The sequence below is a fragment of the Cannabis sativa genome, chromosome 1 (genome assembly GCF_029168945.1).
Source record: "Cannabis sativa cultivar Pink pepper isolate KNU-18-1 chromosome 1, ASM2916894v1, whole genome shotgun sequence".
Classification (NCBI taxonomy): Eukaryota; Viridiplantae; Streptophyta; class Magnoliopsida; order Rosales; family Cannabaceae; genus Cannabis; species Cannabis sativa.
The window spans coordinates 14,102,160-14,158,406 of NC_083601.1; the positions used below are offsets into that span (position 1 = coordinate 14,102,160).

The 56,247-nt window shown below is 36.2% G+C and overlaps 3 protein-coding genes across 4 annotated transcripts; 1 reads left to right on the plus strand and 2 right to left on the minus strand.

Annotated features, from left to right (window-relative positions):
- Window positions 1-22,609: 22,609 nt before the first annotated feature.
- Window positions 22,610-25,805, minus strand: LOC115704819 (probable pectinesterase 53). Its single transcript, XM_030632026.2, has 5 exons — window positions 25,027-25,805; window positions 24,495-24,684; window positions 24,162-24,368; window positions 23,565-23,800; window positions 22,610-22,934 (listed from the first exon to the last, which is right to left on the minus strand). Exons 1-5 carry the CDS (start codon window positions 25,383-25,385, stop codon window positions 22,787-22,789), a joined length of 1,140 nt encoding a protein of 379 aa, XP_030487886.1. The 5' UTR covers window positions 25,386-25,805; the 3' UTR covers window positions 22,610-22,786.
- Window positions 25,806-36,101: 10,296 nt separating this feature from the next.
- LOC115708100 (probable glutamate carboxypeptidase LAMP1) lies at window positions 36,102-39,930 on the plus strand. 2 transcript variants are annotated; one of them, XM_061112408.1, is made up of 12 exons: window positions 36,106-37,256; window positions 37,347-37,414; window positions 37,525-37,606; window positions 37,704-37,796; window positions 37,891-38,043; window positions 38,196-38,264; window positions 38,517-38,604; window positions 38,684-38,767; window positions 38,956-39,044; window positions 39,150-39,269; window positions 39,348-39,491; window positions 39,579-39,930. In XM_061112408.1, exons 1-12 carry the CDS (start codon window positions 36,312-36,314, stop codon window positions 39,759-39,761), a joined length of 2,118 nt encoding a protein of 705 aa, XP_060968391.1. In that variant the 5' UTR covers window positions 36,106-36,311; the 3' UTR covers window positions 39,762-39,930. The 2 variants fall into 2 exon arrangements, with proteins under 2 accessions (XP_060968398.1, XP_060968391.1); XM_061112415.1 differs by lacking the exon at window positions 39,579-39,930 and having other exon boundaries at window positions 36,102-37,256; window positions 39,352-39,486.
- A 214-nt stretch (window positions 39,931-40,144) lies between these two features.
- Window positions 40,145-47,165, minus strand: LOC115705223 (serine/threonine-protein kinase VPS15). The gene is given in 12 exon segments (XM_030632491.2): window positions 40,145-40,548; window positions 40,867-40,966; window positions 41,054-41,301; window positions 41,386-44,049; window positions 44,051-44,554; window positions 44,640-44,816; window positions 45,026-45,131; window positions 45,337-45,416; window positions 45,915-46,075; window positions 46,166-46,211; window positions 46,304-46,426; window positions 46,698-47,165. Coding segments are annotated over 12 exon segments (4,662 nt in total). The 5' UTR covers window positions 46,971-47,165; the 3' UTR covers window positions 40,145-40,368.
- Window positions 47,166-56,247: the final 9,082 nt, after the last annotated feature.

Sequence of the window (56,247 nt, forward strand, 5' to 3'; positions counted from 1 at the left end):
TCGTTCCTATTCTGAAAGGGGACAAGTTCACTAAGCAGCAATGTCCTAAGAACGACTTGGAAAGAGGAGCAATGAAGAACATCCCTTATGCAAGTGTAGTAGGGAGTTTGATGTATGCTCAGGTTTGCACTCGACCTGACATAGCTTTCGTAGTCAATGTTCTTGGGAGATATTTATCTGATCCTGGCCTTGATCATTGGGTTGCAGCCAAGAAAGTTTTGAGATATTTGCAAAGAACGAAGAGTTTTATACTTGTGTATAAGCATGTTGACAATCTTCGAGTTGTTGGTTATTCAGATTCAGATTTTGGTGGTTGTGTAGATGATTTAAAGTCAACTTCTGGCTATATTTTCACCTTGGCAGGTGCTGCTATTTCTTGGAAGAGTGTCAAACAGACTTTGATCACGTCATCTACTATGTATGCTGAGTTTGTTGCATGTTATGGGGCATCTTTGCAAGCTTTGTGGCTGAAGAATTTTATTTCGGAGATACGAGTGGTTGATTCTATTTCCACACCTATGCTAATCTATTGTGATAATAATGCTGCTGTTTTCTTTTCAAAGAATAACAAGATTAGTAGTGCTTCTAAACACATGGAAATAAAGTATCTCACTGTCAGAGACTTGGTCAAGAAAGGAGACATTGTCATTGAAAATTGCAAGACCGAGTCGATGTTAGCTGATCCTCTAACCAAAGGGTTAAGTGCCGTGCTGTTTAATAAACATGTTGTTAATATGGGCATTTTAGAATCTTTTGATCTTTTGGGTTAGTGGGAGTTTTGTTTTCTGTTTGTTTTTAGAAATTATTATTTATAATTTTCTGAATAAAGTTATGAACTACATTTTATGTTTCAATATTTTTTATTATTGAATGGATATGTTTTCAATTATGTTTTGTTATATTCTCGAGAATGATTGAATTGAAAGCATGTGGTTCATATTGTTGTGATCATTGTCTATTAAATTTATTTGCTTATTGACAATGATATGTTGTTGGCTTAATTATTTAAGCAAGTTTAGTGACACTTACTTATTTTAAGTGGTGTATGTTTAATTTCACTGGCTTATTTATTAAGCATCACGGTATCAGTGAAATTGAGGACTGATAAGGATATTATGTTATTTTAAATTGATCACATGTTGAACATAATTCCTTACCACACTACTAGACTTATTGACCATGTCGATTTAATACTTTGGTATTTGTGATTATGAATGTCTTTTGTTGAGTTAAAAACAATATGACTGTCATAGTTCATTATCAAAGGTTAAATTGGACCGGTATGTTGAGATGCTATCAGAGAACTATCATTTTTTAAAGTGGCCACAAATGTTTTCCTGTTGTTCAACCCATGAGTCGTTTTCAAACAAAATTATTTTGATATATAATATATATGTATTAAAATCAATGTAGCCCAAGTGGGAGAATGTTAGACTTTTATTTGGGCTTACATTAAATTTTATTGGTTTTATTAAAACTTGGGTTGATTGGATAGTTCTTTGCTGTATTAGCCCATGTTGTTGGTGATCAATTGTTAATGGGCTTAGCATCTGTGAGTAAAGTCTAGGTGAAGCAGAAGTGTGGGCTTTTCTAGTTGATGAAGCCTTTGAAGAGCAAGCCCAGCCCAACTAGGGTTTTGTAGCTAAGTCCCCTCCCTAACTCTATAAATACATATTGTCTCATCACAATTGTATACCTTTTGATAATCAGAGAAAATAAACTGCTTCTGATTTAGAGATCTAGGGAGGAAGACTTAGTTGATAGTATTGCACTATCAAATTGGAGTAATCGGCCAGATCAAACAGAGTATAATTGCTATGGATCAATCAAAGTACACATACTCAATTATCATATACTACTATTGTGTTCTATGTTGTATACAAATAGATCTCTGGGTTAATTGTTAATTTATCTAACAATACTACCCAAGCCTTGTCCATCATTGCCTATCTACCAAGAGGCATTTTTTTGAAGATGTTAATGCTCTTTCAAACTTATGGCTGAATTCATTTGATAGCCCATTTGCTCACTCCGACAATCCAAATCTGGAGAAATCATCCAAATTTTTCTTGGAGACAACCAGTACTTCTCCAATGAACCAAGGGCACCAATACAACTCACTCCAATCGTAGTCATGCCCAACATAATATGCCATATCCTCAACAACAAAGAAAACCATCTTTAGAGGATACCCTACAACAGTTCATGCAAACCACCCAACAAGATTTACACACAAGTTCTCAATCCATGTTAAGGCTTGGAGACACACAAATTGGTCAACTTGCTACCGTTGTAGCCGAAAGGAAAAAGGGAACACTTCCTACCAACCAATTGCTAATCCGAAGAGTCAAGACGATGTAAGCACATCGTACCTAATGAAGAAGCTAATTCAATTTCTATCCTTAGGTCTCGGAAAAATTATTGAAAAACTTGATTACATATCTCAACTCCGATGCTAAAATGAACACCGACTCGTTAAAAGAAAATGAAAAAGAGTCAGTCCGAAAGCTCACATTCCAAAGACTCCTGTTGAAAAAATGAGTCAAACTTTGTCGTTCATTCCAAAAGCTCCATTCCCACAGCATTGGTCCCAATCAAAAGAGGTAGTCAAGTATGGTGACATCTTAGAGGTATTCAAGCAAGTAAATATAAATATCCCTTTCTTAGGATGTCATTAAGCAAATACCGCGTACTCAAATTTTTTAAAAGATCTCGTGGTACCGCAAAAAGAAACACCAATGTTCCAAAAAAGTTAAGCAGACGTATCCGTGAAAATTCCTAGTAGAATCACAATCACTCCCGTGACCACAAAAGTTATTTCGACCTCCTGATTGGGGGACATTCCTTTTCGGATCCCTTGTGAAATTAGTTACGTTCTAAATGGATTGGTCCATCCATTTTCCCGTTCCTACCGTTTTACGGAGTCGTTGAAATTGAAAATTCTAAATCCGGTAATGTATTCAAAGTCAATGGTCAACTCGCTGAAACCATTTTTAGAATTAACACCACCTTAAGTGGAGGAAACGCTCTTTCATGACCCGATTTACCAAGGTTAGTGAATTCTTTCACTTACCGGTCCTATCTTTAATTGCTTTCTTTATTTTCCGTATTTTAGTTTATTTTCTCGTCATTTGTTTTTATTAGAACATCAACATCTATCACTCGTGCATATTCTCTCAAGTTTTTTCTCGTCTTCATCTCATGTTCTTATCATATACATATTTAGACATTGAGGACATTGTCTCATTTTAGTTGGGGGTATTGAGTATATTCTTGCATTAAGTTCGATAAATTTCTTACCTTATTGAAAATTTTGAGTCAAATTTCGCCGCTTTAATTATGTGAATAAATAAATATTGTGTTAGACACTAGTTTATACTATATTTAGTTACTTAGATAGTAATTCCAAGTAAAAATTGCACAAACCAAACATATGATTTGATTGTTTTTAACACATTTAATTGAGAAAAATCTTAAGTTAAAAGCTTTCATTTTTTTGTGAGAAGTGAGAATTCGAGAAAACGACTTTTTGAACACATATTGATCTTCCGAATTGGTAAAATCAAAATTTTTTTGAAATTTGAAAAATATGACAATTACTAGAGGGATACTTTTTTTTATATAGAATTGAGCCTAATTGTAAATTTATTATCTTTAAAAAAATATATACTCCGTAAAAATATATATGTGTGTATATAATATATATATTAGAAAAAAAAATAATAATATATCATCATCAATTAAAAGAAACTTTGCTATAGTTTATTTTTTGTAAATATTATTCACCAAAAAAAAAAAAATCGTTGTTTATTTCTTTATTTTGGCTCTAGGTACTGTAATGAAATCTCGAAAGTTAACTTGTCATTTGAATTTCAGAATATTTTTGGTTAGCCTATCTATGGGTCAATAATTATTTACATTGTTCGTCCTAAAAATCTTTATCCATTTGACCGTCAATTAATATATCTTTCCAACTCCAAGATTGACAACCCTTCATCTTTTCAAATATTTCAATACCTGTGAGGATTTGGAGTTGAGACTTTTTGCTTTAATGATTTTTCAATATTATCTTTGTTATGGATTAAAGCAAAGAATATGATTTGAAACACACACACCAAAAATCTGGAATTATATCTATTGTAATTTTTTATATATAGTATTTTCTAGAGTTTACACCAATATTTTATTTTGTTTCGATTAAATGTCGAGTTTGTTCGATTTTGTTCATCTTGGTAATATTTTGTTATCTGCTTGAATTGCTAGGGACTAGCAATAAGCTAGTTGGGGGTTGTGTTAAATGCCAAAATATTACATATTTTATAGTGTAAAAATACAAAAATAAAATTAATTTTGTATAATATTTTCATGAAATTATAGTTATATATCTTTATATTGAAAATATTTTATTTAAGATTAATTTTATCTTTGTTTATAAATAAAAATTAGTATGTATGGCATAATTGAGAAAAGGAAATAAAAAGATAAAAAAAATGCATTGTATTTATTTAAAGAAATACAAATTAATTAAATTTTAAATAAATATTTTCATTAAAATTATTGTGATATATTTTATGTTGAAAATATTTTGTTTGGATTTAATTTTGTTTGTATTTGATTGAGAAAATAGCATTTGTGAAAGAGTGGAAAAGAAATGGAAAAAGTGATAAAAATGAGGCCCAAAACTATAAAAAATAGCATTTTTGAAGATAAAACACAAAGCCCAAGAAGTGAGTAGTCCATTTGGCCCAAGCCTCCTCTTCCTCTCTCCGCCGCCACGTGTCACGCGCAGAGGCCATCTCGCGCCCGGGGCCCCACACCTGACAGCGCACCAACAGGTGCCTTGTCTCCTCTCGCCTTCCTCTTTCCACGCGCGCGTGGCATGCACCGCCCCCCGTGGGCCTTTCGCTTGCTCCACTCGCCAGCCACGCGCCGGCCTTCGTTTGGACCGAGCCCCATCGCCCAAAAGGTGGCTTTCTCTCCTCTCACCACGTGTCAAGTTGCACACCAAAGCCACCAATCCCGAGCTTGACACGTGGCACTCCGATTTTAATTGTTAGTATTTACATTTTTACCCGCATGCAATTTGTAATAAGTTTAATCGCACATTAGTCCTTTTACCCTTCTATAAATAGAAGCTTAGATTTTAGAATTCAAGCATAGCTTAAGGCCAGCAGTTTCGGTATTTAAAAAATCCGCAGAAAACGCCGCTTAGTTTTACCGCTTTTTTCTTAGTTAATTTTCTTATGGGGTTTCTAAGTTCCCTTATTGTTAAGGTGGACGATGAAACCTAGTGTATTTAATTAAGTATTTATTTTTATTTTCGATTCTCGCACAATATATGCTTTTATGAATTTCGCTTCTTAAAATAATTTTCTTTCATCTTTAATATCACGTATTTTTGATAGTTAGAAATTATTAATGCTTGGTTCTACATTTTATTAAAAATAATATTCTTTAATTTTTTGTATTTACATTAAATTGTTTCACATTTAATGCTTAGAAGTTATAATTTTAAAGCGAAAGAAAAATTCTAGGTTTTTTATTAGAAAATAATTGGTTTGATTACATCGGTTAAATGATGAGAATCAATATAAAGATAAATATTTTTATATATACTTTCAAGCTGGATTCGAACCCTTAATAATATCCCAAATATTACCGAAAATATCTCGTTACTCGTCATTTTACCGTCATTTTTTATTGCTTTAAATATTTTATTTTATTTTGTTACTAAAAACCTCACCATTTTCTAACTAGGTTAGATAGTTTTGTGCTTTATTAGCTTAGATTAAATAAGTATTTTCTTCGATTTCACGCAATTCCCATGGGTTCGACCTCGTTCTTCACAATCTCAATACTACAATAAAGATTCACAGTGCGCTTGCGAGTTGATAAATGTAAAACGTACCATTTCTAAAAGTATACAACAATACTTTATAGGTTTCGTGTTTAATGCCTCGTTGCATGTTAAATTTATCACGTAAAGTAGAAAGTTTGCATGTAATTGAGATTTATATATCTCGAGAAGACTATAAATTACCTTAGTAAACTTGCTTATTGCATATAAATTAACATTAGAAAATAACCATATTAGGCCATAATCAATAGATACAATTGAAATCGAAGCCCTAATTTTTATTAACTGTTTATTTCCTTAAATTGTTTCTCCTATCACTGTATTTATTATTTTTCTAGTTTTAACCTATTCTTGATTTTTATTTAACCAAATAGAAGTAAAAGTTTAATTCTTAACGTACTTAACTACAATCCTCGTGGGATCGACCCTCACTCCCGGTGAGTTTACTACTTCGTAACGATACGTGATACCTGCGTGTGCAAAATATCGCAACAAGTTTTTGGCGCCGTTGCCGGGGATTGTTAGTTAATATTATTAAAAATTAAATTTTGTTCTAATTTGGTTTTTCTTTTTAGTTTTAGTGTTAATTTTGTTGTTTCAAATTTTTATCTTTTTAGTACTAATTTAGTTTTATTTTTTTAATTTTACTAATGTTTTACTTAGATGAGTTCGACCTACAAGATAAATCTCGCATGCTATATCTTGATGATTTTTCCCAACAACATGATGAGCCATCTCTATTCCTACGTGGAGGAGATTTGTAAAGAGTATGGAGAGAGATGTTATCCCACTTTCTCAAGTGGGTGTTTTACGTGGCTATTTTATAATGGACTTAATGATGAAACAAAAAGTTGGGTTGATTATGGAGCAAAGGTCACTGGAGCACCTCTATTAATGAGAGGATATGACGTAATAGATCTATTGAATAATATGGCAGATTTTGATTACGACCGGCATCGGGATCCATCACTTCTGTGGTTGGAGTCACCAATACCCACCTTATTGCCCAAATTCATCCCAACAATCTGAAAAAGAGAGAGCCACTACTACGCACTTATACAATCACTTCCACGAGATTAATCGCTTAACGTACATGGTGAGATCCTTATGTGATAATTCAAAGGCTCATGCGTATTCGGTAATGTAATAACTCCAATAATGAAAGTTATGAGAGTTCTTGCATACAATGAAGAAGCGGTCATTAGTTGAATACAAGGAAGATAATGGAGGCCTACAATTGAAGATCAAGATCCTTGTGAAGAAGAACTCATTGAATATGAAATCACAAGCAAGGATATGGATAGCCAAGGGAGAGTGAGCAACAAGAAGAAGGGTTGTTGGATGAAAGTGGTAGATACTGTGACATTGGAGGATGAGGAAGAACATGGCATCATTGATTCGACTTCACTGTGGTCAATGATATTGACAAATAAACCACCACCGAATCCATATATTTCATCAACACCATATTATATCTTCTCGCGAGCTACGAAAGGCTTCTCCCCAAGCACATCATCCAAAAGTCTTATGTTGTTGGTGCCGACTTTGGTTCAAACTCATCGCTTGCCAAGCTTGAAGGCAAGTACAATAACAATTTTCAAGTTGTCTTGATGATGCTTATTATGGGCGTCAACCGCTTACTTCGATGTGGCACCTGTGTAAGTTTCCTTTCCTTTTTCTTTAATGTCACATTGGGGACAATGTGTCACTTTAGTCTGGGGGAGGAGTGACTTAATTTTTATTTTGAGTTTTTAAGGTTTATGTCTTTTAATTTTTAATTTTTAGTTTTTTATTGTTGTGAGTCAATTTGCTTAATGTGAGTCAATTTGAAAGTAGGTAGGCAAGCATGATTTGAAAAAGTTTATTTATTTTCGAAAATCCGTGTGTCATTGGTGATATTACATTCTTGACTAATTTTTATTTTATACTTAAAAGAACATAGAATCATATTAGGTAATTTTCTTATAATTGAATTGATTTATGTATGCTAAATTGGAACATGCGGAAAGTTGTTTAAAATAAATTTTAACTTGCTTCGCTTGCTATTTCGAGGCGAAATAATAAATTATGCATGATTAGGAAAGTGACTTAGGCAATTTTTGGACCGATTGTGCCTTTCAAGCCATCCTTGTAATTTTTATCCTAGTTACCCTTTTGAGCCTTAGCCTATTCTTCGTTTCTGCACATATTGAGCCTAAAAAGATAAACCCATGAATATCCACAATTTAACCCTAATCATACCATAAGTAGATCTTTAGTTTGGAGGAATTTGGATGGGAAGTTTGTTGTATGTGTGGAAAAGGTGTGAAAATTGAGAGAATATAAAAAAATTTGATTGGAAACAACTTGAAAAAAGAAAAGAAAAGAAAATCTGACAATCAGTGTCAAATCTAGAAAAAAAAAAATAAATATAAAGTTGTTATAATTTTGTTGAAAAAAAATTAATTAAATATCTCTCAAGTATTTAGAAAAAGGGGTATTGGGATTGTGTGAAAAATATTTTGGGTGACATGATTTGGAGAAGCTTATGGTACAGATGCAAGTTCCTAAATGACCATTTCAACTACCTTTACTCCTAAGCCTAACATTACAAGCCTAGAAAGACCTTCTGATTCTTAGTTGTGCATTAATCTATATTAGTGGAGAATAGTAAGTATTGCAAGCATATGGAATTCTGGGTTAGTGGATTGATGATTGTAATTGGCATGCATAAAGTAGTTTAATTGTTAGTTAATTGCATTATATGGTTTTATGACCTAAATGAAAATAAATTGAAATCCGTCGTCAAGGGTGTAATTGAACTGAAATTCTGGATTATATGCATAAGTGAAATTTTTTTCATAATCATGTTATTGAAGCTACTTGAAAATTACCCATGTTTTGAGGATTGACTTGTTTAATGTTTATTTAGTGTCTTACTCGAGGGACCAAGAAAAGAAAAGCTTAGTTTGGGGGAATTTGTTAGGTTATTTTTAGTATTAATTTTAGATTAATTTTAAAAGTATATTTTTTTAATTGAGTTTTAATCGTGTTTGGAGAATTTTTACGCTTGTTATCTTTTATTTTTGCAGATTTAAAATAGAAGAAGATTAAAAAAATATCAGAGAAAAAGATGGGAAAAAAGATAAAAATATCATGATATTTAAAATAGAGAACCCCATTGTGTAAGGAAATAAAGCTGAAACTTCAATCCTGAATTCGACTATCTTCTGATTAGATTTTGGAAAAAATCAAAACATGAAAGTTTTAGATCTCTCTTTTATCTTTCCAGAACATCTTTAATCGTCTAATTCCGATTAATATTAAGAGAGTTATGGCCAAAATACTATCAGTCGACGCAGCGTAAAAATATCTCGTGTGAGGTTTCCCCAAAAAATTTAAATTCGAATTGGAATTTAAACATGTGCGTTTTTTCCATCTTTTTTAGGCCTTCAATGCCTATATAAAGGGAAGAAGGGAGTTGATTTTATCAAGCAATTTTAGAGAGAAAAACAGAGAGAATACGTACATGCAAAAGTGGAGAGATCAACCGCAATATTGGAGGCATTCTTCGCAGGTTTTCAACATTCTTCTCTTCTCTATTTTCATGTCTTTTCTTAAAGTTAATATGTGTGATTGTGCTCTCATAAACATGAGTAGCTAAACACTTTATTAGGGTTAGATGGATATTGTTTAACATTGTTTATGGTTTTAATATGATTTATTTTCCCCCTAATTTCTATGTATTCTATTTTATTTGTGCTTAATTACTTTTAACTGCTTGATCACCAATTAACTCGTTTATGATTTTGATGCGAGATCTCGAAAAGTGAGTGTCAATTATGCTATAGTAGAATAGAATCCGAATTTCGATATAGGACGCAGAGTACCTATATGGTTTAGATAATTTTATAGGGTTTTCGTGTTTAATGCCCGTTGCATGTTAAATTTATCACGAAAGTAGAAAGTTTGCATGTAATTGAGATTTATATATCCGAGAAAACTATAAATTACCTTAGTAAACTCTGCTATTGCATAGAAATTAACATTAGAAAAATAATCATATTAGGCCATAATCAATAGATACAATTGAAATCGAAGCCCTAATTTTTATTAACTGTTTATTTCCTTAAATTGTTTCTCCTATCACTGTATTTATTATTTTTCTAGTTTTAACTTATTCTTGATTTTTATTTAACTAAATAGAAGTAAAAGTTTAATTTTAACGTACTTAACTACAATTCTCGTGGGATCGACCTCACTTCGGTGAGTTTACTACTTGTAACGATACGCATACACTTGCGTGTGCAAAATATCGCAACAACCACACCTCGAGTACCATTGAGTGTCAGTACCATTACATGCACTTTCGCCGATACTCATCCCGTGTTGCTGTTGGTAACACTCGTGTCATACCATTTTAACATCATATTGTATCAATGCACCTTTGTACCGCAATTGTACTAGTATTGGTAGTATACAAATCACATAATACAACATGCATATAACACACGTACATAAATATATGTGTATACATATTGTTTCTAGATTTAAATATGCTCACAACCGAAATGGATGTCCACGCGCCGAACAAGAGGTCCTAAGTCACAATTATGCAAAACGGGTTAACAACTTGCTAAAACCTTTTTTCTAATCTAAACTCAAAACTAGAAGTTCCTCTATCGATAAATAACATGGCAAGCATGTAAATATCGAGGAAATACGAAAAACAAGACTATGGAAAAATTGCCTAAATAGGAATTTGCTAATAAAAAAATGTATGTTATTTTCTACTGCAAAAAAATACTAAGTCTCATTTGAGCTCAAACTAACCCCCAAATTGATAAAACTCTCCACCACACCTACATATAGCTCAATAAGCATACTCTAAGCAAAAGAAAAATGTAAATGAACTCCAATATTACAAAAGTTACCATTGTTGAGCCAGATTTGAGTTCTTGAACTCAAACTTACTCAATAACTTAACTAACCACCAATTCCAACTCAAATAAGCATCAATCAACTCAAAATTAACCCACAAATCCATTCCCAAACTTGTACAACTCATGTATAACCTATTTCAACCTTTTGCATGCTTAAATCTAACTAAAACTTCCTTAGGTTCTAAACTCTTCTCCAATTCCTCTTCAATTCAAACTAAAATCCTTGCGAAATGATGAAGAAACATGTTGGATTTTCTAGTTCTTTCTAGGGCCAAAATGGAGAGGGAAAGACTAAGAGCCTCGTTGGCTATATTTTTTTAATTTTCGCTTTTAAAATTGTGTTTTTAAAAGTGAAAATAGAAAATAATTTTTTTGTCATTTTAAAAATTTAGATGATTTTTAAGGCACAAATTTTTTAAAACTATTTTTTCGATTTTTTTTTACTAAAAAAAAATTAATAGTTTAACACCCTATGACATAAAACCCCATCCGAGTCCGGTTCGGGTTTGGTTCGGTTAAGGATACAAGTATGCTATGAGCAAAAATGTAAAATATAATATGTTAGACAAAAAAATTATTTTTTGAAAATTTAAAGTTTAACAATTTGATGTTTTCTCGTTTTCTAGTATTATAAATAAAATCTGTTTTTAAAAAAATTTACTAAACGATCCCATTAGTTTTTAAATTATGAAACCAAACAATCTCTCTAAACTTTGAAGATTATCTTCTAATTTCTAATATTTTATTCTTTTTTGTTTAAGTAAAGAGATAAGTATTAATTAATTTTAACTTATCCTATAACAGAAATAAAAGGAATTATTCCACCAATACACAAAGGACAAAATCTCATTTTTACTACTTTACTTCATCCTTAAGTAAGCTTTTAAGCTTTTAAGAGTAAAATAGTCTAATACTATAACTCCGTCTAACGTCTAATCTTAATGTTCCAAATATTATTTATGATTGTCCCACTCCCACCTGAACAAGATCTTAAATCTTACCCATGTGACTCTTCTTCTGGGGTGATAAAATGTAAATAGTAATTTTTCACATTCTCATTGTTAAGAGATTTTTATATTTAAGTATTTTTTAGGGTGCAGCAGGTTAATTTCAATTAACAATAATCTAACAATAATTATTCTTAGTAAATCTAACTAGAGTAGATACTAACTATACACATTTATAAGTTTCGACAATTAGAGTATGTTTAGTTGTGTTTTCAGCTTTCGCTTTTTAAAATCGCTTGTGAAAGCAAGAATAGAAAATATTTTTTTTCATTTTAAAAATTTAATAGTGTGGCACAAATTTTTTAAAATTATTTTTAGATTTTTTTTATTAAAAAATCAATATTTTAACACCATACCATGACAAAAACTCATCCGAGTTCGAGTATAGTTCCAGGTCTAGGATCTGAGTATGTAAGTAAAAATATAAAATGTTAGACAAAAAAATTATTTTTGAAAATTATTAATAACATTTTGATATTTTTTTAATTTTTTAAAACTTAATTTTTTAAAAAATTGTTTTAAAAAATTTTGCCAAACAACTCTATTATTTTTTAAAAGTTGTTTTCAATTTTAAAAAATGAAAAATAATTTTTAAATTATAAAACCAAACAACCTCTTATATTCTCATCATTATGTTGTAATTAGTGAAATTATTTTGGAATGCCATTACCAAACGCCCCTAATAGTATTTAATACCAATAGTGGTCGAATGGAGAGGCGGCCTATGGTACTTGGCTCATAAACCATTGGCATTTATCTTGTTATTCTAACCCAACACAACAAATTGATATCGTTTGTACCTCGCACCCATCAACGTTACAGTGTTGAAAACAAAAGAAAATTACATTACATAAATAAATTAAGTTCCTTCCAATATGCCACGATACATACTGTATTTATAATTATTATTTTTAATAATTTATAATATAAATTGTAACACCCTAACTAGCATAGGTGTATTACGTGATTTTTAAACATGTGCGTGCTCGTTGCTAATCAACGAGTTTTATGGAAAAACGTGATTAATTAAAATTTTGCGTTTTAATTAAACTTATAAAACAATATTACAAAAGACTCGGGATCCCGATTATAAAATTATTTACAAAAGATTTAACTGTTTAACTGATATACAAAATAAGGTCGTCTAACGACTCAGCTACAAAAATCAGCCTCGTCGTCCCGATGATCGTACGCTCCAGCCTAACCGCCCCGACATGTACAATCTTCACAAGCTCGCTCACCGCCAATCGCCTTTAGCTTTGCCTTTACCTACACATAAACGTAAACCGTGAGCTTCCACGTACCCGCAAGAAAAGCATAATAATACTCATACATAATTCTAACCTGTCGTGTCCAACACGATACCGAGTCCCGCTTACCGCCGTGTCCAACACCTGCATCGAGCCACTACCGCCATGTCCAACATGGTACCGAGTTCCGAACGTTCACAGTGACCGTACTATTGACAAGTATCCTCCCGAGCGGCCGAACCTGGCCATACTCCGCCGTCGGTCATACTCCACCGTACCGACGGATAGGTCAATAAAGCACGGAACCACCAACCAAATGTCACTGACGGCCGAACCCGGCCATACTCCGCCGTCGGTCATACTCCACCGTACCGACGTGACAGTTTGTTGGATGGTTCGAAGCCAAAATACATAACTAATGTAATCTAACAAAGTGCTTCCTACATGCACGCTAAACATGTAATCTACATATGCATACCGTTATACTAATCTTACTCGGATTCCGAATTCAGGTGTGCAGGGCAACCTGACTGGAACTTTTAGCCGAGCGTTACGGACATGTGCTCCTAAACCATAAAAATCACAACGCTATAAGTTGACACGCTAAATCACTTCCCGGACTTAAACTAGGAACTAAAAGTTTCCCTATCAATAAAAAGCATGGCAATACCCCTTAAAACATAAAAACGAGGAAAATACGGTTTACGAAAATTCCCCAACCGTAGATCGGTTTGCCCAACCGGATTCCGGCTCGGGAAATTCAGACCCCCATCCGACTCCCGGATGCACAACCGAATTCCGTTCCTACCAGTGTGCGAACAATCAAATTTCCATATCTCAACCAATTCAACCCCAAATTGATTCAAACTTTCCAGACCTGCTCTAGATACCCCAAAGAACATATCGAAGGCATCAAACCTACCCAGAAACCACAGATACAAAATTTGCCATTAAAGCTCAAGCTTTGAGTTCTAAACTCAAACTTGAGCAAATCCCTCTATCATGCATTCAAACTAGCTAGAATCTACTTAAACCAACATAATTAAGCCTGCAAACAACTAAAAACATCCAAAGAACTATACAAAGAACAAATCACACCATTTCTTTCAAAAATCATAACTTTTTCACATAAAAATCTAACCAACTAGAACAAGAAACTCAAGCATGCAATTCAACTTAATTAAACATAATTAATTCAACATTTTAGTCATAAAAACAACAACAATAACCAAAGAAGAATAACATCATCAAAAAGCATGCATTTCACTCAATATTTCATCATTTTTTTCATAATTTTAAAGAAGAAATCAAGAGAAGCTAACCTAGCTTGGAGAATGCTTAGATTGGGATGAGAATTCACTTAAAAATCAAGGAAGGAAATCAGCTTCATGCACCCATATGCCCAGCCGAAAATAGAGAGAAAAAGAGAGTGTTTTTCCTTTAAAATTTCTAACTTTGTGTTTTTTTTTGTGAAAATGAATAAATGAAAACAAGCCACATATACTATTTCATTTCAGCCATAAATTAAATAACATAAACAATTAAATTCAAAGAATCAACTCACTAAAAGACAAAAAGTCAAAGGGGCAAAAAGACCATTTTGCCCCTCCATACTAAAATCACATAAAAATCACTAAAGGGGTATTTTTGGGAAATTCTAAATTCCCGGCCATTCCTGACATTCCAAATGTCTAAAAACCCGTCCCAAACTAATAACATGCTAAGTTGTGATTTCTACTGAGCCAAACGCCGAGTTCCAAAATACCGGGCACCGGAAATGCAAAATATGAAAACTACTGAATAACATAACCATGCATTTCTGAATTCCATAAATACGCAATAAATTATTTAAATAGCTATAAATAATTTCATAATTAATCATAAACAATCGCTAATTTCCAAATTAACTAAGCGGGCTTTACAACTATCCCCCCCTTAAAGGGATTTCGTCCCCGAAATCTAACCTGAATAACTCTGGATATTGAGCTCTCATATCTGACTCTAGCTCCCAGGTGGCTTCCTCCACCTTGCTGTTTCTCCAGAGAACCTTGACCAATGCTATGGTCTTATTCCGAAGGACTTTATCCTTTTTATCCAGGATCTGCACTGGTTGTTCCTCATAAGTCATGTCTGGCTGTAGCTCAAGACTCTCATAACTGAGTATATGAGAGGGATCTGAAACGTATTTTCTCAACATCGAGACATGGAATACGTTGTGAACCGGCCGATAAGGCCGGAGGCAATGCTAACCGATATGCCACTTGACCTATCTTCTCGAGAATCTCGAAAGGTCCCGTAAATCTAGTGGCATAACTTGCCTCTTTTCCCGAAACGTTTAATCCCCTTCATCGGAGATACCCGTAAAAACACATGTTCCCCTACTTGGAACTCAACATCTCTGCGTTTCTGGACGCGTAACTCTTCGTCTCGCTCCGTGAGGAAAGCATTCTAGCTTTTATCTTCTCTATCGCCTCATTGGTCCGCCGTACCGACTCAAGACCTAGGTATTTCCTCTCCCCGTCTCATCCCAAAGGGATAGGAGATCTACATTTCCTACCGTACAACAAATTAAGGTGGGGCCATCCCTATCGTACTCCGATAACCGTTGTTGTAAGAAAATTCCATCAACGGTAGATACTTATTCCATGAGCCTTCAAAGTCCATAACACAGCTCTCAACATGTCCTCCAATATCCGAATTGTCCTTTCTGGACCGACCATCCGTCCGAGGATGGAATGCCGTACTAAATTTCAGCTTGGTACCCATTGCCCATTGCAAACTTTGCCAAAATTTGGAGGTGAACTTTGATCCCCTGTCCGAAACTATCGACTTCGGTACCCCGTGAAGTCTCACTATTTCTCTGACATATAACTCTGCCAACTGATCCACTGTAAATGTTGTTCTAACCGGCAGAAAAAGAGCAGACTTCGTAACTCGATCTACCACTACCCGCATGGAATCAAATAAACCCGTGGTCCTAGGTAACCCGACCACAAAATCCATCGTAATATCCTCCCATTTCCATTCCGTAGGGTTGCAGGCCGCAACAACCCCGCCGGTCTCGATGTTCAACCTTAATCTGCTGACAAGTGAGGCATCTCGATACGAATTCTACCAAATTCTTCTACATACCGTTCCACCAGAAGTACGGTTTCAAATCTTGGTACATCTTGGTGGTGCCGGGATGCAGAGAATACGGGGTAGAATGAGCCTCCTCAAAGATCTCATTTCTAAGTTCCACACTCGTTCGAACACAAACCCCGGCTTTATACAAAAGCATCCCACTATCCGACACTCGAAAAGTCCTTGGCTTGACCAGCCAACACCTCATCTCGATTTTCACTAACTCCGGTCCGTCATCCGAGCGACTTTTATTCTTTCCAACAGATCGTATTGCGCCGTTAAGTTGTGAAGCCGACCTATCACAAACTCAATGCCGGATCTAACCATATCCTCTCGCTAGCCGAGGTGAGATCCGAACCATACTAGCTACTTGCCCGGGACCCTTTCTGCTCAGGGCATCGGCCACTACATTGGCTTTTCCGAGATGATAGAGGATCTCACAATCGTAATCCTTCACTAATTCCAACCAACGCCTTTGTCTCATATTCAAATCCTTCTGAGTAAAGAAATACTTGAGAATTTTATGGTCGGTGTAGATCTCACACCTCTCCCCGTAAAGGTAATGCCGCCAAATCTTCGTTGCAAAAACCATCGCGGCTAACTCTAGATCATGAGTCCGGTATCGCCGTTCATAATCCTTTAATTGACGGGAGGCATAAGCGATGACCCGATCGCCCGCATCAATACACAACCCAAACCCTGTTTGGATGCGTCACAAAATACTACGAACTTCTCTTTGTCCGAAGGCAAAGCTAGTACTGGAGCGGTAATCAACCTCTGTTTCAACTCCCCGAAAACTAGCTTCGCATTTATCCGACCGTATAAACCGCCGATTCTTCTTTGTAAGCTCGGTTAGTGGGCATTGAAATTTTAGAGAACCCTTCGACGAACCTACGGTAGTACCCGTGCTAAACCCAAGAAGCTTCTAATCTCACGTCACACGTCTTCGGCCTCGCCAATCCCCGACGGACTCGATCTTCCCGGATCCACCTTGATCCCATCTTTGCTCACAATGTGCCCTAGGAAGGACACCCGAGATAACCGTAACTCACATTTCTTGAACTTGGCATAAAGCTTATGTTCTCGAAGCCGTTGCGGCACCATCTCGAAGATGTAACTCATGCTCCTCTTCCGATTGAGAGTACACGAGGATGTCGTCGATACACACAATCACACGTATATCGAGGAAATCCTTGAATACTCTATTCATCGTGTCCATGAATGTCGCATGAGCATTGGTTAGTCCGAATGACATAACCAGAATTCGTAATGTCCATACCTAGTGCTGAAAAGCCAGTCTTCGAATGTCCTCCTCTCTGGATTCTTAACTCGATGATAACCCGAGCCGAGATCAATCTTAGAAAAGATCGTCTTCCCCCGAAGCCGATCGAACAAATCATCGATCCTAGGTAATGGATATTTATTCTTCACCGTCGCCTTGTTCAACTCCCCGTAGTCGATGCACATCCTCATAGATCCATCCTTCTTCTTGACGAATAAACTGGGGCTCCCTGTGGGTGACACACTCGGGCCGAATGAACCCTATGTCAAGCAACCCTTGGAGCCGAATCTTTAATTCCTTAAGTTCAGCTGAGCCATTCTATACGGGGCTTTGGAAACCGGCTCCACCCCCGGTGCCAAGTCAATCACGAAATCAATCTCCCGCCGAGGTGGTAACCCGGAAGTTCTTCTAGAAAAACATCCAAAAATTCCCGAACCACTCTGATGTCTTCTGGCCGAATGGTATCTGGCCGAGTGGTGTCCACCACCACGGCCAGAAACCCTAAGCAACCGCCGTGCAACAATTCTCTAGCTGACATAATCGAGATCACCGAGATCCGAGATCCCTGAACTGAACCAACAAACACAAATTCTTCACTTTCCGATTGGAAGACCACCATCTTCCTTTTACAATCAATGCTCGCCGAATATTTAGATAGGAAATACATTCCTAAAATAATATCGAATTCGACTAAACTCATCTCTATCGATCAAGCACTTAACTCTTTACCATCTATCCCGATCGGCATGTACCTAATCCACCTATTGAGATAACTAATTCTCCGCCGTGTAATAGGGTTCCAAACCCCGATTCATATCTATCATACGGCCTATCCAATTTACTAAAGACTCGTCGCCACATAAGAATGTGTAGCCCCGCAATCAAACAACACTAAATATAGCGAGCTGTTAATAGAAAGCCGACTCCGTGACAACCGATGGGCCGGCATCCGCATCGCCCCGAGTGATAGGGCCGAACACCCCGTCGGAGCTGGGTATCGCCGGAGCTCTCGGTGCCTCTCGATCGGAGCCGGGGACGATCCCTCTTGAAGTGTCCGGCATGCCACAATGAAAGCATCCCCGACCTTTGCACTCGCCCCGATGATGCCTCTTGCGGCTAGTGGCACTCGGGACAGAGAATCGGTCTCGGTACCACCAGACGACTCCCTTCCGATCCGGTTCCCCCGAACCTCTTGTTCCGACTCGAGCCACCGGAAGCAAGTGGGTGCTCTCTTCCTCCGATCAATGGCCGAACCACTACTCCCCGCTATAGCCCCGATGCAGAGGGGTGAGCCCCACCACTCACCGGAAAATCGGCCGACTCGACATGCACCCAACCGCGCCCCCGGCACGCAAAGGCCTTCTCCACCATCCGAGCATGTGGTGCCGTCGTCCGTGGTAATCATCAAATCATGCCCGATCCCGGCATTCAACCCGTCCGCATACTTCTCCTTCTTGCCGAAGTCGGCCGGCACAATTCCCGAGGCTAACCTCGCCAACCGATCAAACCGAGTAGTATACTCGTTGACGCTCATGTTCTCACGCCGGGTCGTCGTGAGCGAACTCTTTCCTCTTGGCGCTTCTGACCGCCTCGTTGTAGTACTTTGCATTAAAGAGTTCCTGGAACCTTTCCCAAGTCATGGTGGTGACGTCATGGATCTGAGACACCATGTCCCACCATACCAAAGCGTCCTCCTGGAACTGGAATGTGGCGCACACCACTCTGTCGTTACCGGTGACACCCATGAAGTTCAGAATCTTGGTGATCACCGTCAGCCCATCGTCGGCTTTCATCACGTCCGACCTCCCAAGAAAACCGGAGGTGCTTGCTTCCGAACCGTTCGTACAAAGGTTCCAACCTATGGGCCGCCACCACTATCTCGCCCGAGCAAAGCAGGTGTGCCACCGGAACTACGGCACCGGAACCGGCAGGAGCACCCCGTCGTCTCAACCTCTCGAATCTCGAGGTCTTGCTCTTCGATCCGGCTTGCATCTCCGCAAACCGTAACTCCCGCTCCCGGGCTCCCCGATCGGGCCGGGGGAGCTCGGGCAGCTCGTGGCGTGTTCTCATCACCCCGACCACGAGCCCCGCCTCGGGGACCTCTACCTCGGCCCCTAACAGGTGGGGGAAACTGAGCTCCCTGTCCTTGGTTCGACCCCACGGAATTGCCCTGACTCCTGGTAGTCCGCCTGGCGTCCATCTGATTAGAACCGCCTGCGAAACCAAGAGTTGGCATATCAGGTCGTATTCAAGGTGAGCTTACTAATGCCGCTTAATTTGGAAATTAAAAACGAAACATGCGCCTATTCTACTATCGCTACTAACATGCTTCCTAACAGTGCTTTTCTTTTTCATAACCGAATAAAATAAACTACTAAAGCAATAAAGGCTTATCGAATCGTGAACCGAGCTAATCTCGATGATGATTGTACATGTCGTGACGATCTTCTAAGACAACCCGGCGCTCTCGATACCAAATTGTAACACCCTAACTAGCATGTGCGTATTACGTGATTTTTAAACATCGTGCGTTGTACTCGTTGCTAATCAACGAGATTTATGGAAAAACGTGATTAATTAAAATTTTGCTTTTTAATTAAACTTATAAAACAATATTACAAAAGACTCGGATCCCGATTATAAAATTATTTACAAAAGATTTAACTGTTTAACTGATATACAAAATAAGGTCGTCTAACGACCACAAAAATCAGCCTCGCCGTCCCGATGATCGTACGCTCGTGCCCAACCGCCCCGACATGTACAATCTTCACAAGCTCGCTCACGGCCCATCGCCTTAGCTTTGCCTTTACCTACACATAAACGTAAACCGTGAGTCGACGTACTCGGTGAAGAAAAGCATAATAATACTCACACATAATTCTAATCGCCGTGTCCAACACGATACCGAGTCCCGCCATCGCCGTGTCCAACACCTGCATCGAGCCACTACCGCCATGTCCAACATGGTACCGAGTTCGAACGTTCACGTGACGGTACTATTGACAAGTATCCTCCCCGAGCTGCCGAACCTGGGCCATACTCCGCCAGGTCATACTCCACTCGTACCGACGGATAGGTCAATAGCACGAACCACCAACCAAATGTCACTCGACGGCCGAACCGGTGATACTCCGCCATTGGTCATACTCCACTCGTACCGACGTGACGGGGTTGGATGGTTCGAAGCCAAAATACATAACTAATGTAATCTAATGTGCTTCCTACATGCACGCTAAACATGTAATCTACATATGCATACCGTTATACTAATCTTACTCCGGATTCCGAATTCGTGTGTGCGGCCAACCCGATCGGAACTTTTAGCCGAGCTGACGGACATGTGCTCCTAAACCATAAAAATCACAACGCTATAAGTGACACGCTAAATCACTTCCCGGACTTAAACTAGGAACTAAAAGTTTCCCTATCGATAAAAAGCATGGCAATACCCCTTAAAACATAAAAACGAGGAAAAACACGGGTTCGAAAATTCCCCAACCCAGAGACCTACGTCTAACCGAATTCCGGTTCGGAAAATTCAAAGACCCCCATCCGAATTCCGGATGCACAACCGAATTCCGGTTCCTCGCAGCAAGAACAATCAAATTTCCATATCTCAACCAATTCAACCCCAAATTGATTCAAACTTTCCCGTACCCGCTCTAGATACCCCAAAGAACATATCCAAGGCATCAAACCTACCCAGAAACCACAGATACAAAATTTGCCATTAAAGCTCAAGCTTTGAGTTCTAAACTCAAACTTGAGCAAATCCCTCTATCATGCATTCAAACTAGCTAGAATCTACTTAAACCAACATAATTAAGCCTCTGCAAACAACTAAAAACATCCAAAGAACCATACAGCAACAAATCACACCATTTCTTTCAAAAATCATAACTTTTTCACATAAAAATCTAACCAACTAGAACAAGAAACTCAAGCATGCAATTCAACTTAATTAAACATAATTAATTCAACATTTTAGTCATAAAAACAACAACAATAACCAGCAGCAGCAACATCATCAAAAAGCATGCATTTCACTCAATATTTCATCATTTTTTTCATAATTTTAAAGAAGAAACCAAGAGAAGCTAACCTAGCTTGGAGAATGCTTAGATTGGGATGAGAATTCACTTAAAAATCAAGGAAGGAAATCAGCTTCATGCACCCATATGCCCAGCCGAAAATAGAGAGAAAAAGAGAGTGTTTTTCCTTTAAAATTTCTAACTTTGTGTTTTTTTTGTGAAAATGAATAAATGAAAACAAGCCACATATACTATTTAATTTCAGCCATAAATTAAATAACATAAACAATTAAATTCAAAGAATCAATTCACTAAAAGACAAAAAGTTATTGGGGCAAAAAGACCATTTTGCCCCTCCATACTAAAATAACATAAAAATCACTAAAGGGGTATTTTTGGGAAATTCTAAATTCCCGGCCATTCCCGACATTCCAAATGTCTAAAAACCCGTCCCAAACTAATAACATGCTAAGTTGTGATTTCTACTGAGCCAAACGCCGAGTTCCAAAATACCGGGCACCGGAAATGCAAAATATGAAAACTACTGAATAACATAACCATGCATTTCTGAATTCCATAAATAACAGTAATAAATTATTTAAATAGCTATAAATAATTTTATAATTAATCATAAACAACTGCTAATTTCCAAATTAACTAAGCGGGCTTTACATAAATAATTAAATTTAACTCTGATTTATTAATAAATAGAATTAAGTAAAGAGCATTGTCATCGAACATCAGAAGTGTCTAACACTCTTAAAACGTGTTGCTTTACGATTAGCTAGCGATACTCCCTAAAAACTATTATATTAAATTATATGAAATTCGATACTTAATTAGACCAATAGTCATATAGAGTACTTGGCACCATTGGTGCCTTTTAGCATTTCTCTTAAGTAAATTATTACATGACAATCTCTTATAAGTTCAGGTCACAAATTTTTATTTTTTAAACATTAATTTAAATATACCAATAAGAAAATATCAATTTACATTTACTACAATTTTAAAAATATAATTTAGTAGTATTATCACTAAAAATTAAATTTAAATATTTATTTACAACCAAAAATTAAATTTAATTAGATATTTATACCACAAATTACTTTTATTATTTTATTGGCAATGAGTGAAGATAGTGAGTGAGCACAAAACAAACAATTATGTACCGACCAAAATTTGTAATGGAAAAAACAATAATAGAGTAGAGAGGCGATTTTGGAAAACACTTTTTGTATTATTATTATTATTATTATTATTTTTAAACTACTATTATTATTAGTAATAGTATATGAATTGGTATGATGACTACAATTTGATCCATTCAGAGCCATCGATGAAGCTAAGTGTAATAAAAGGCTTGGCTTCTTCCTCGGTGAGCTCTCTTGACCATGCCACTCTTCCTGCATACCCTGCTCCTGGTCCTGTGCACTTGTATTGCCCATAAAACACAGTCCTGTAATATTAATATTTATATTCAAATTACAAACTCAAAAACTTCCAAACATATCAAATTAAAAGACCAAATCTTCATGGTGGAAAAGAAAAAAGAGTTAGGTAGCTTATTGTGGCTGGCTTTTGTAGATAGAGCCACCGTTTTTTTATTAAAAAAAATAAATAAAAAGAAGAAGGTTCGAGTTATCTTAGGTTAGGTGGACACATAGGATTTGAGGGTTTTTATATGGTGTTTTATGGTGCATTACACGTAGTTTTTGGAGTAGAAAAATGGGTAAAAGGACATTTTGTGTAGTCTGTCATGGTTAGGTCATGACTCCATCCATGTAATAATAAACCGCCCATTTTTTTATGAGTGTATCAAAATGCCCAATTGCCTTACTTTATAAATGTATAACTTACTTTTCAGTGAGTTTCAGCCAAAAACTATTACTAATATTAAAGAATAATACTATCTCAACAATAACAACAAGAGTATAATGACACTACTTCTTTTATCTTAATTATATACTAATTCCCTTTTTGATATTGAACTCCAATCAATCTAAGGTGTAGACTATAGTATAGAGTATCGTAGAACACTAGAACAAGTAAAGTAATAAAGGTATAGCTATATATAGAGTATACTTACATTTCACGACTAGGGTCACCCCAATTATACCAGCCCTTGGGAATGATAATGTTGTCCATATATGTATAAGCAAAGACAACAGTAGAGAAAGGACCCCATGCTCTCCCAAGGTAGAGAGCTCCTGAGCCCGTGACCCTACAGTTCACGAATGAGAACCCCGTGTCTTCCATTATGCTCTTTCTTCCCTGAGCTGTTAGAGCTCCAGTCAATAGTGCCACTGCGTGCACGTGACAACCCTGCAATTTTCATTGTAATTTTCTTCAATCAAATTCTCTCTCTCTCTAATTATCTTACATAACAATTAAAATATATAGAATTATATTAGAGATACTAGCTAGTATTTTGGTCCCACATATAAATGGACTACGCACTATACTCAATGGTGATCACTAATTTCTTTTTTCTATATCCATGCAATGTAATGATGGAATTCAACAAAAAGCTTATTTTAATTTATTATTATTATGTATATGTATGTATATGGCACTTATACCTACTCTACTCCACTTCTTGCAATGTCAATAACTGAAGACTTATTCTAACTCGTGAATTCATTGATTAAGGTGGTTATGTTTAGAAGTTATAAATTATTATTACTTCAAAGAGAGAGAGGCCATTTCCAAAGATGAAGTCGACAGAGCCTTCTATGTAACAATCTTTGTAGTAATGCCTGCCAAATTGATCATAGAGGGTATCTTGTGCTCCCAAGAATTTGCATCCCAAGAAGGTTGCTGTGTCTGCCGATATTCTAAATGCAACTGCTTGTTTCCCAATGGCTCCTGGTGCTGGCACTGGTGTAGTGTTCTGTTTCCACATTTTAATTATACAATTTGAATTACAAAAGTCCAACAACAAATATAATAAATTTAACTAAATTACAGTCCTTAGCTGTCATGTGATTAAATATATATTATGCATGTATAATATTACCTTGAAAGTAATGTTTTTGGCAATGAAATAAGGAGAATTGACAGCAAAAGTTGCAGAAGCAAAGGTCCCCATGGGCTGGCCTCTTGGTCCTGGTGTTTGAGCAGTGTCTCCCCATTGAACAATTGTTTTGTCTGCTCCTGCTCCTTCTATGGTAATAAACGATTTAAATTGTGGTATATTCACTTTCTCCCTGAAAATTTACTACATTTTTTTTAGTCATGTCCACAATTCATACACAAAAAATAATAAAGTAATCTATGTAGTCAGAGGACGAATTCCAAAGATCTTTTCTTTTTTATACAAGGAAAATAAAAACCAGAACGTAACAAGTAATCACATTGAACAAAACGAGCATATTGTTGAATATAGACAAAACCCGAAATCCAGAGCTGAGTAGAAAGAACAGAATAAATACCAATATGAGCAGAGCCAAAAGAAAAATACAAACAGAGTAAACGACAGAGTTCATGTGAGAAACTTTCTCTCTCTCTCTCTCTTTAAAAATAAATAAATAAATAGTGTTAGAACTCACGTGTAAACTCCTGCATGGACCTTAATGACTACTCTGACGAGATTGATGAAGGGAAGAGAATCAATGGCGTCTTGAATCGAGGTGAAGTCTCCGGCGGCCTGATTCTTGGCTACATGTAGTGTAAAAGAAGGGAAGAGCTTGTTCTTTGCTGCTCTGAAAATTGAATGTTTAAGGTGACCAACAAACTTGATCCACTTCATGAATTGCTGCTCTGAGAATTGGGTTTTAGTCATATTCGAAGGTAGTGGCTTGTAAGTTGGTTTTTTTGGTCGAATTCCCTTGGTATGGCTTAGTGTTTGGACACAATTTAAGAGAAAAAGAATGACAATGAAATATAACATTCTATGGATTTTAGACATTTTTGAAGGAGAGAGAGAGAGAGAGAGAGAGAGAGAGAGAGAGAGAGAGAGAGAGAGAGAGAGAGAGAGAGAGAGAGAGAGAGAGAGAGAAGGAATGGAAGAGAGTTAAGAGGGAATTTGATCAAGTGGCAACTCTCTTCTCATGGTTTATATAAAGAGTTAGTTTGTACTTGTGGTGTGTTTAGTTGGAAAGTGATGCTGATTTGGAGAACCAACAAACAGAGAAAGTAGTCACGGGTATTTCTGAACAGAGAGAAAATAAGGGAAACAATCTAAGCCACAAGAGATGATGCACTTTTTGCTTATTAAAACCTTGTTTATAATGCACTTTCCACTTTTTAGTTGTTCTTACTTCCTTGGTCTTGTTAGTATTGCCCGTGAGTCTTCTCTCTTTTCTGTTTGTGTGTGATTTTTTCTGAATAAATATTCCTGTGAAGATACTAGCTAGTACTACTATATATGTTTATGTTTCAGCAATTATATACTTAATAATATAATAAGAATATTACCTACTTCTTTTCTTTCCATCATGACATCTCTCAACTTAACTTGATCTCAAAAACAAATCACAATCTGATCATTTTGAATGGTTGAGATTAGCTTGGCCTCTTCCATTTCCAAGCTACTAGTAGTTAATGATACGAAGACAACATAATAATAAACCAGGCCCACTTGCAGAGAACAAACAAAAAGAACCAGAAATTAGCAACATTGCTGTTCTCTCTTACCATATTCTACTTGTGTGGGGGGAATTTTGCTGATGTGAAAGAGATCCTACCATAAGGATTGATTGTTGTTATATGCCAAAATCTACTAAACAACTATTTGATGCAATTTATTATGGTGTCCTATTTACAGAGATGGCTGTAATTTGTTATTGCATCTTAATTATTTATTTAAATTTAAAATATTACAGTGTTATACATTGCAACATTTATTAAGTGTCGGACAATATATATTCATAAGAATTTATTGTTCTTCTCTTCTATTATTATAAATAATTCTTGAAATATTATATGTTGCATTCCAAACAGAGTATTCTGTATTAGTGTCAAATTGAGGAGCCCGTCACTCCTTTTAGGGTACAATGAAAAGTATAAATTTCAGGAAGATGAAAATAAAAAATATAAATATATAAAAACAAAAATGATAAATATTAATTGTATGGGACAAAAATAAATAGTTATAATTCTATAATTTAATTTCAATTTAGGGTGTTGGGTTCATCTTTTAAATCCAAAAAAAAAAAAAAGGTAGAATTTTTGTTTTTTACTTTTAAAAACAAAAATGTGTCTCATAATTAATTTTATAATTAATTTTGTAAAGTTTCATATATATTTATTTTATTATAGAAGTAAGGTGAAAGAAAGTGGGTTGGAATCAGGGTTTGGGGTTTAGGTCCGGGCAAGAGGTTGGGATCCTGGGAAGGAGTCAGGCAATTAAGGTCGGAGTCTAGGGTTAGAGCTGGGGTTGAGGCCTTGGGTCCGATACAACCCCGAGAGTATGGGTCCGATCCAGAGTTCGGGTCCAATAGCTGGTGGTCAGGTCAGGTGCCAAGTTCTTTAAAATTTCACCAAAATTCTACTTTTTTAAAATTTTAATATATTTTATTTATTTTCGTAAAAAATATTTAATTCATTTCAAACATATAATATTACTATGTATATATATCCTCATATAAAAAAGTAAAATTAAAACCTCGAACAATTAATAAAATATGTTTAGTAATGAATTGTATTCTGTAAATATAGAGCATAAATAGTGAATTTTAAAAAGTTTTAAAATAGAGAAATAATTTAAAGTATACTGATTTAGCGTGTTATTGGTTTAGTTATTTAAATATTTTAAATATGACTTTCTTAATGTGCTAATATGTATATATATATATATATATATATTTGAAAAAGAACAAAAATATTTAATTACAAGGCACAAAACCTAAAAGGTCATAAAGCACAAAGAAGAGCTCAAAATCAAACAATTATATTTATATCCATACGGAGTCCCAACCAATGGTAAGGAATGAGACCTAACTAAAACAAGCGTCCTCTTTGCTAAAAATGAGCAATAGTATTTAAAGACCTACTACTAGGGGTGTTCGCGGTGCGGGTGGTGCAGTTTTTAACCATTTTTTCAAACCAACCCGCACATGCAGTTTTTCTAATTCTCCAAACCCGCACCGCGATACTAAAAAACCGCAAAAACTGCACCGCAAAAAATGATGCGGTGCGGTGCGGTTTCTGCGGTTTGAACTATTACAATTTTTTTTTTTAAATCATCATAAAATAATTAAACTATAATTAATATAATTATTCTAAAACACTTAAGAAAATACAACAAACTTAAGCCTAATAAAAGTTATAACAACAACAATAAGTCAACAATCTTTTTAAAGTTTTAACAACACACCTAAATCAAAATAACAAACTTGAAACTAATTAAATTCCAACAACAATATAAATGTACAACTAACATACTTGAGCAATAGATTAAAAATAAAACAAACACAAACTTCCAACTCCAAATTTCAATGTATGGGCTTGGGTTTGCTGCTAAGAAGAGACGGTTTGTGAAGAGTTATAGATTTTGCCCTAAGATTTATGGGCTTGGGTTGGGCTCATATGTATGGGCTTAATTAAATAAATATAAAAAATTAAAATTTAAAAGATGTGGTGCGGTGTCGTTTGAATCGCGGTTTAATAATTCAAAACCGCAAACCACACCGCACCGCGCGGTTTGGGAAAAATTCAAACCACAACCGCACTGCGAAGAATTTCAAACCACATTTTTTTTGCGGTGCGGGCGGTTTGAGCGATTTGAGCGGTTTGATGTACACCCCTACAATGAGAAAATGATAAACTAAGGAGAGATTTCATTAGGAACATAAGATATTTCATTAAGCACAGTACCAAACTCATTATAACGAATATCATGACCATTGACCGTTAAGACCAAACGAAGGCAATCAAAAAGCAAGAATATTTTGAAGCCCAACCGAAGGTAAAAGAAAAGACCATGAAACAACAACATCGCCTCGACAACATGGGGCTCGAAAGGGCCAGACAAAGAAAACACACCAGAAAACAACATTACCTCGTTAGAGTCCAAAGCAACCATTCCCGTTCCCATTTTCAAATCCTCAACACAAAATCCAGCATCAACAAAAAGATTAACATCACCCAATGCCAACTCTCCAATGGTGACAGAAGTAGCTATCGGCTCCAAATAAGTAGATGGTTTACCAATGCTCGAAGAACCACCACTTTAAGCGTCTTGATAGATCCACAGATAATTAATGGCCTAAGAACTAACCATATTATCTAGAACTAATGGCTATGAACAAAAATATTGTGCTTATACTAAATACACCAATAAAGAGATATAAACTCCCCTAATTCCTATTAATTCAAAATATACATACAGCTCAATAGGAATTCATAGAAGCAAGAAGCATCTTTTAAGGAATCAAGACCTTTAACAACTCACTCAGAACGATTTTTTTTTTTTGATGAAATTTCAACTTCATTAAATCAACTTTACGAGTACAAAATGTCTAGAATAGAAAGCTTGGAGCATTAGACTCAGAAATAAGACGACCAGAGAGAGACCGTGACATTCTAGCAACAGCATGTGCTAGACGGTTTGCTGATCGTTTAACAAAACGTATTTTAACAAAAGGCAAAGAAAGCAAAAGTGAAATGCAATCTTGAACTAAATTCCCAAACACAGAAGAGAGAGGTGAGCGGCACCGGATAGCTTGGATGGAAACTAAGCTGTCTGACTCCAACTCAACATGTTGCCATCCTTGTCGTTTGATCCAGCTTAGAGCCTCCTTGATTCCCATGACTTCCACAACCTCAGGCGAAAGCTCCATTAAAACAATGAGCTTGAGCAACAATAAGAGAACCAGTGTCATTCCTTGCAACCATACCATAGCCATACTGGTTATCGCTAGTGAAAAGTGCAGCATCAACGTTGATCTTGATTGTATTTATATCAGGTTTAGTCCAAAGCTCAGTTCCGTCATCACAATTACCAGAGTAAATATGAGACAGAGAGTTGTTATCTTGAGCTTTTCGCCAGTGATCAAGAGCAATACGAGCTGATGTTACCACATTTGCAATAGTGAGGACCTTGTCCTTCCAAACAATGGAATTCCTTGCTTTCCATAAGGACCAACAGACCATAGAGAGAGAACACACACGGTCTTCATCAAGAATAGTAAAAAGACTATCCAACCAACTGGCAAAGGAATGATCTAAGTAGACTCCGGCTGGCAAACCAATGTGATTCCAACAAGAAGTAGCAAAGCTACACGACAGAAGAATATGAGAAACAGTTTCAGGAGAAGCATGACAGACCGGGCACAGTGAGGGAATGTCTACATGCTTCGTTCTGAGGTTGACGCAAGTCGGAAGTGTTCCAGCAGCAGCACGCCAAAGAAAATTGCGAACCTTTGGTGGGATCTTCAATTGCCATAGTTTGTGCCAAAAGCCAGAGTTGTTGCTGCCTGTTCTAGGATTTTTAGAGTCTTGAAGTAGTTGATAAGCACTTTTAACCGAAAAATGGCCAGAGCTTTCTTTGGACCAAGACCAGAAATCAGAAGAAGCAGAAAAACTGAGGGGAATACTTAGAATAAGATTAGCATCCCGGTTGTTGAACATGTCCCGAACTAGCTCAATATCCCAATTACGCTCCTCAAGCATGAAAAGAGAGCTAACATTGTGGCCAAGGAGACCCACATGGGATGAAGTGATGTACGGGTTATCAGGGTCAGGAAGCCAAGGTTGATGCAGAATAGGAGTAGATAACCCAGTACCAATGGTTCGTCTAGCACCACGGCGAACTAGATCCTTAGCACTCCATATGCTACGCCACACATAGCTGGGATTACGCCCCAAATCAGCTGAGAGAAAGTCATCATAAGGAAAATACCGCGCTTTATAGACTTTAGAAACAAGAGAGTCCGGATGGCAAAGAAATCTCCACCCTTGCTTGGCAAGCATAGCTAGATTAAAATCATGGAGAAGACGGAAGCCTAACCCACCCTCATCCTTAGGAAGCGAAAGGCGATCCCAGTTCATCCAAATGATACCATTACCCTTGCTGCTTGAAGTTTTCCACCGTAAACTTGAGCCATCAATTTTTCAATCTCATCACAAGTGCCAAGAGGAATGAGGAAAACACTCATTGCATATGTAGGAAGCGATTGAACCACAGTCTTCAAGAGAATTTCCTTACCTGCCCCAGAGAGCAGTTTACCAGACCAACTATTAATTCTATTCAAGACTTTATTTTTTAGAAAGCCAAGAATAGCATTTTTATTCCGTCCGATAATGTTGGGAAGACCCAAATAAAGACTATTTTCAGAAGCTTCAGGCATATGTAGGATAGAGCAGATATCTTGGCGGAGCTGATGGTTGACATTTGGACTAAAGAAGACTGATGATTTCGCAAAATTGATTTGTTGTCCAGATGCACATTCGAATCGTCGGAGAAGAGACATAATACTACCAGCAGAGCCATTGTTAGCTTGACAAAAAACATAGCTATCATCAGCAAATAGCATATGAGATATCACAGGAGCACCTTGACAGACACGGCAGCCTTGGAGTAATCGGTCTCGTTCAAACCGAGATATTAGAGCAGAAAATCCTTCGGCACAAATGATAAATAAATAGGTGGAGAGCGGGTCACCTTGTCGAATACCCCTTGTTGGAGAGATTGGCCCCATGACATGGCCACTATGGAAGATAGAGTATTGCACAGTAGAGACACAAGCCATAATCAAGTTGACCCATCGTTGATCGAAGCCCATTTGAACCATAACAGCACGTAAATATCCCCATTCAACCCAGTCGTATGCTTTGCTCATATCAAGTTTTAGCGCCATATAGCCCTTCTTTCCATGGACTTTTCTTTTGAGATAATGCATCACTTCAAAGGCAATCATAATATTGTCTGAAATAAGACGCCCAGGTATGAAAGCACTTTGAGTGGGTGAAATAATCTGATCAATGATAAGCTTCATTCGATTAGCAAGAACTTTCGCAATCACCTTATAGGAAACATTACACAAAGCAATGGGACGAAGGTCATTCATGGTAGTAGGAGACTTCTTTTTAGGGATCAATACTGATTTGTGTCATTCAAATTACAAGGAAAAGTACTCCGACTCAAAGAAATTACAAGCGGCGGCAACAAGGTCGGGGCCTACTATATCCCAATGTTTTTGAAAAATCCGGGTCCCATACCGTCAGGCCCCGGAGCTTTGTCGGGGTGCATCTGAAAAAGGGCTGTCCGAACCTCATCACTTGAAATCGGCTTCAACAGATCAGCATTGTGAGCATCAGTAATAGAGCATGAAATACCGCTTACAACCTGATTCCAATCAACATCACCAGCTAAGTAAATATGTTTGTAGTAATCAACAATTACCTCCTCAAGGCCACCGCTCCATGATTGCCCAACACCCGAAGCATCTTGAAGAGATTGAATATTATTACTGCGTTTACGGGCACTAGCCATGGCATGAAAGAACTTTGAATTTTTATCCCCACTATGAAGCCAAAATTGTTTTGACCTTTGCTTCCAATATAGCTCTTGTTGTGCAAGAATTTCAAAGTAGTTATTTTGCTCATGGCCGAAACTAGTAATAGATGAAGGATCGGTTTTACCTTTCAAAGAAGAGAGTTTGGCTTTGCTCTGTCGAATTCTTTTCTTGAAATCAGAGGTTAAGCTTCTCCCCCAATCGCCAAGAAGTTTGCTGCATATGTTGATCTTTTCTTGAAGTGGCAGATGCGTATTCGAATCCCAGCAGGATTGAACAATTTGAGCACACATAGGTTCCCTTGTCCAGGCATTTTCAAAGCGAAAAAGATGAGCAGTAGCAGTCGAAATTGTAGGAGCAGGCTCAAGAAATATAGGTGTGTGATCAGAAGAAGAGACATCACCATTAGTAAGGACTGCATTTGGAAATGTGTCAAGCCAGGGATGAGTGACCAGTGCCTTGTCGAGACGAATCTCAACCCGGGGCTTTCGAGATCCCCTTGCCACGTTCCCAGGTGTAGGGATGACCTTTTAGCTCCATATCCACCAAATCGCAGCTTTGTAAAACATGTTGAAAACCTTCTATGAGTGAAGAAGGGTAAGGTCTGCCTCCCCTTTTTTCATTTTGATTACCAACATTATTTATATCTCCTATGATACACCAAGGAAGTTGAGATTCAGTAGAGAGAGTGGTGATTAATTGCCAAGATTTGAATCGAGACTTCGATTAGGCTCGCCGTAGAAACCAGTTAAACGCCATGGAGGAAGATTGGGAGAGGCGACTTCAATATCAATATGACTATTAGAGAAGCCCAGTAATCGCACACCATCACTGGAACGCCACAACATTGCAATACCACCCTTGTGACCTTGGACATCAACACAGTAGGCTCCTTCAAAGCCCAGTTTAATTCTAAGCCTTTCAATAGTATCTTTTCTACACAAAGTCTCACACAAGAAAAGAAAGTTGGGTTTCTTTTGAACAACAATGTTCTCTAGGAATTGTCGGGCCCGTGGGTTCCCAAGCCCACGGCAATTCCAACTTAGAGTACTCATAACGATTGGTGGGCCTGGACACCAGAACCCACCATATTCAAGTTTTTTGACCCAGGTTGGACCGTAGCAGCAAGAGGCCCAATAGCTTTTTCTGTAGCAAATCGTTTCCTTTTTAATTCAGCTTGAGACAACTCTTCATCAGCCTGCTCATCATCATAAAGAATAATCCCTTTATTCTTGCCGCTTGTTTGGGAAATATCTGTGGAAATCCCTCTAACCGTGGGATTTGTTGAATTACCATAATTAACTCCTGCATCAGTGGAGTTCACACCAGGGGAGTTCACACCAGCCGAATTGCCCATGGAAGCTTTACCAGAACGCAGGTATGGTGATGCTGTGAAATTCTGATGACGTCGAGGGAGGGCCTTCATGCCTATACCATATGGTTTAACAATCAAGTGTGGAGGAGTATCAAAAAGACGGGGACAAGATCGCTCAGAATGTCCCATCTTTCCACAAATAAAGCAGAAAGTTGGGACATTTTCATATTTAAAAGCTGCATAAAAAATATTCCCATCCCGCTTTCGAAACTTCATGCGCCGTTTCAAGGGAAGATCAAGAGAAACAGTGACACGAATTCGAAGAAACTCTCTCCAGACCCCGGTGAAGTTGTTCGGATCTGATTCTAGGAAAGAACCAATGTAATTGCCAGCATCTTTTGCAACTTTCATTGTCATAAAACCGGACTGCAGATCGTGGATTTGAATCCACATATCAAGTGTATTAAGGCTTATAGTTCTGGGGTTATCGCCATCATTTAGACGGGAAATAATTAGTTGCTTGCGATCGTAAGTCCATGGACTACCCGAGATTACCCGCTGTATGTCCAACTCATGATAAAATTGAAGCAGAAAACGATTTTGATCCAACTGTTTGGCATACATCCCCTTGCCGAGTTTCCAGAGATCAGCCATAACATTTTGGAAGATACGAAAATCAGAAATCTTACTGTGAGCGATCGACCAAACTGTGCACCATCTGGTATCAATGGCCAGATCGTCTTCTGCATCAGGTTCCTCATAAAAGGTTTCGTCTGCTTCCTCTTCTTCCAATTGTATGTCTTTCCATCGCTCCTCAATATTCCCCATGTCAGTACTACTGGATGCCATGAGGGGAACAAAACAAAACGAACGAAACCAATGCAAAACAGGACAAAACGATTTGCACCCAAAAAACAGAGCAGGACAAAAAACAGAGCAGGACAAAAACTCACTCAAAAAAGAGAGACTGACTGTTCACTCAAAAAAGAGAGACACTCAGAACGAATTAAGTTAAGCTAAGAACATAACTAAAGTGTATGAGTGGTAGTCTCATTGTTCTCAAAACAAATAGGATAACTATTGTAAACATGAAGACCATGACGGGTCAAATTGATATAGGCCTGCAAAAAATGTAAACTTGCTTTCAAAGTAAATTTTTTTATTTTGGGGGGAAAATTGAGGTCCCAAAGAAGCTTCTATCGACAGGAGGAACCAGAAGAAGTTGATTCTTAGAGCTTGAGTAAGTTAGTAACCTCTTAACAGTATACATCTCATTATCACTAAGGCATTTAGTTGGGAGGAATAAAAATATAAGAATAGGAATGAGAATAGGAATAGGAATAGGAATGGAATAAAATTTAAAATGCATAAAAAAATTGATAAAAAAATCATTAAATTTTTTTTTACATAATACATTGGAATGGTCATTACTTTTTTTTTTAAAAAAAAATGGAATAGTCATTCCACCAAAATAATGGAAAGAGCATTTCATTGGAATGTCATTCCAATACTTTAAAATGCAACCAAACAAATAAATGGAATGAAAATTATTTCCTTTCCATTCTATTCTATTTCATTACTTCCAACCAAACGGCATCAAAGTGTCAAATAAATAAATAAATAAAAATAATTGTGTTTGAAATTGCACTAATGCCTTTTGAAATATATATCCATTAGCCGAAAATAGCAAACACCATAGAAGTACTTTATTATGACTATTATTATTTTCTCTTAGTTTTTTCAAACAATAGCTTTTGATTGAATAAAGATCAATATCTATAACACCATTTTGTGCTTTTTGTAAACGTGTCATTCCATTTTCTTGCTTTCTTGACGTGCTTCACTCACCCCCACCACCACCGTCCACCACAGGCACCATAGCTTCTGTTGGCACAATAAAAAAAGTTCGTAATTATTTGACTGAAAAGCAAATCCACGTGTTGAATTCCCATTGACATAACAAATTGGCAGCTAGATAAGTTAATCTTGATATGAATTTATCATTGTATACCTATCTAATCTTGGCTTCATGGAATGATTTGGTTTTACTTATTAGGCCATTTTGGAAGGACTTAACCAAAAATGTCAATAAAGTATTAAACCAATAATGGTCTTAATATTGGTTCCCGTGAGTAAAGAAAATCCAAACAGAATCAAGCAGGTGGTCAATCAAACCAGCTGGACCAGTGAGTTTAAACCACATGATGAGCTATCTGTTAAATTTATTCCCAGATGAGATGTATCATCCATTTCTTTTTTTTATATGTACCTAATATTTTTTGCTCTAAAACTAGAGAATTATTGTGCTCAAAAGGAAACAAACAAAGAAAGAGTGTAGATAGATATAGTGGGATTTTTCATTCTCATTCTCATTCTATCCTAACCAGATACAGAAACCACAAAATCACAGATGAAACCAAGACAACGAGATACAAGTCACTAAGTTAGTCCCAAGAAAATTTAAGCATGCATGTTAGTTTACATCAAAGTTAGATTTTTATTGAAAAAGAACTGCCCTTGTCTTTTTAGTAACCTAAACTTCACGGAAAAGGTTTATATAAAAAGCTAGTATAAGACAATGATAAATTCAAACGAAAACGATTTATTACATTTTCTTAAAAAAAAAAAAAAATTATGTCTCTTTCTAAATAGTTAATTTAATATGTTATACAAATAACTTCCTTTATCTTCTTAAATATTCTATGTTGGATCCCATCTCCTTTCTATCATTATGGTATAAATTTTGAAGCTTGGAACAAATGTACCTTGTTTTATGTTAAATTAATAACTAACCAATAATTTTTGGACATGTATTATTATTATTAAGCTATCATGACATCATTATCATATCATATTATCCAAAAAAGAACCGACTTTAACTTAACTAGCAAAAATAGCATAAGCATTAAGCAATGTCTCTTTCGTTTACTTCCATGGATTTTCAGAGCTGGTTTTGTTACTAAAACCAGTCATAAACTGTAGTATAATCTCAATAAAAGAGACACAAAAGCCATAACACTGATCACATAAACTATTTATATATCTATATATCTATATAAATATGTTGATTGGAAAAACCAAAAAAATAATGCTTAAAACAGCAACTTTTATAGCCATAGTCAGCTCCTTCGTCTTCTACCTCCTCTCACCGGTTCCCAAATCCACATACCATTCCCTCTACACTTCCTTATCTGATAATGCATCCATATCCCACCACCTATACACCCTCACGCGCCGCCCCCACATCGCCGGCTCAGCCGCCAACGCCGAAGCCGCCGCCTACGTCTATTCCATCTTCACCTCCTCCGACATTCCCACCCACATAACCTCCTACCGCGTCGCCCTGAGCTACCCCGTTTCGCGTTCACTGAAGTTGATCCCTCCGCCGCCGGATCCGCCCCACGAGTTCGAGCTCCGACAGGAAGTCTACGACGAAGACCCTTACGCCGACGCGGCTAAAGAAGTCGTTCCCACGTTCCACGCCTACGCCAAGTCCGGCACTGCCGTCGGGCCGGTGGTCTACGTAAACTACGGACGCGTGGAAGACTACGCGACGCTGAGGGAGATGGGTGTGAGCGTGAACGGCTCCGTAGTCTTGGCAAGGTATGGAGAAATATTCAGAGGTGATATTATTCGTAACGCGTACAAGGCTGGGGCGATTGGGGCGTTAGTTTATACTGATAGGAAGGACTACGGCGGCGGCGGCGGTGGAGCTCGGTGGATGCCGCCAAGTGGGGTCCAGATGGGTACTACTTATAATGCGCTTGGGGATCCTACCACGCCTGGGTGGGCGAGTACAGAGGAATGTGAAAGGATTTCGGAGACTGAGGTTGAGGAAAGTGGTGAAGTTCCGATGATACCTTCGCTGCCTGTGTCCGGTAAAGATGGTGAGTTGATACTTATGTCGATCGGTGGACAGGTGGCAAACGATGATTGGCAAGGGAGCGTTGACGCCCCTGTTTACAGAGTTGGACCTGGTCCGGGAATTGTGAACTTGAGTTACACAGTTGAGTAACTATTAATTATATACTGTTTTTTTTTTTTTTTGGTATGGAATTGGTGAGTGAATTGGAGTGTGGGGTATGCAATTTTTCAGGGGGAGCTTGTGATTGGGACAATTGAGAATGTTATTGGTGTGATTGAAGGAGCAGAAGAGCCTGATCGGTATGTTTTTTATATTTGTTTTGACTTTTGTAAGAACTAGATAAAGTCAAACGACTTTGGTTTGATTTGAGACTTGAGTAGAGTTGGCTTAATTAGGAATTATTTTGTAGATTTGTGATTCTGGGTAATCATCGAGATGCCTGGACATTTGGTGCTGTTGATCCAAATAGTGGAACTGCAGCTTTACTAGAGGTTTGGGAACCCTATTCATCCTCCACACACATAAACTGGCCAAAGTGCTATAGTAGACATCACAATCTGTACTAAGTTTGATTCGTGTATAATGTAGATAGCTCAGAGACTAGGGAAGCTGCAAAAAAGAGGGTGGAAGCCTCGACGAACTATCATTTTGTGCAACTGGGATGCTGAGGAATTTGGCCTGGTCTCTCTCCCTCTCTCTGTGTTCACAACAGAAGAAATTCTTAGTATGTAATATAGTCTTGGTCAATAGCCAATTTACCAATGTTTATTTGCAGCTTGGATCAACTGAGTGGGTAGAAGAGAACAGGGAGTTGCTAGCTTCAAGAGCTGTGGCTTACTTGAATGTTGACTGTGCTGTATCTGAACCAATGTTCTATGCCTCTGCAACTCCACAGCTTGATGATTTACTCATACAAGCTACTCAGCAGGTAATCACATTAATACTACCAGACATGTGTACTACTCAGTTCTTAATGTTTGTTTATAAGTTTGAGAGTATCAATTTTTCTGTTTTTTTTTGTCCTGCAAATTATGAGACTAGTCCTCTATCATATCCTAAATTGAATTCTTTCCTTTGAAGGTTCAAGACCCAGATAACTCGTCGCGGACTGTGTACGATTTATGGCTAGCTTCAAGCAATCCTGTGAAGGTATGTAACTAACTTGCTAACTGCTTCATATTGGGTTCAGAAGAGATAAACTGCATGCCCCTGATATAAATTAAAAGAGTGAAGTATGACTGGGCACTGATTTCTCTATTGTTAACATAACAGTAGTAATTCAACTCTTGATCATTTTAGGTAATAGATGCCCTTTTACATGGTTTTCGTTTCATTGATCAAGTTCTAAAATCCTAATGGAAACTACCAACTCTTACAAAACTTGTTCTTGTCACACAAAAGATTGGGAGGTTAGGAGGAGGAGGGTCAGATTTCGCAGCTTTTGTTCAACACATAGGAATTCCAGCAACTATGATAGCTTTTGACAATGGTATGGACAATGTAATTTTTGACAGTTGTTCAACCGTGTAAACTTCAGTCTGAAATATAAATGACTTGAAAAATTGCAGGATTCCCTGTCTATCATTCATTGTACGATGACTATGTTTGGATGAAAAAGTTTGGGGACCCTATGTTTCAAAGGCATGTTGCAGGTCAGACATGAAAACACCTTAAATCCATCATATTATTATTGTTTTCACTTGTTGATCCATGAAAAAATTCCTTTCAATGCATAGAATTAAGAGAAAATATAACATTTTATTGTTGTATACTATGTTATTATTAAGTTTCGAGTAATATAAACACATCTGAAAATAGTTCTATTCATACTGAGAAACAGTGGCAAGTGTGTGGGGTTTGGTAGCTCTTTGGCTAGCAGACGCGGAGGTCTTGCCTTTCGATTATCTATCCTATGCTGAAGAGCTTCAGGTATAAATGGATTTAGCTAATGTAGCAAATTATGCATAAGATAAAGTATTTTGTTATAAAAGTTTTTAGCAAAATTATCATAATGAATTGAATTTCTGAACTCAGAAATACACAAAGGAATTGGAGATTGAGATCAAAGGTAACAAGGATATCAGCTTAACTCCTCTCTTCAAGTCAATAGAGGAGCTTAGAAAAGCTGCCACCATAATAAACAACCAGAAAAAGGTACTACCACTGCTTAAAGTTTTATGATAGTGCATAAAATGGGCATTGTCACGTATTGAAAATGTGATTTCTCTCAAGGCAGTGGTAGAAAACAAAGGTTGGAAATCCATTTGGAGGAAAGATCAATCCAAGCTGAGAGAGCTTAATGACAGACTCATGATGGCTGAACGAGCATTTACAGACCGAGATGGACTTTTAGAAAGGTCATGGTATAAGCATTTGGTAAGTTTCTTCTTTATTTGCTCTTTTCACATTTTCCAACTAGTGCATTTTACTTGAGAAAAGAATAACTTTGGTTGGCAATGGCAGGTTTATGGACCTTCCAAGTATGATGACTATGGATCTAAATCCTTTCCTGGCATTGATGATGCTGTTGAAATGGCAAACAAATTGAACACAGCTGAGTCTTGGAAACTAGCTCAACATGAAATTTGGAGGGTCTCCAGAGCTGTCAAGCAAGCCTCGCAGGTTCTTAACGGTGTACTCACATGAGAATGTATGCGTTTATATTGGGAGCATTTTTTCTCTTTTTGGTGAAATAGGAAACATGTTATGTATTATAAGATTTGTTTTATGTATTAGATTATGTAGTTAGACTTGGTTTGATGTATTTATACTTCTAATGATTAAAAACTTTCCAATGTCCACTCATTCCATCCCATCCATTGATCTGACGGTTGCAGTTGAACGAAATGCAGAGAATCAGGTTTCTCCCTTGAAATGATTTCGTGTGTTCATAAGGAATGTGGTTAGAGAAATGGTTTAATACATAAATAAATAACACCACAATAGAATTTAGTGTGAAGAATAATCAAGTAAAATCATATTGACAACCGTATACACATGAGTTGGAATGGCGTCACGCTCCCACAAAATGAAGCAATATAACGAGAGGATTTTTATAAATAATAAAAAATGTAAAAACCTATATCCTTCCAAACTGTACAAAATGAGCTAAATAAAATATGCCCATATAGTTGATATGAGGTATATTTGTGCCTAATCAAAAGCTTTATTAGAGGCGAGATATATATATGTACAACTTCAACTGACTAAATTATATACACGAGGTCAAATAAGACTTTTACAGTTTGTTTATTCACTTCCAGACCTTGATAGCTCCATCTCTACTGCTTGATATTAAGAGTCTTTGATTGAGTTTGACAGAAGCCAATGAGAGAATGGAATCACGATGACAGCCAGCAGTATCAGTAGCAGCAGCAGTCAGAACTGTCTTGGCTGAGTTCTTACCTGCTGAAGGAAGTCGTCTCTTTTTCTCCTGCTCGACACAAAAGAAATATTGAATTCAGCATCATGCATTAATAGTGAATAAGTTCAAGGGAACTGCTACATAAAAAATTCAATTTCTCTTACAAAATCAAAACGTAGATAAAGAGCCTACCAAGAACATGGAATAAACTTGTAATTTGTATAGTAGGAATTAAAAAGAGCTAACAGGGGAAATATATGTAAAGGTATTACTAAATATTAGCAGCAAAGCAGTGGATTGTGTATGTACTACATGTAAATTACACTATCTACTAACCTAACAAACTTAAAAAGATCCTCAAGTAAGAAGCCCTATTCATCTACATACCTGTACAATTTGCGCCCCAAAATTAGAACTTGTTTTAAAGAATTCATCATTCACAACTTCATTTCCATTTGGCCCACATACAGAGTAACTTCGATCAGGACTGCAAAATTTAGAATTATGAATGAAAATTAAGTCTCCCTTTATTGCAAGGAATGGAACAAATAATTCAGATCAAACCAAACCAAACCTGCAATGATCCCATCGACGAATCTTCAAGTCAGTACCCCCAGTTAACAAATCACCCCCAGGTAAGGGAATCAGTGAACGAATACCAGGAAGACGTGGTGGGGGTTCTTGCAATTCATTAACTCTGTACTTGGGGTTGACATTACGCCTCACGTCCGGTTTAGAATTTCCCCGACTTAGTGGTTTGCCCAAGGCCCAAAGAATGTCTGACATTTCAGCATCGCTGTCGTAGTTTGCTACCTTCAAGACCTGCAAGAAAAACAAGAATATACATAAGAATAATATATGAACCGTCACCACCTTAATCCTTATGAATAAAAAAGTTCTCTATACCTGGTGGCAAATTCCATCCTCTGCATTCCAAAGGGAAACTTCGTTGCAACCTGCAGCAACATAGACAAGGGGCCTTACAGCAGTAGATGTAGATGCATTTGGAGGAGGAACAAAAAGGCACATCTTCTCAATAGGGCACACAAGAGGGTACTGCCAAGAGTTCACAGGTATCAAGAATCTAAGATCCCAAAGAGTAAGTTCACCCCTTGAAGATCCTGAGACAAACCAATTACCACAAGGACCTGTGACCAAAGAAGATACATAGCCATTTTCAGGAACTGAGTTTAAAGTCCAGGAATTTGAACTTGTTCTTGTATCCCAAAGATGGATCCCGCAATTTTGGGTGCTGTACATAACTGTCTGACTTGCTGTGTTATCAGTGGAGTGGTTCAAAAGGCTAAGTATGGCACCTTCCTTGATATCCTTCTTTTTGATATCGGCAATACCAGAATATTTCTCAACAACATTACCAAGACCCCTGGTGATGTAATCAACAGAAAATATATGGATCATACCATCACATGCTCCTACTACAACTTGAGCAGAACCCCGGAGCATTGTGGCACATAGGGCCCGGCTTCCCTCTAGGTGATAAGTTAACCTTGACCTGAATGAAATGTCCTTCTCCAACTTCCTTGAATCCCATACCTTGACCGTAGAATCATCAGATGCACTCACAAAAAAACTATGATCAGTTGAAATAGCTAGGTCATTGACAGCAGAGCGATGCTCCTGAAGGTGAGCAACCAATACCCCACGAGGCCTCCACCCTGAATCTGAAATTGATGATGTTCGTGTAAAAGATGGCAATCCTGTTAGTTCAGTTTGGGAGGAGGCAACTTCCAAGGGAACAGAACCTCCTTTTGCAGAACTAGATAATCCCATATCTTGAAACTTGGTACTGACATATGATGTTTGATCATTTTCCCGGCCATCTGGTTCATGTACAACTCTGTAGAACTGTTTAGATCCACTGCTTATGCTGAAAGAACCTGACACAAGCTTAGGTGCCGGAACTGAACTAGCCAAGCTAAATGATTTATTTGAAGGATCCATCCAAGGCAAGGACGATGCACCAAATCCACCAGAGTTCACTTGTAACAGAGAATCAGATGCTGCAGAAGGATTTCCCGCTGCCCGTTTGTCCATGCTAAAGGAGTACAAGGGTATTCCTTCTGATGGTTTATCTCCCATAAAACTATTCACACCACTTCCTTGTGGCATCATAAAACCTGAGAATTGCAACTTTTCAGAACTCAAGGGATCATAAAGTTCAACAGCACTAGAAGAATTGTGTATTAAGCTTCCCATAGTTCTCAACTTAGCCTCACCATCATCATATTCACTCCGCTCAGCTTGTTGCATCGAATTGAATGCAGGCATTGAGCTTTCATAATTTTGTTGCTTGTCAGGCCAACTCTTTGCAGGATTAAAATCAGCAACCACTTTCTGAAGTAAATCCAAAGTTTCCCATTGTTTTGATTGTGGTGATGAATTGTACCATATCTTTCTTTGTCTTTCAAGCATGTCTGAACTCCTGGCATTTTCTAAGACTTGGTAAAATATCTGTCTTGAGACTGGGGGCTTTAAACATGAAAGTAGAGCTTTTTCAGAAGCTAGTGATGATGGTTGTCTCCGCAGGAATGGCCGGATAACAGGGGCAAGGAAGACATAAGAATCTACTGCACCTAAACTTTCACTACTAGCACCAATGAAAGTGACAGCTAACCTTCGTACCCATTGACTAGGATAACATATCAATGGAAAGGCACGCTCTATCATTTCGAGGAGTATCCTCTTCCTTAGAAAACTGCTTTTGCATAGAATGGCCAAACAATCCAATGCATTGACAATGACAGCCTCCGTAGTATCAATTAAAGCCTGCTCAATGTAAGGTAAAAGATACTCCTCTACACTTCTTTGACCCACAAAGAAGCAGACATACACAATTTGTCCGTAAAATACTGTTCTTAGTTGTTCATCCCGGTCATTTAGAAAAGCAGGGAGGATAGGTAAGAGAAAATCATTACTCTGTCTCTGGCCAAAGAAGCAGCATAGGTTGCTAATGTCCTGAAGGAGTGCTCTCCTGATATTTGGAGTTTGCTTTGGACCCATAACAAGTTCTTGAACAACCTCAGCTATAGACTTCCTTAATTGGGCAAGTTGTGCATCACTGTTAGCCCTCTGTAGACGACCAGAAGATCTACTAGATGATTGAATTGGCTTCTGTTCATCAAGAACCCCAGCCTCACTCAAGCTTATTGAATGAATTAAGAAACCATAAGCCGTTAGTGCTAATTGAGCAATATTGCTTGCATAACATATTCTCACGCTTTCCTCTGGGTCATCAGGAAGCATGGAAAGCATGGGAAGAATGTATTCAGGAAATATTTTCGCATCACTAGGAGGAAAATCTCGGACTAAAGGCAGGATGTCACACAAAGTTTCCAAGGCTGCACAACGTACAATTGCTGCTGAATCAGAAAGCATTGCAATAACATATGGAAGCACTCGTTGCAAGCGATCCTCATCATCAATGTATAATGCAGAGCACTTAAGAAAGAGTATTGCCCTCCTCCTTAAATGTGGTAACTTGACATTGCGTATGCAGGAACATAGAAGAGAGGTAATTAAAACCATGCCCTCACATGTCATACCATCTTCAGGGAAGTGGCAAAAAAGGCACATCAAAGGTATCTGTCTGGCTGTCATGCTTGGACATTAACAAATTCAAATCATTCAACGTAATCTTTTTCATAAAGGGGTGATCATTTCTCCTGAATGCACTGGAAATGGTTTGAAGTAGCTCACCAGGAGATTGCATGCCGTAGTTCCTAAAATTTTGGGAAAGTTCAGAACTATGAACATCTTCAAGGATAGGCTTATTACCAGAATAGTGATTACTTTTTTTTACATCTCTCAGCAGGGAATTGATATCACCAAGAGTTTCAATATGTTCACTATTTAAACCTTTATCTATTTCATCCCTCTTTAAGGACGATTCCTTTTCCAAAGTTGGGTTCTGCTTTGCAATCATCTCTTCAGATTGTATACCACTTTCAGTGTTTTCTTTTGGAATCATAGCCAGTCCTGTACCATTCCCTTCAGTAGACCTAGTGCTCATCATTTGCTTCAGAATCTCATGGAAAAAGCTTTGGCACAGAACAACCTACAAAAACCATATATACAGTACCTTTTACACAGCTGAAAATTACAAAATAATAAGTCTCAAAAAATGTTACATTATTATTTACCCTCATATCAGAATTAAGAGGATTCCAGAAGCAGAAGAAGTTATGCAGAAACGGAGAGAAATAGCTTGGAAACACAATGGTCATATAATCCTGCAGATAGTTAGCAGCAGAAAGTCGTGACTCTGGTTCCAACTGAATCATATGAAGAATCATTTTGCGGATTCCAGAATCAGGGATCTGCAATCATAGGGTAAACAGATAAAAGAATTAATAAGAGAAGAGTGAAAGAGAAACATAAGTGACTTTCATATTTATGTCCACACCAACAGGAGTGAATTAGAATAAGCCAAATAAAAGACAATAAGATGCATGAGCGCAGTGAGGTAGAGCGCAACGTGGGAAAATAATATTCTTCAAGTTTTTAGACGAAGAGGAGAGGGAAGTACCTTTTCAAGAAGTTGACTGGGATCATATTGCCCTCTGCGATAAGCAAGAAGTTGAGAGAGTTCAAATAGTGGCTGACCCTCAAGAAAAAGCTCTGCAATTACACACCTGAAAAGGGTAATATAACAGAATTATACACATTGTAGGACATGATTTAAGTCATAAGAGAACACAAATTATATAGTATTTAAGCTTAAAACACTCACTAGAAGGTTCTAAGTCATATCTAGTGCCAAAATCTAAAAATTTATCTTGACCTAAAATCTCAAAAGTCAAAACACATAATGAGCTAAAGATGATAACTATAACTCACCCTACAGCAAAGATGTCCATAGAAGGCCTTAAAGGTGCATCTTGTGCGACCTGCATCTCGCCTCCATGCTCATAAAATCTCTGAAATTTGGAGAATTTTGGAAGTAATTAATTAACAACTGATCACCTTTTAGAATGAACAAGTAGTCATGCAATCAACAATATTTAAGATTGTCCACTGTCCACACAAATAAAATTGCTAAAAAAGTGAAGGATGAGAAAATGAAAGTACAGTCTAGATGCTTGATAATACACAGAATGTAAAAGGACTTTCATGCTTAAAAATTCAGAAATCAACCATACAATCAAATCCACCAGCATCATTGCCTCGAGAAATATCAAGCACGACGCTGTCTCAAAAATTTATGAACATGCAACTACATGACATTGACTTAAAAACTACATGTTCATGTAAATAAGTACATCAGAACACAAATAAATAGAAGGAAGATTCTCCAACAAATAATGGCAACTAACATAATCACAAGGTTCAGTTCTCAATAATGAGTCCCAAAAGTTCTTTCAACTAGCACATATAACAAAAAAGGTAAGTAGATAAAAGAAAAGTCAAGAACCAACCTCGGGAGCAAGATAACAAAGCCTTCTTCCTCCGGTATCAAAGAAAAACGAGAAATCAGAAGGGTCATCATAGGGAATGTAAGTTGGTTTGAATGATGCAAAGTCCACAAGGTAAAGCCAGTTCCAGGAAGTGACAAGAACATTCTCGCACTTAATATCACCTACAAATTCAAAAATTGAACAAACTTACATAATCGTGAAGATGGTATACTAATACTACCAATAGAAATTTCCTAATCAAGTTAGCTCACCGTGGCAAACTCCTTTCTCATGGCATTGTTTCACGGCAAGAAGTAGCTGCACCACCACAAGTATATAACATGTTTCAAGGAATCATACATAGACATAGTCACAACATACACAAAACAAATAAGATAGTAAATAGATACCTGAAAGGCCAACCATCTCTTCTCTACGAGACTCAGAAAAGGACGCGTACTTAATCGATCATGCAGGTTATTGAAGAAGTATTGCCTCAAAAGATAGGCTGCTTTATCAGTTTCTTGCCAGAACTGCCAAAAACAAACACCTTTAGCAATTCAAAAATAGCAACTAATTGTCACCAAAAATCATAATCTCGTTCAACTTCCAGTATAACCAAACCGAAACCGAAGCTGGAAGCATGAATTGTCCATTCAAGTACTTCTAAGTACATCACACAAGTATAAATCAACGACCCCCGAGAAAGCCCAACTTTCCGTTCAATTCCCGTACAACTTTCTCGGTTGCCAATCACAAACCAACAAAATATTCCAAAATCAAACAATAAGATAGGAATTGAACCTGAAATGGCCAGACGTGAGGGAATTCAAGGCCACGTAATGTCTCCTTGATGTGAAAGAGACGGCGTTCGTACTCCCGAAGATCGATATTGTCGCCACGCTTGAAATATACCTTGACGAGTACCAAACCCTCGTCATGCTTGCAGAGAATCGACTTGAGGAAGCGACCACGCCCTAGAACCTCCTTGAGGACTAAATTGTAGGAAGAAGGAAGGTCGTGGAGGTAGTACTCGGAAGCCGAGACTTGGGTCGTACGAGCAATCTTGTTACCCATGTTTCGGCGGTCAATTTCGCATTATTCGCCGGTTAGTTCCGTTCTCAGATGGCCGCAGTCGCCATTGTTAATCTTTATCAGGGAAGGAGAGATGAGCAAAGAGGAAGACGATGGTAAAGCTGGGGTGGATGAGTGCCTGCGTTTGCTTCTGGTTTGGGTCGTCTAATACTTTTGGGCCACCTTCGGAGTTTCGAAACGGGACTCCGTGCGTTTTATTCGAAGTTTCTTCCTTCTGGACTAGATTCACGTTTCTTTACACGTGGCGTTATGTGATTGGTTTTAACATAGACTGGGCCCACCCAGAGAAGGCTTAGGTGGACCACCTTCTCTTATTATTATTATTTTTTTCCTTTTTTTTATGGTTATTTTTCTGATTTTCTGATTTATATTTATTAGATTTTTTAGAAGATAATTGGTTTGTGATTATAAAATTGTTTTTTTTTTAAAATAGTGATGTTGAAATAAAAATTAAAATGTGATTGATTCTAATGGCATTTATTATTGGAATAATTACATAAGGTACTATTTTTTGTAAAATATTTACATTTTTACGTTCAAAGAATATTTTTTTACATTTTTACAGTTTTCCAATAAATAATACGAAAACAACATAAAATCAACAAGAAAACAACATAAAAGTAATATAAAAAGGGAAATTTCATTTTTAATGCTTAAAAAAATACATTTTAACAAAATTTAGACTCATAATTAATTTATACAATTTAATGCTATTGTTTTCAATTTCTACCTAAAATGCCCCCCTTTCATTTTCCTTCTCTCTTTGTCTCTTTCTCTTCCTCACTCTCTTTCCCTCAAACTCAGGCAGACCACCAACCACCACCACTGAACCTCTTCTCCTCCACCACTGAACCTCCTCATCTACCCAAAACTTAATCCAACAACCCCCAAATCTCACCTACCCAAATCTTTTTCTCTTCCTCCTCCTCGACTTCTCTCAACCACCATCGCCATTCCCCACCGCCCATTTAACCCTCCCCCAATCAGAAGCTCATTGAATTCGTATTTGTTTGAGACATTAGATGGTGGTGGAGGGTATGATTTTCTGGCCAAAATGGAATTATCGATAGGTTATCGATACTTTGTCGATAGTTTATCGATGGTTTTGTCTACACACTGCTTTTTTTGTGTGCAAACAGAAATCATCGATAACCTATCGATAACCTATCGACAACTTATCAATAAATGTCATCGATATACTATTAATAACCTATCGATAAATGTCATCGATAAACTATCGATAACCTATCGATAACCTATCGATAAATGTAATAAAAAATCCAATAAAAAAAATAAACACGAAGATGAAGACGGAGACAGAGGTTCGGGGCCTCTGGGTTTTTCGATGCTTGAGTGCTATGGAGGTCCGACCGGTCTTGGGCCTCTGGGTTTCGTCTGGGTTTTTGGATAGATGAAAAGGTTCGGTGGTGGAGGAAAGGATGTTCGGTAGTGGTGGTTGGGTGGTCTTGGTGCCTGGATCTGGTTGGTCTCGGTGGTGCGAGGAAGAAGAAGAGAGAGTGAGGAAGAGAAAGAGACAAAGAGAGAGAAGGAAAATGAAAGGGAGGGTAGATTGGGTAAAAATTGAAAATAATAGCATTTGATTGTATAAATTAATTAGGAGTCTAAATTTTGTTAAAGGGTGTTTTTTTAAGCATTAAAAATGAAATTTCCCTATGAAAATAACATCAAAATAACAACAAAAAATAACATACATATAACAAAAAATTAACAACAAATGAACAAAATTTCAACATAAAAATACCGTATTTTATGTAAATAAAATCAAATAAAAATAGTAAAACTGTTTAAAATTCCGTAAATCCGTATTTTTATTATTTTTTTGTTGTTTTTGTGCATTTGTGAAATTAACCCTTTATTATTTTTGAGCTTTATAAAATTAAATTTGTGATTGGAGTGTGATCTTAAAATTAAAAAGCATGATGATATTTGGATAGAGATACTGGTTTTATTTTTTTAATAGACAGTAATAATGATTTGAAAACAGAAAAAATAAAAAAATTATGTTTACATTTATGATTAATTTGTATCATAATCTCCATAAGTGCTTAGTGTTGGGTTTTGTGCCCTAAATAAAACCCTTTATAATCTAATTAGTTATCAATATAAGAAATTTGAAGTGATTTATGTTTGCATGAATTTTACATGCTAATGGTTTAATATGTTTATTACATTTATACACAAAATCAGTTAAATCCAGATCATATGTTTATTCACAATTACAGTATCGTCAACACAGTGGAATGTGATTGTGATCATATGAATCAAAAGACTAAGTCCCTGTTTCATCAGTGTTTTAGATTTACACTAATGTGATAATCAGCGATGATGTGTACTTACACTTGGAGTAAGTGTTATGTTCTTTCCAGGACATTAGTAAAGTATACTAGTTTCGAATGTATGGAGTATACATTGGACTGGACCGATATTGCAACTTAGTTAAGATATTATAAACTTACCGTTGTATCTTTCCAAGTCAATATCAGTAGTTGATCTTAAGATTAAAAGAATCTAAATCCTGATATGCTTAGGCTCAACTCATGAGTGCTATTCATGTTCTTTGATTTATTAGTTAAGCCTACTTTTGGGTCAGGGTGATACGTATATTTTGGGAACATGATAGTATGATTGAGTGGGAGTGCTGAACATAAATATGGAATCTATAGCTTCTACTGGTGTATAGAAGTTAAGTGATGATTCCCTTCGAGCTTAGATAAATAGAAGTAAATGGATGAGCTCTTGTTTAAGTGACTAATTCTTAGATCACTAAACATCATTTACAGGTAGCTAAGTGTTTTAAGGGGCAAAATACATTGAGGGGTGAGAACGGTAAAATTATCCCATCTCGATGTAAATCATCTATATAGAGGATCTTTGATCACAATAAGATTATAACAATGGTTAAATGAGATAGCATATCTATATCGTGGAACATATAATATGCTCTATATAAGCCTGAGAGTGCAATTCTAAGTTCTAAGAGTGGATTCAACGAAGAATTAATAAGTAGGAATTTACTTAGTAGATTCGGTTCACTTATTGGAAGCTCATCATATAGATCCATGGTCCCCATTCTAGTTGAGAATATACTGTTTGTAAGACTCAATAATTGATTTGTGATTAATCAATTATAATTCTAAAGTTAGACTATGTCTAATTTGTGAATTTTCACTAAGCACGGGCGAAATTGTAAAGAAAAGAGATTCTAGGTTTATTTATTTATTAATAGACTTTATATGTCTAATTAATAATTAAATTAAATGACAATATTATTTAATAATCTATTTTAGTTATTAAATAATTAGTTTTGGCATTTAAATGGTTAGAATTGGAAAATTGGCATTTTTGAGAAAATAGAAATAAAATTTGTGAAAACTGCAAAAACCAAGTGGGGCCCATTACACACCATGGCCGGCCACTTAAAGTGGTTTTTCAAATTTATATTTTCATTATTTTAATGCCAAATAATTCCTAACCTAAACCTAGTAGTTGCCTATAAATAGATTGTGATGGCTCAGTCAAAATCATAACTTTGAATAACCTTTTCTGTCAGAAAATTCTCTATTCAGAAAAACTGAGCCTTCCCTTTTCTCTCTATAGCCGAAATCCCCTTTCTCTTTTCTTCTTCATAAATTTCGAACCTTAATGATAGAGTAAGTGCCCACACACAGCAAGTGGTAACTCAATCATAGATTGGAAGACTGTGAAGGATCACACACAAAGAGAAGGACATTCGGGCTCAGATCTTGATAATACTCTGCGACAGAAAGGATACAAGGGTTAGAGATCTGAGTGGAAGGAGACATTAATTCTGCTGCATCAATGTAAGATTTTCTTAACTTAATATGTGTTTATTTTATCGTTTTAAAAAGTTCATATTTAGGGTGTTAAACAACATACTTGTGAGTAGATCTAAGATTCTGGTAAAATAATTTCCAACACTTAGTTTATTACAACTAATCCTCAATTCTAAAACTTTGGTAATAAAACCTCTTAAACTATGTTCTGTTAATACTTAGCCTTTTCTATCTATTTTTAAGTGTTAAGTGTCACGTTGGACTATTTATGTGTACACACTGTGTTGTCTACGTGGACACTGTGTACACATGGAATAATTTTATTGGTCCACATAAATAACTATTTAAAAAATTAAAAAAATAAAATAAACTAATTTAAAAATAAAAAAATAACAAATAAAAAAAACATAAAACAATTCTAATTCCTTAAAAAAACATAAAACAAATTAAAAAATTTAAAATTAAAAAAAAAAAAAAAAAAAAAAAAAAAAAACCTTAATTCTCTAACAAATTCTTTCTCTTCTTCTCGTTCTCTCTCTCTCATTGCCCTAATTCCCTAGCTGCCATCCCCGTCGAAGCCACCATCACCATCCACCACAATTGGTGACTACCACCACCACCAACAACAACCCTCACAACTGCCCACCGTCACCACCACTGTCGAAACAACTGCACACCCCTTTCTCCGTGCACTACAAACCTAGAACCTCGAAGCTCTCTCTCAATCTGGCCTGCTCCCTTTCGTCTTTCCCTTTCTTCATGTGTGAGCCACGCTGATGCCAAATAGAAGAACCCATTTACTATTTAGATTAGATCTGGATTCTTCTAATTATTCTCGCTGCATTTGAAGATGAGGCAGAGGGGAAAGAAGCTTGCCATGGCATTGCTGCTCTATGTGAAGTTTGTGCCATTGATTCACTTCTTTAAAACTTCCTTCTCCCTTTGCAGGTGACCCGTACGCTGGTGTCCGATCTGATGTCGTCTTCATTGGGCTAGTTTGGTCGTCGTCGGTGACTCGTACGCTAGTGTCTGGTCTGAGGTCATGTTGTCGTCGGGCTGGTATCGTTGATGTAGTTGAGTTTGATGTCTGGTAAGTTGTGAGCAAGAGAGGAAGGATTGAGGAAGGACACACGGTGGTGAGAGAGAGAGAGAGAGAGAGAGAGAGAGAGAGAGAGAGAGAGAGAGAGGGTGAAAGATATGTGTTTTAGGTTTAGGTTAGGATTGGGATACGTGGGTATCGTTGTTTTCACCATTGTTAGGGTTTTGGAAGGTTTGTTTGGGGTTTGTTGCCTTTGACTTTTTTTTGCCATTGTTGGTTGTAGATGGTGTATGAAGAAGCTCCATTGTCTTAGCAGAGAAAAAAATAGAAGAAGAAGAAGAAGAAGAAGAAGAAGAAGAAGAAGAAGAAGAAGGAGGAGGAGGAGGAGGAGGGCGTCAGGATAGAAGAAGAAGAAGAAGAAGAAAGAAAAGAAAAACAAAAACAAAAAAAAAAAATAGGAAAAGATTATGAGGAAAGAAAAGAAAAAGAAAAAAAAAATTTAAAGTAAAATAAATTTTTGTATTTTTTATTTTTAAAATAATTAATTTTTCATTTTTTAAAATATTTATTTATGTGGACCAATAAAATTGTGTCACGTGTACACTGTGTACACGTAGACATTCTACTATGGCAGTTAACAGCTAAAAATTGATGGAAATGTTAAACTGTTAACAGAACACGAGTTTAGGGGGTTTTACCACCAAAATTTTAAAATTAAGAGTTAGTTGAAATAAACTAAATACTTAAGAAGGTTATGCCGCAAATTATTCTTCTTTTAGCTTAAAATTAAAATTTATATTTGCATTTAGTTTTTCTGAAAATACACTCCCAATAAAATATTTTGTGTGAGTAACTCTTTAATAAAATTTTGATAATTTGATATAATTAAAACTATTTAAGAAAAAAACGTATTTTATGTGAGTCTCAATGTTTTAAGTTTACGAAGAGGGAATATTTCAAAAATATACAAAAATAGCAAAACAAATTACAAATATACGATTATATAAAATTTTAAATATTTTTTTATGATTTTTAAGATTTTATTTATAAAAAATACGATCTTTTAATATTTTTTTTAATTATTTTTATATTATACTCTTGTTATTTTGTTAGCATTTTGTTATTTGTATATTATTTTTATGTTGTTTTGATATTATTTTCTTATTACTTTCATGTTATTTTTATCGAACATTATAGTTATTTATGTTTCCAGAAAAATGACACGTGTAATTCCAATATTACTTAGTTCAGCTACTATAAGCCCAAACATAGGTCCAACCAAGATAATGGAGCAAACCCGTTATTGAAGTCAAGCCATCCAGATGATGGACAAATGACTTGTCCATCCAGGTGAAGTAAAGATCCAACAAAACAGGTTTTCAAATAACATCAAGCAATACTTTTAGAAGAGTAATTAATGGGCCTCCGAATGTCAAACTTGAGATATCGTCCATTTATTATTCAATTCCACTATATCAGAACTTTATTTTCGATATCATATTCGAGAATCGGATATTCTGAATAAGGAAATAAGGTAATTGTCAATCAAGCATTTATATGTCTTTATTATCTATGAAGACAGAACACGTTTTGACAACTATTAACAATATGTGACATCCACGTCAGCAGAAGATCAATGCCTCATGAGTCGGGCTCCACCAAACGGAACTCAAAATCAATATGTAACTTGTATTTATCTAATTAGTGGGCAAGGTTTACAAATAAAAACCCTAAGAGCACTCACGTTAGATGATGTATAAGTGTTTTTTTTTTAAAAAAAAAAAAAAAAAAATTTAAAGTAGAGAAAAAATAAAAAATAGACAAAAAAATGTGCTACATCAATTGCTATATTATAAAGAACTAAATAAAAATGTAATAGTGCTTCTCTGCAAGTAGAAAAACACTATTTATTATATACATATTTTAATATTATATATATTATTTTATTCTTTTAAAAATTCAATAACAATATATAAATAATATTTTATTTATATTTTAATAATATATCATTATATATATTGAAAAATATATTATTTAAATAATATAGAGAGATAAAATAAAGAAGTTGATGTATAGTGTAATGTAAAAGTTTGAGGTAAAATAAAAAAAAATTGAATTTTAATGTTGTATTTTAAAAAATAGAATAGAGAAATTAATGTGAGTGCTGAACATATAAATATTAGAAAATGTATTCATACACAGTCTTGGAATCCGAATTCTTATAAGCTAAGACAATTTCTTGGGTTCGTAAATTTGACAAACACTTGTGTAATTCTCTAAGGCTATTCTAACCATAATAATATTGACTCGTGGATTAGAGGTCGTTAATCCTTAAACCACATAAAATATTTTGTATTATTCATTGTCTTTTATATTTCTTTAGCCTTGATATAATTATATTTGATTTCTAAATTCTCAGTAAACAACCATAAAATGTAATATATATATATATATATAAATATATATATATTTGAACATAAGAGTATAAATTTTTTTATCAAAAATAGCAGTTTGTATAACTTGTCTTTTATAAAATGATAAAATTGTTGTTAAATTTTGTGTTAATCAAGCCCTTAGAGTAATCCTATCAGATTCTTTACTCCACTATTTAAAATACAACACTAATTTAATTATTTTTGAAATGACAAATTATAACTTTTAATATTAGCGATCTGTTGGAGGATCTCTTTATTTTGATTTAATATTTTACTAGCATTAGATTTTTCATGATATTAGTCTGTTGAGCTTTTAAGGCTTGTTGTATTATTTAATATATTTATATAATATTTAATAATAGCATATATAGTTTCGAATATTTTTCTTATTTACAGCTTTAGCATATATACCGTTATTTGTGCGATTTTAATTACAAGACTATTAATATTATTATGTATTTATTTAGTCTTTTATGTGATAAAAGTCAAATTGTTTAGGTTAACTTGTGTAATATCCTCATTTTCTAATTTATTATTTTTAAAAGATAGTTATATTTAGAGATTATTAGTATTGTTTTCATAATTTAAATTTTGAAATTATTTATATTTACTTCAAATATTTTTTTTGTTTATACTTTTATTAGTACTTTATTAGCATTATTTTGGCATCATTTTTTTGATGGTTTGGATGCCTTCTATGCCTTTTGTGCCATCTTTATAGCTTGCCCCTAATTGTTTATGGTAGATTTGTAGTATGGTCAATGGATAAGAGAAATGTTTCATATTTGGTATTCGTAACTTCAGCAAACAACTTTTAAGATTTGACAGATAAGTGTTTCAAGTCGATACTATTACATGAATTGTTTTACATCTTTATTCACAATACATATTTTTTATTAAATTGTGTAGTAATAGAGTTTTATTGTTATTTTGTAGGTTGATTTTGTGAAGGGCCTACTGTTACAGAGATTTTGCTAATAAGTTTTTTAATATAATTTATTTGAGAGCTGTCATCTTTCTACTATTGAGATTTTCTTTTATTAGATTTTAATATCATCGTTAGGGGTTAATCTACTTTTCTTTATCCTTTTGTTTTGTAGATATTTTGTAGAGCAGTTTGATACGTTAATGAGTTGGCGTATAGTTTTTGATGTTATAAGTTGAAGCTCTAGCCATTTTGGTGTGTTGTTTGAGGACGTTATAGCTTTATTGTCTAAATTTCCGAGGGCAGTTTGTCTCGTGTTGCTCGCTTACTTTAGCAGTTCATGGTTTGACAAGCATGCCCTTCAGTTAGACGATGAGCTATCCTGGTTCGATGAGGTTCCTGCGCAGTTTGTGGATATATGCATCGTAAATTCATGAGTGATTATAATCACTACGTCAAAAAAATACATTGCTAAAATCTAGGAATGCATATTTCTCTCATGGGGATGGGGCCTTGGGGGGACCCACCCCTAATGGGGCGGGTAGGGCTGCACACGAGTCAGGTTTTCGGGTTTCCAGGTAGTCGGGTTTGGGTTTTTAGATTTCGGGTCTTGAAAATGCACAATCAAACTTGGTTTTCGGGTGTTCGGGTATGGCAAGTTTCGAGTCGGGTATTGCGGGTTGGGCGTGGTCGGGTTCAGGTGACATTGGGCTGAGCCCGAATGTTTCATTTATGGACTCAGATGAAATTTAATTTTTAAAAATGCCATTTTTTTTTTATTTTTAGGGCTTTTTTTATATTTAACATAAACATCCCACAACAATTCCAAAGGACCCCATGCAGTTATAATAATTCTGAACTTTTAGTTTTCTAGACAGTTCTCTATTAATGGGGGTAAAAGTTTTACAGAGCTATATAATCATATAATAATAGAGTAAACAATAAATAAGCATATAATAATGTATAAGAAGTTCAAAGGTTTTTTTGGGTCTTGTGTCTTGTCTTGGACTTTTGGTCTAGTTGGTTCGAATAGTGTGTAGTGACA

Bases quoted from the DNA above. Each gene is read 5' to 3' on its own strand.
- LOC115704819 (XM_030632026.2), bottom strand. From the start codon at position 25,385: ATGTCTAAAATCCATAGAATGTTATATTTCATTGTCATTCTTTTTCTC. The intron at 24,685-25,026 runs GTGAGTTCTAAC...GTAAATTTTCAG, and splicing joins GTCCATGCAGGAGTTTACAC to GGAGAAAGTGAATATACCAC. The intron at 24,369-24,494 runs GTAATATTATAC...ATGTGGAAACAG, and splicing joins CCAAAAACATTACTTTCAAG to AACACTACACCAGTGCCAGC.
- LOC115708100 (XM_061112408.1), top strand. From the start codon at position 36,312: ATGTTGATTGGAAAAACCAAAAAAATAATGCTTAAAACAGCAACTTTT. The intron at 37,257-37,346 runs GTTGAGTAACTA...GCAATTTTTCAG, and splicing joins TTGTGAACTTGAGTTACACA to GGGGAGCTTGTGATTGGGAC. The intron at 37,415-37,524 runs GTATGTTTTTTA...ATTATTTTGTAG, and splicing joins GGAGCAGAAGAGCCTGATCG to ATTTGTGATTCTGGGTAATC.